General features: G+C 42.1%; 3 protein-coding genes across 3 annotated transcripts; 2 read left to right on the forward strand and 1 right to left on the reverse strand.

The window, feature by feature from the left end:
* Positions 1 to 3,859: 3,859 nt before the first annotated feature.
* On the reverse strand, positions 3,860 to 24,931 carry LOC106586490 (integral membrane protein 2B). Its single transcript, XM_014173858.3, has 6 exons — positions 24,625 to 24,931; positions 6,953 to 7,084; positions 6,511 to 6,747; positions 6,242 to 6,352; positions 5,876 to 6,026; positions 3,860 to 4,888 (listed from the first exon to the last, which is right to left on the reverse strand). Exons 1-6 carry the CDS (start codon positions 24,703 to 24,705, stop codon positions 4,800 to 4,802), a joined length of 801 nt encoding a protein of 266 aa, XP_014029333.1. The 5' UTR covers positions 24,706 to 24,931; the 3' UTR covers positions 3,860 to 4,799.
* A 77-nt stretch (positions 24,932 to 25,008) lies between these two features.
* On the forward strand, positions 25,009 to 32,908 carry LOC106586491 (mediator of RNA polymerase II transcription subunit 4). Its single transcript, XM_014173859.3, has 7 exons — positions 25,009 to 25,097; positions 26,602 to 26,668; positions 30,963 to 31,133; positions 31,281 to 31,338; positions 31,440 to 31,526; positions 31,767 to 31,898; positions 32,054 to 32,908. The coding sequence occupies exons 1-7, from the start codon at positions 25,027 to 25,029 to the stop codon at positions 32,224 to 32,226; spliced, it is 759 nt and encodes a 252-aa protein (XP_014029334.1). The 5' UTR covers positions 25,009 to 25,026; the 3' UTR covers positions 32,227 to 32,908.
* Positions 32,909 to 33,368: 460 nt separating this feature from the next.
* LOC106586493 (succinate-CoA ligase ADP-forming subunit beta) lies at positions 33,369 to 51,036 on the forward strand. Its single transcript, XM_014173860.3, has 11 exons — positions 33,369 to 33,503; positions 34,302 to 34,488; positions 41,328 to 41,427; positions 41,520 to 41,682; positions 42,346 to 42,474; positions 42,959 to 43,097; positions 44,972 to 45,133; positions 45,266 to 45,408; positions 47,697 to 47,817; positions 48,853 to 48,941; positions 49,590 to 51,036. Exons 1-11 carry the CDS (start codon positions 33,420 to 33,422, stop codon positions 49,662 to 49,664), a joined length of 1,392 nt encoding a protein of 463 aa, XP_014029335.1. The 5' UTR covers positions 33,369 to 33,419; the 3' UTR covers positions 49,665 to 51,036.
* The last annotated feature ends 21,053 nt before the right edge of the window (positions 51,037 to 72,089 follow it).

Genomic DNA, 72,089 nt, shown 5'->3' on the forward strand with positions numbered 1-72,089 from the left:
GATCAACAGCATTGTAGTTACGCCACAATAATAACCTACTGGAAATTACAGAGTGAAAAGAGGGAAGCCTGTACAGAATAAAAATATTCCAAAACATGCATGGTGTTTGCTATAAGGCACTAAAGTAAAACTGCAAAAAATGTGGCAAAGAAATTTACTTCATGTCCTGAATACAAAGCGTTATGTTTGGGGCAAATCCAACACAACATATCACTGAGTACCACTTTTCGTATACTTGTCATCAGCAAGGACTATGGAATTCTTCTTAAGATAAAAATAAACGGAATAGAGCTAAGCACAGTCAAAATCCTTGAGGAAAATCTGGTTCAATCTGCTTTCCAACAGACACTGGGAGACAAATTCCCCCTTCAGCAGGACAGTAACCTAAAACACAAGGCCAAATATACACTGGAGATGCTTTTCAAGATGACATTGAATGTTCCTGAGTGGACTGGTTACAGTTTTGACTTACACTGCCTTAAAGATCTATGGCAAGACTTGAAAAAGGCTGTCAAGAAATGATCAACAACCAACTTGACAGAGATTGAATAATTTCAAAAAGAATAATGTGCAAATATTGTACAATCTAGGTGTGCAAAACTCTTAGACTTACCCAGAAAGACTTACAGCTGTAAATGCTGCTGAAGCCAATACTAACGTGTATTGACTGAGGGGTGTGATTAGACATCTCTGTATTTCATTTTCATTAAATTTTAATTAAATGTTTTAACTTTGTCATTATGGGGTAGTTGTGTGTAGATGGGTGAAAAAATGTATATTTAATCAATTTTGAATTCAGGCTGTAACAACAAAATGTGGAATAAGTAAAGGGGTATGAATACTTTCTGATGGCACTGTGTGTGTGTGTGTGTGTGTGTGTTTGTGTGTGTGTGTGTGTGTGTGGCAGTGCTTACTGGATGTCTGAGGGTGCAGAGCTCATACAGGACAGCCCAGAGACCAGATATAATTATGTTGACTGGTCTTGTCAATACCTGCACAGGATGCACAAAAATACAAGGTACTCTGCAACTTGTTCAGTCTTTCTTACAATTGTCTACCTGGAGCCAAATACCATGAGTGTCATATTTCAAGGGCCCGCAATTATTTGAGGGTTATTTAGATTTTATGGTAATGTTACACTTCTTTCAATGGAATATTCTGGCCATTACATTTTTACATTTACATTTACGTCATTTAGCAGACGCTCTTATCCAGAGCGATTTACAAATTGGTGCATTCACCTTATGATATCCAGTGGAACAACCACTTTACAATAGTACATCTATATCTTTTTTTTTGTGGGTGGGGGGGTTAGAAGGATTACTCTATCCTTTCCCAGGTATTCCTTAAAGAGGTGGGGTTTCATGTGTCTCCGGAAGGTGGTGATTGACTTCGCTGTCCTGGCGTCGTGAGGGAGCTTGTTCCACCATTGGGGTGCCAGAGCAGCGAACAGTTTTGACTGGGCTGAGTGGGAACTGTGCTTCCGCAGAGGTAGGGGGGCCAGCAGGCCAGAGGTGGATGAACGCAGTGCCCTTGTTTGGGTGTAGGGACTGATCAGAGCCTGAAGGTACGGAGGTGCCGTTCCCCTCACAGCTCCGTAGGCGAGCTTCAACTGGAAGCCAGTGGAGTGTGCGGAGGAGTGGGGTGACGTGAGAGAACTTGGGAAGGTTGAATACCAGACGGGCTGCGGCGTTCTGGATGAGTTGTAGGGGTTTAATGGCACAGGCAGGGAGCCCAGCCAACAGCGAGTTGCAGTAATCCAGACGGGAGATGACAAGTCCCTGGATTAGGACCTGCGCCGCTTCCTGTGTAAGGCAGGGTCGTACTCTGCGAATGTTGTAGAGCATGAACCTACAGGATCGGGTCACCGCCTTGATGTTAGCTGAGAACGACAGGGTGTTGTCCAGGGTCACGCCAAGGCTCTTAGTACTCTGGGAGGAGGACACAATGGAATTGTCAACTGTGATGGCGAGATCATGGAACGGGCAGTCCTTCCCCGGGAGGAAGAGCAGCTCCGTCTTGCCGAGGTTCAGCTTGAGGTGGTGCGCCGTCATCCACACTGATATGTCTGCCAGACATGCAGAGATGCGATTCGCCACCTGGTTATCAGAAGGGGGAAAGGAGAAGATTAATTGTGTGTCGTCTGCGTAGCAATGATAAGAGACCATGTGAGGATGGAGCAGCGGAAGCCTCAAGTTCATTTCCTGAGCGGCCTGGTCAGAAGTCTGCAGGCATCCCTGAACAAAAGATTTCTTGGAATCTTCAATGTGAAAATGGCTAGGACACAAGATGGAATCACTGCCCCCTTTTCAGATCCAGTCTACCCCAAAGCAGCTGCCTTGGATCCGGCTTTTTCTCTGATGTGGGTGGAGCACCAAGTGCTGGTCAAGGAGGTGGCACAAAGAGTGAAAGTTAAATATTGAGTTTAATGTCACTTTTTCTCATAATTTAATCCAATTGACTGCAACAATAATACTTTTTCAGTGTAACCCACTGCATCACCAATACTCTAATACCGGCCTCTTTGTTTCTGCTATGCTTTTACATGTTTTGCCAGAACTGATTCTGCAAGATGCTACAGGGACTGAGCAAGCTGTGCCTCTTGTTGATGAGGAAGAGCGAGAGGACCATAGTTTTGGACAAGAAGAAGGGCTGTTTGCAGCATACTGTAAGAGGCAGAAGAAAGCTGTTGGGACCACTCCAGCACTACCTTGACATATGAGAAGGACAGAATGCCCCCTTGTTCTGGGCAATGAACAGGAAGGCTCTTCCTTCACTGTCCCGAGTGGCCATCAGGGTCTTGGCAGTGCCTGTCTCCAGTGGAGCGTGTCTTCAGCCATGGTGGCATCATACTGCGGCCTCATCGTGCACAAATGACTGACAGACTTTTATCGAATTTGGTCTTTTGCAAATGCAATGTATCATAGGGCCCTGAGATAAGAGAAAAACTGAAACGGTTAATGAGTTACACACAGTCTCCATGTTCAGGTTTGATCTCCCATCTTTGGGATCTGCATTTTTTTTCTCAGACATTCAGGCCAGTGTTCAAATTGTAGGCCTACTTGAAGTTCAGTATCAGTTGTTTTGATGTACCTTTTAATAAATGATGAACTTTATGGCAGGATTGTTTTAGGTGTGTAGAGTATATCTGGAGAGAGAGCACTACAATATTTAGTTTTTGTTGTCATATTGATGTGTCTTTCTCATGGCTACCCATGTATTTCCATGGAAATATAACGTTTATTTGGAAAGTAATACATATATTTTTAAAAGCATTCATGATTTGCGTAAATGTAATATACTATTACTCTTAAATATGAAATGGTATTACATTTGGTGAAGAGCATTATGACTTGTTTAGGACTTGATACTTGACACGGACTTGCCTGTCTTGACTTGGGACTTGAATGCTAAGACTTACTTGTGATTTGGTCCCACCTCTGCAGAGTTCCACTACGATCATTTAACAGGGCTTATAGTCATTCTTTGTCAACTGATCCGTCACCACATTTAGCTATCAGAGGAGAGACATACTGCTATGGGAGCAAACGTAAGCTAATGAGACCGCTCATACAGTCAACATGTACCAATGACTCCAATGACTTTAAAAGAGAGTGGCAAATGTGCTCACAGGAAAAGGGCTGCAGGTAGCCTAGTGGTTGGAGTGTTGGGCCAGTAACTGAAAGGTTTGCTAGATTGAATCCCGAGCTGAAAAAAAAATCTGTCGTTCTGCCCCTGAACAAGGTAGTTAACCCACTGTTTCTAGGCCGTCGTTGTAAATAATACTTTGTTTTTAACTGACTTGCCTAGTTAAATAAAACGTTACATTAAAAAAATGACAGAAATGGATGGCGCCAAGTTAGCAGACAAATGTTTATTTAAGAAAAGCACTCAGACTTATTTGATATGTTCTTGCCACAAACATGCTGGCTATGCCATGGAGGTCCGTAGTACTGGTTTAACATTTATTGCGGTGTTGGTCATATCTTTATAGAGGTTATATACATAATAGTAATATAGATGGAGTTATCCCCCAAAAAACTGTATAAGAAAAAAAACAAAGAACTTAAACAAAATATTTTGATCCCAATATAAAAAAAAGTGTATGTTTTCCTTTGTTGTATAAGAAAATAATAACTATTTTGAATTATATAGACAACTGTGTTGATTTTGATTTATTATTAAAGCTAGATGAAAAAAACAAACATTTATCCACACTTAAAGATGTTTTCCAGTTAAGAAATCTTAACAGTTTAAACAGAACATGTAAAATCTATACAACACCCTGGACTAGTCCCTTCTAAACCAGGTTCAGTGGTACAAAATTATACATTTGCTATGCCTTTGCACATTTGTTTCTGTATTCAAAAATACAAATTAGACTCGGTTTCAGAAAATCTGACTATACCATACATGATCTGCTTCAAGCCCCTTAATCCCAGTTTGATTACTTAAGTAATCTTAACATAGATCTCAAAATCATCAGTGAGGTTTACATTTTTGACAAGCTAGCAGTCCCGCCGTTGAATATATCCTCCAAAAAATAGAAACCCTCTATCGAATAATTGCATCCCTGTATAATGAAAAAAAAAAAAAAACACAGAACTGATTGACAGATTTTAAGCAGAGACAAAAGTGCCCATTTCACATAAAAATGATCACACACAACTACCTGATGTAGAATAACAAAATGGGAAAATTTAAAACAGAAGATGAGGATTGCAAATCTCCAACTGCGCTCCCAGTGAAATGAAGCGGTTGTACAGAGATGATGTCACACTTTGCCCACAGCGACGTCACTAGGGCTCACAGATCAAGGTCTCCACCACAAATTTGCTCTCAAAGTGACGGATCTTGTGGCAGTTGAGAGCTTCACGCTTCTGCATACCTGTAATGTGGGAGATGGAAAGGTTAAAATGCTGATCTACGCCTAATAAAAACCTGTATGAGATGCCACAATATGGTGGTTGGTTGTTCATACAGGCTCAGACTCATTGGGAGAACATTCTTTTGGAAAGATATGAGTCATCACTCCAGAGAACGCATTTCCACTGCTCCAGAGTCCAATGGCGGCAAACTTTACACCACTCCAGCCAATACTTGGCATTCCGCATGGTGATCTTAGGCTTGTGTGCAGCTGCTCGGTCATAGAAACCCATTTCATGAAGCTCCCGACGAACAGTTCTTGTTCCAACGTTGCTTCCAGAGGCAGTTTGGAACTCGGTAGTGAGTGTTGCAACCGAGGACAGATGATTTTTACATGCTCCAGCACTCGGCAGTCCCGTTCTGTGAGCTTGTGTGGCCTACCACTTCCTGGCTGAGCCGTTGTTGCTCCTAAACGTTTCCACTTCACAATATCAGCACTCACAGTTGACCAGGGCAGGTCTAGCAGGGCAGAAATTTGACTGACTTGTTGGAAAGGTGGCATCCTATGACGGTGCCACATTGAAAGTCACTGAGCTCTTCAGTAAAGCCATTCTACTGCCAATATTTGTCAATGGGGATTGCATGACTGTGTGCTTGATTTTATACACCTGTCAGCAACGGGTGTGGCTGAAATAGCAGAATCCGGGGTGTCCACATACGTATATATAATGTATGTCGCAATGCCCATGTGCTAGTTTTGTTAGACATGCGTGCGTGCATGCGAATACTTGTACGTGCACGTGTGTGTGAGTAGTGTGTTAGGTATGGGAGATCTAACGACGTGCTCAGAGACCAGTCAGTCATGATCTCAAGCTAAAAAGGGCTGAATGTAAGAGAAGCCTATTTCCTTTGGGCATGTTAGCATAATTCTTCACTTGTCCAAAGAACTATGAAGCGTGCGCAAGGTGTGATGTATGGTGTGTGTGTATTTATGTAGGTGTGTACTGACCCAGGATCCTGTCTCTGCGCTGAAGCTTATAGGTGTCCTTTCCCTGGCAGAGGTTGTTGATGAAGAATCCCAGTTGTTCCACATTGTCCAGGCGCTCTGTCACCACCATCTCCTCATGGACCAGGTAGGACTGAGGCATGTAGACACCAGCCTGGGGAAGAAAGAGGAATACAACATCGACTAACACATCCTATCATTAACATCATGAGATACTAAGTGGTTCATTTTAAAAACATTTCATGTCAGTCTCTCTTACAACATTGTAAAAACAGTACAAGGTTACATTGGGTGCCCAGACTAGTGCGTAAGAAATCGAATGTATTACTATCATTATTGTCACATGGTTCATAAAGAAGTTCCTGTTACCTTGATGTTGACCAAAAGCGCCAGGAAGTCATTGGGAGGCATGACGATGGAAGTATTGAGGGGGATGACATAGCACTTGTTCAGGAACAGGTCCAGGTAGGCAGTCAGTCTCTGTGGAGGAGCGCCAATAGAACAGACTAAGATAACAACCTTAAGAAATGCCACTGAACACAAACAATCCATGGTTTGTGGATTGTTATCCCCACAGAAACAAACAGGGGTTAGCAAAAAACAGCAGGGTTGAAGTTTTCAATTCAGTCAAGTCTTACCCTGTGGAAGTCGTGGACGATGTCGGCGGGGTCCCCGTCTTCGAACTCGGGCACGGGTACGTTGATGAGAGCCACATCCTGGTCCGCCAGTATGCGGATGTTCTCCTGGATCATCTTGAAGCTGGAGGGCAGGTCCAGCTCCACATCCTCCTCCTCCTGGATCATCAATGTCTCCTCATGGTACTTCACAATGTCCTCCTCATGGTACTTCACCCCACACACAAACATCCTGCCCTCCTGGTGGACACAGAAAACATTTATATTCCCACTTTTCACTGCATGGAGCTCTGCCCTTCTAGCAGAATGTATCTTTTGCCATGTCAAATAAAAATTATAAACATATCATGTATTCAAATACAATAAATACAACATTCCAATCCTGCCAGTTACAGTATTCAATAACCCCTAGATAAACAGAGGGGCCAGAGTGGTCCAGTCTCACCTCCGGGATGTAGTACCTGTAAAGGTAGGCCCCTCCCACAACCACGCCAAACAGCATCAGGGCCAAGCCCAGGCACACACACCAGCACCAGGCCTTGGACTGCTGACGCACCGGCAGAGCCACCTCCGGATCCTGAAGAAACAGAGGGAAGAGGCAGAATGTCAGGCAGGCAGGCAGGCAGGCAGGCAGGCAGGCAGGCAGGCAGGCAGGCAGGCAGGCAGGCAGACACACACACACACACACACACACACACACACACACACACACACACACACACATAGTGTATTTACAGGTTTCTAAGTCACTCAATCCCTCATCTTTCTCTCTTGAAACACTTCTCACTTCTGCTCATCTCTAACCTCTCCCTTCTCTGCCCTCTCTCTCACTTTCCTTTTCAACCTCACCACTGGGTTCAAGGCAGTGTAGGAGAGATGGGCAAAGCCACACTAGATATGAGAGTTTTGGCAACACTCCTGGTTCAAAACAACAAAAAGAGGTAGGGTTTGTTCAGAGGGGGTGCAGCACATTGGCAGGGGGGCTGCATGGCGAGCGGAGACAAAACAAAGGCTGTGTTTAAGGAACGGATGAAGAGGGCTTCCATCTAGAGGTCGACCGATTAATCGGAATGGCCGATTAATTAGGGCCGATTTCAAGTTTTCATAACAATCGGTAATCGGTATTTTTGGCCACCGATTTTTAGATTTTTTTATTAGACCTTTATTTAACTAGGCAAGTCAGTTAAGAACACATTCTTATTTTCAATGACGGCCTAGGAACGGTGGGTTAACTGCCTTGTTCAGGGGCAGAACGACAGATTTTTACCTTGTCAGCTTGGGGATGCAACCTTATGGTTAACTAGTCCAACGCTCTAACCACCTGCTTTACTTTGCACTCCACGAGGAGCCTGCCTGTTACGCGAATGCAGTAAGAAGCCAAGGTAAGTTGCTAGCTAGCATTAAACTTATCTTATAAAAAAACTATCAATCAATCATAATCACTAGTTAAACTAGTAATATCATCAACCATGTGTAGTTATCTAGCCAGTCCTGCGTTGCATATAATCGATGTGGTGCGCATTCGCGAAAAAGGACTGTCTTTGCTCCGACGTGTACCTAACCATAAACATCAACGCCTTTCTTAAAATCAATACACAAGTATATATTTTTAAACCTGCATATTTAGTTAATATTGCCTGCTAACATGAATTCCTTTTAATTAGGGAAAATGTGTCACTTCTCTTGCAAACAGAGTCAGGGTATATGCAGCAGTTTGGGCCGCCTGGCTCGTTGCGAACTGTGAAGACTATTTCTTCCAAACAAAGACAGCCAACTTCGCCAAATGGGGGATGATTTAACCTGTCTGGGCTAGGGGGCAGTATTTTCACGGCCGGATGAAAAACGTACCCAATTTAAACAGGTTACTACTCTGGCCCAGAAACTAGAATATGCATATTATTAGTAGATTTGGATAGAAAACACTCTGAAGTTTCTAAAACTGTTTGAATGGTGTCTATGAGTATAACAGAACTCATATGGCAGGCAAAAACCTGAGAAAAATCCAAGCAGAAAGTGAAAAGTCTGAGAATTGTAGTTCTTTTGATTCTCTATCGAAGCTCCAGTGTCTGTGGGGTGACATTGCACTTCCTAAGGCTTCCATTGGCTGTCTAAAGCCTTCAGAAAGTGGTTTAAGCATTTTCCTGTCACTGAGCAGAGTATAGGAGCTCAGTTACTGAGTGGTCTGCCTGGCAACAAAGGGATTGGATATGCTCGGTCCCGCGAGTGCGCCCCTCCTTTTTCTTCTTGAATGAATATGCTATTGTCCGGTTGGAATATTATCGCAATTTTACGTTAAAAATACCATAAAGATTGATTTTAAACAGGGTTTGACATGCTTCTAAGTACGGTAATGGAACATTTTGACTTTTCGTCTCTCGTTCCGCGCTCGCGCGTTATGCCTTTGGATAAGTGATCTGTACGCACGAACAAAACGGAGGTATTTGGACATAAATATGGATTATTTGGAACAAAAACAACATTTCTTGTGGAAGTAGCAGTCCTGGGAGTGCTTTCTGACGAAGATCAGCAAAGGTAATACAATATTTCTAATACAAATTCTGACTTTAGGTTGCCCCGAATTTGGCGGGTGTCTGAATAGCTCGTCGTGATGGCTGAGCTATGTACTCAGAATATTGAAAAATGTGCTTTCTCTGTAAAGCTATTTTAAAATCTGACACAGCGGTTGCATAAAGGAGTAGTCTATAATTCTTAAACTAATTGTTATGTATTTTGTCAACGTTTATGATGAGTATTTTTGTAAATTGATGTGCACATTCACCGGGCGTTTTGGTGGGAATACATTTTCTGAATATCACGCGCCAATGTAAAATGCTGTTTTTGGATATAAATATGAATTTTATTGAACAAAACATACATGTATTGTGTAACATAATGTCCTAGGAGTGTCATCTGATGAAGATTGTCAAAGGCTAGTGCTTCATTTTGCTGTGTTTTGGGTTTTATTGACACATGTCCTTGCTTGGAAAATGGCTGTGTGATTATTTTTGTCTATGTAGTCTCCTAACAATCTAATGTTTGCTTTCGCTGTAAAGCCTTTTTGAAAATCGGACAATGTGGTTACATCAAGGAGAAGTGTATCTTTAAAATGGTGTAAAATAGTCGTATGTTTGAGAAAGTTGAATTATGACATTTTGTTGTTTTTTTAATTTGCCGCCCTGATATTTCACTGGCTGTGTCCCACCTAGCCCTTAGAAGTTAACAAAAGCGCATTTGCGAAAAAAAGCACAATCGTTGCACGACTGTACCTAACCATAAACATCAATGCCTTTCTTAAAATCAATACACAGAAGTATATATTTTTAAACCTGCATATTTAGCTAAAAGAAATCCAGGTTAGCAGGCAATATTAACCAGGTGAAATTGTGTCAGTTCTCTTGCGTTCCTTGCACGCAGAATCAGGGTATATGCAACAGTTTGGGCCGCCTGGCTCGTTGCGAACTAATTTGCCAGAATTTTACGTAATTATGACATAACATTCCATCTACAGTGTATATTCCTAATGCCTTGACATATTATTGCAGTCAATTTGTGATATCATAGACTAAGGCCAGGAGATGGGTTTGATCCTTGGATCTTGGTGTAATACAGCTGGTCTTAGCTCTATTAAAAAAAAAGAAGGAAAAAAAGCTTGTGAACTAAAACACTAGCACTTGACTCACCCCAGACACTCCCGAACTTCCTGATCTTTATTAGGGCATTTCAGATGGGTCAAAGCTCTAAGGAGGTCTGCAAACCACCCAAAGGCCCTTCTGGCTATAATGAACAGCTAAGTGCTCTGATCAACAGCCATGGATTGAGCTGATTGAGGTTGACTGAGGGAGTGAGTCATGTGGACAAATGACACAGTGTTTATCAAATCGCAAACATAGGATTTCACGATAAGTCTCAATTCTTTAACCTGTTTAGGATAGGGGGCAGTATTTTCACGGCCGAATAAAAAAACGTACCCGATTTAATCTGGTTATTACTCCTGCCCAGAAACTAGAATATGCATATAATTATTTGATTTGGATAGAAAACACCCTAAAGTTTCTAAAACTGTTTGAATGGTGTCTGTGAGTATAACAGAACTCATATGGCAGGCCAAAACCTGAGAAGATTCTATATGGGAAGTGCCCTGTCTGACCATTTCCTGGCCTTCTGTAGCCTCTTTATCGAAAATATAGGATCTCTGTTGTAACGTGACATTTTCGAAGGCTCCCATAGGCTCTCAGAAGGCGCCAGAACGTGGAACGATAACTCTGCAGTCCCTGGGCGAAAAACAGTAGGGGTTTTGGAAAGTGGTCGTTCTGAGAACAATGACACTGGTGCGCGCGTGCATGTGACGACTCCATTTTTCTTCTTTCAGTGTTTGAACGGATACAACGTCTCCCGGTTGGAATATTATCGCTATTTTACGAGAAAAATCGCGTAAAAATTGATTTTAAACAGCGTTTGACATGCTTCGAAGTACGGTAATGAAATATTTGGAATTATTTTGTCACGATATGCGCCGGCGCGTCACCCTTCGGATAGTGTCTTGAACGCAAGAACAAAACGCAGCTATTTGGATATAACTATGGATTATTTGGAACCAAAACAACATTGGGTGTTGAAGTAGAAGTCCTGGGAGTGCATTCTGACGAAGAACAGCAAAGGTAATCCAATTTTTCTTATAGTAAATCTGAGTTGGGTGAGTGCCAAACTTGGTGGGTGTCAAAATTGCTAGCCATGATGGCCGGGCTATCTACTCAGAATATTGCAAAATGTGCTTTCACCGAAAAGCTATTTTAAAATCGGACACCGCGATTGCATAAAGGAGTTCTGTATCTATAATTCTTAAAATAATTGTTATGTTTTTGTGAACGTTTATCGTGAGTAATTTAGTAAATTCACCGGAAGTTTTTCGGTGGGTATGCTAGTTCTGAACAAAACATGCTAATGTAAAAAGCTGGTTTTTGATATAAATATGAACTTGATTGAACAAAACATGCATGTATTGTATAACATAATGTCCTAGGAGTGTCATCTGATGAAGATCAAAGGTTAGTGCTGCATTTCGCTGTGGTTTTGGTTTTTGTGACATTATATGCTAGCTTGAAAAATGGGTGTGTGATTATTTCTGGCTGGGTACTCTCCTGACATAATCTAATGTTTTGCTTTCGTTGTAAAGCCTTTTTGAAATCGGACAGTGTGGTTAGATTAACGAGAGTCTTGTCTTTAAAATGGTGTAAAAAAGTCATATGTTTGAAAAATTGAAGTTTTTGCATTTTTGAGGTATTTGTAATTCGCGCCACTGTCTACCATTGGATATTGGTGAGGCGTCCTGCTAGCGGAACATCTAGATGTAAGAGGTTAAAAACATGCTAAGGCATGTCCCCTCCACCATCTTCGTATCCCCTTGTGAAGGGACGTTTTAGACATGGGTCGACCCCTGGTCTAGCTGACCAAGTTAATGAGTATGGGCATTGACGGAAAATCATTAAGTCTCAACATTCTTCAGTAATGCCCTGACGGCAAATTTCTCTACATTTCAACAAGAGGAAGTTCTAGAGCTGGCTTCCGAAGAAACAAGTTTGCTGACTGAGAACATTATTGTTGTTGAGCCCATCTGTACAGTTGAGGAGTATGACTGCATGAGTAAGCGTTTCTGGGTCCAAACAATAGTTTGACAGGAAGAGCCCACATTCTCAACCAAACTTCAGCAGAAAAGCTATAGCACAATGAGAAGCAAGCAATTCGCTCTTTCCAAGTAGTAAGAGCTAGCCTGACCTCAATCAAGTTAATATCAACACAAGTCTCGGAGCAGCAGGGTGGCGTTTCCAGGGAGACCCAAAGCAATAAAGAGAGAGACTAGGAGGGAGAGACACAGGGGAGTAGGCTAATAGCAAAAACCAAGAGGGAGCAAGGGGGAGAGGAACACTAACGTATATCCCATTATATCCACTCTGTTCGGAAGCCTTGGCTGCAAGTGATTTTCTAGAGAGGGCAAAAAGGGAATATTTGAGGCTTTCTGGCTGGTTTAACGTCTAATCTCTTCCCCATGAGATCAAAATGCCAGGGTGGTTTTGCCTTTGCTGACCGAAGGGGAGTTTCCAGGGATAGGCTTCGACTTACTGTAAGAGTAAATAGGGTAATATAATGCACTAAAACAGGAACTTCTGCTTCATTAGCAACAAGAATCTCTGCCAATGACAACGTCTGATTCAAATGCTGTGGTGGGCCTATCTCACACCCAGTGAGAAAATATAATCCCCGTCATAGATGGTTTTGTAACTGAGTCTGTATGTGCCCAAAGTCATGTACGGTTTGGTTACAATCGGTTTGGAGTCAGAGGCTTTATTAAAGTTTACTTTCATCCCACAACTGCACATTCCCCTCAGGTTTTTTTCTCATGTTGAACTTTGATAGTATAAGGCTGCGGCGCTAAAATTAAACTTGGTCTCAGTTTTGTTCCTCCAGTCTGTTCCAATTCACTTCCTCTTCCTTTTGTGTTCTTCTGCTCTGACTATGTTAGTTTCCCCATTTCTGCAGGAAGAAAAGGGAAGAACATACGCACATCCAGATGTTGTATGCAGATACTGGACATCAGTGTAAATGTTATCAAGAAACATACTTTTGACCCTGAAATAGACAATATGGGGGCATGGCTTAGTGTACACTGCAGAAAACCTAGTCAAGTGTCTTAAAGGCCCAGTGCAGTCAAGCGTTTTAAATACACTGAACAAAAATATGAACGCAACTGTTGGTAACATGTTTCATGAGCTGAAATAAAAGATCTCAGAAATGTTCCACATGCACAAAAAACATTTCTCACATTTTGTGCAGAAATTCTTTTACATCTCTATTAGTGAACATTTCTCCTTTGCCAAGATAATCCATGCACCTGACAGGTGTGGCATATCAAGAAGCTGATTATACAGCACCATCATTACGCAGGTGCACCTTGTGCTGGGACAAAAGGCCACTAAAGTGTGCAGTTGTCACACAACATAATGCCACAGATGTCTCAAGTTGAGGGAGCATGCAATTGGCATGCTGACTGCAGGAATGTCCACCAGAGCTGTTGCCAGAGGATTGAATGTCCATTTCTCTACCACAAGCCGCCTCCAACACAATTTTAGAGAATTTGGCAATACCAGTCTCACAACGTCTAACCAAGCCAGCCCAATAACAGCAAGTTTTCAGTTACCCCTCCCCACTCCCTGACAGTCCTATCAAAATTCATGCTTGAGAAATTGCTCATTGCTAGGAAGCTATTTTTATTTCATTTATACCATTTTAAAAACAATCACAGTAAGGTAATTAATTGTCACCCAGAAATTATTTGATATCGAGATAAAAATGGCTGCATTGGACCTTTAAAAATACTGAATGTGCTGTACTTTATGTAGCCTAATATTGTCCTATACTTTAAGCATGTTTACTCTCCACTCAGACAGAGATGGTCTTCTGCTCTGCTAAGCCCCCTCAGACCACTGGCTCTAGGCGTACATCTGGGGCTGCAATCACATCGCACAGTCACGCTAGGGTGACGATCAATACATTGTCTGTGTGTCCAAACCAGTCACACCAAGGAAACCACTACACACAAACACTTGTGCTCCCTCTCAGATAAATGCTATTTCTGCCTATGGTACAATGAGAAAACATAAGTTGGGGGCTATGTGTTTCAAAAAGTGTTGTTTTGGCCTCATTTCTCCCTAGGACCTTGAGGATGAACTCAGCTGCTTATGCTTCCTCTTGTAAGAAAACAAAATAGGTTGCGTCAGAGCATGCTCTCCCTTGGCTCAACGTCTTCTTCATGCCTCTCCCTCTGTTCCGAGGACTGTCTGTCCCTCAGCTATGGGTTCCTGCAAGTTTCCACATGCTCCCCAACTTGCTGATGCCACAGATAACAAGGATACAGCAGGTGTGACCAAGTTTCCAGTATGCAAACTACCTGGCCTAGACTAATTCAGTGGTACTGACTGTCTTCATAAATCAAGCCATGCTGTATTACCGCTGCATTTACAACCTCAAAAATAACAATCACAAACGGGAGATGAGTACAATATGTTTTCTATAGTATGCCTCTTTTTAAATTCCCCAACAAGGAGAGAAAATACTTCCCCTTCTACTTTCACACTGACAGAACATCTTAATTCTAAAGTTCAGGAATGTAGCACCCTGAAAAGAGGTACAGTTTCAGTAGCTCGGAGACAGGTAGTGTTTTACTATGACCGAGGAAGAGCTCACATTGCACGGGCAACTAAATCCTTATCGTCTTCCTTTTCCACCTCAACATGCCCAGAATATATCCTCAGTAATGCTCAGTGAACTTATGGCCAGCACGTCTTATTTCCGAACCTTTCTAACCACTTTAGGGCTAGCAAATTTGACCAATCACACACTATTTCTGCATAAACCGGTAGAATTATTGCAATATTATAGCATAAAACTGACCCATGAAAAGGTGGGCTTGTAATTTCAACCAATCACTGCACATGTACCGCATATTATGGTTCAATCAAGCTCCACGAAGGTTTTCCCTCAGCGCATTTTCGCGACCAATTGCCATGCAAAATGTCAGAAAAAACACAGCAAAAATCAAGCCTTTTTGCCTGCAAATATCACAAAAAAATCATGGGGGGACTGACTAGACCAAGTCTATGCACAGCTGAATATTCGTCGCTCCTACTTTGCATTCACTTCCATACAACAAGCCATTTCCCTCCCATCTATAGAGACCGCGAATTACACATTCAAAACAGTCAGTTTGAACTTTCATTCTATTGTACATTTGCATGCTCCATCCATGATTTACATGCAACAGTTTATGCATTTATGTACCAACGTGTTGCCAAGGTTGTCTAATAATAACTAGCTCAGTATGTAGCTGATGCGTTCAGCTGACAGGAAAAGACTGAGGTGCTAACTTGATATCAGATCTGCTTCCGTATTCAAACAAGCCGACCAGACAGACATGCCCTTGAAAGTTGCCTAGTCGAGGCCATGCAAACTACATAGGGGGATCTGCTGACAACCACGTCTCTTGACTTCCTAATGTCAACTCTCTGGGCAGCCATCTTGTTTATAAAGTGGCTAGTAGGCAACTTGGAAAAACAACATGCGTTTAGCTAGATCTACTGTTTCTATAACTGGCCGTCTTTTGGTCATATCTTAGCCACACAGGCACACCAATAGGTTTAACCTGACAAAGGTAAGGCAAATAACAGTACCATATTCTAGGGGTGCCTCTGTGTTGTTAAGGGGTGTATGTCATTATGAAGTTAACCTATATTTACATAATATTATTGAACTGTCAAGTGGTTGCAGAGCAGACTCAGGCTTGCTCTTGGTCGAACCCTTAACAGCACATAGGACACACACTCGCAGCTGCACTGTGCCTGCTGCCAATCACTCTGCCCCTGTAAATGAGAACTTGTTATCCACTGGCCTACCTGGTTAAATAAAGGTGAAATGAAATTAAACCTGTTAAATCAGGCAGTGTGTGAACAGAGCCAACCCTCCCACTGTCCGTCTCTCACTCCATCTGATGAGCTACTGACCTACACATTCCCTTAAACGGCTTCCCTAGCCAGGCGAGCGGCATCCTGCCAGCTGGGAAGTGGTGTAAAAACACCTCCCTCCATTTTATGGAGCATTTTCACCTAAGACTTATCCCAGTGTCTTACCAAAAAGGCTCAGACTTGTGAGTTTCCACTTCCATGGACCGTCTCCAGTCTCACGGCATCAGTGGAACTGCTCCGACTTGGTGCCACGGCCTGGCCACCGGTTCTTTTCATCTGGCTTCTACAATACAATGAATGGCTAATTGAACATGGTTAAACATCTTGTCTTGATGCAGAGGTTGTTGATTCTGCTCGCCCAAAGTCCTGTATCACACTTCTGATGGAAACACAGTTCCCGAAAAATAACACTAGAGCTTACATTAACATAGACACTGGCAACACACTGGTGTGGGGTAAGTCTCAGGTGAAGAATTACCCTGAAATGCATTTCAAGCCTATGCCTGCCTAGCGAACCTGAATGCATGCTACCTATTGGCCCCAAGAGTAGGCTACTTTGGTCATCTCGCTTTGTCTCTAAACTCTCATCCGAGTGAACATTTGGCCAGCAAGAAAACACTGACTACCCCAAATAAAAACAAGATAACTGTCCCCTAAACTACCCCAAAAAGTTCAAAGGAGCAAACATACTGTATAGGGTGATTCAATGCCAGCATGGGCAGATTTTTTTTGGTTTTGTGGTATTAGACTGTCCTGGCAATTATCACATAGAACCTTCATTGGAAGGTTGTTTGCTATGCTTGTTTTGTAACACAACCAACCATACACAATAGACAACACCTTTGTGTCATTATACTCCTAATAGTGGGCTCTAAAATATGGAGTATTGCTACATTGTGAAATACAATTTCACATCTATATATTAAACATGAAAACTTAATATGTTGCTATGTGCATAATAGCAAAATGTAGGGATTGAGAACAATGCCGCGGAGGCAGCAGCATCAACATCCCTGTGTTTTGAGAGAAATGTCTGGGTTTGACAGGTGTTGCTGACAGTTTGAGCAAGAAAACAATAACTGATTTGATAGACTGAACAAAGTGCTGTGCATAGCCAATATATGAAGGGCCTACATATCAACTTTCATAGCGAATGCTTTTGTTCATATGTTTTGTGCGTATTAATTGAATATTGCCAAATGCATCACTAAACAAATATGGTGCCTCTAATGGAACCCTTGCTGTTGATAGATTGCAAAGCAGCATACAACTGACCTAAACGTTTGGAAATAAGTTTACTTTCGCATCCATAGCCTTTAAATGCATCTCAAGTGCATTGTTCAGCTCACATCTAAAGGCTGGGGGTCATTTAGGATGTTGTTTTTTCAACAGGACAATGACCCAAAACACACCTCCAGGCTGTGTAAGGGATATTTGACCAAGGAGGAGAGTGATGGAGAGTGCTGCATCAGATGACCTGGCCTCCACAATCCCCCAACCTCAACCCGATTGAGATGGTTTGGGATGAGTTGGACAGCAGTGAAGGAAACAGCCAACAAGTGCTCAGCATGTGGGAACTTCTTCAAGACTGTTGGAAAAGCATTCCAGGTGACGCTGGTTGAGAGAATGCCAAGAGTGTGCAAAGCTGTCATCAAGGCAAAGGGTGGCTACTTTGAAGAATCTCATATTTGTTTAACACTTTTTTTGGTTACTACATGATTCCATGTGTTACTTCATAGTTGAGGTATTCACTCCTTCTACAATGTAGAAAATAGTAAAAATAAAGAAAAACCCTGCAATGAGTAGCTGTGTCAACTTTTGACTGGTTCTGTATATATAGCTACAGAAATAAGATAGATATTGCTTCTGTTGCCTGTTTGTTTAATAGCCTACTGATTCCGTGAGCACCAAGCCTCATGCAACAGCAAAATGTTGGGTAAAGCAATTTCACAGATTTGGTGGTTTTTAATCTTTGCTATGTTGTAATAAAGGCTTTACAATTTTTTCCGTTAGAACAGACTGCTATTATGTATAATATGAAAGCTGGTGGTTCCTTTTAACATGAGTCTTCAATATTCCCAGGTAAGAAGTTTTAGGTTGTAGTTATAGGACTATTTCTCTCTATAAGATTTGTATTTCATATACCTTTGACTATTGGATGTTCTTATAGGCATTTTAGTATTGCCAGTGTAACAGTATAGCTTCCGTCCCTCTCCTCGCTCCTACCTGGGCTCGAACCAGGAACACATCGACAACAGCCACCCTCGAAGCAGCGTTACCCATGCAGAGCAAGGGGAACAACTACTCCAAGTCTTAGAGCGAGTGACATTTGAAACGCTATTAGCGCGCACCCCGCTAACTAGCTAGCCATTTCACATCGGTTACAACAGCCTAATCTCGGGGGTTGAAGTCATAAACAGCACAATGCTTGAAGAATTGCGAAGAGCTGCTGGCAAACGCACAAAGGTGCTCTTTGAATGAATGCTTACGAGCCTGCTGCTGCCTACCATCGCTCAGTCAGACTGCTCTATCAAATCATAGACTTAATTATAACATAATAACACACAGAAATACGAGCCTTTGGTCATTAATATAGTCGAATCCAGAAACGATCATTTCGAAAACGAAACGTTTATTATTTCAGTGAAATACGGAACCATTCCGTATTTTATCTAACGGATGGCATCCCTAAGTCTAAATATTCCTGTTACATTACACAACCTTCAATGTTATGTCATAATTATGTACAATTCTGGCAAATTAATTACGGCCTTTGTTAGGAATAAATGGACTTCACAGTTCACAATGAGCCAGGCGGCCCAAACTGCTGTATATACCCTGACTGCTTGCACGGAACGCAAGAGAAGTAACACAACGACACATCCCTAGTTATAAGAAAATAATGTTAGCAGGCAATATTAACTAAATATGCAGGTTTAAAAATATATACTTGTGTATTGATTTTAAAGAAAGGCATTGATGTTTATGGTTAGGTACATTGGTGCAACGACAGTGCTTTTTTCGCAAATGCGCTTGTTAAATCATCACCCGTTTGTCGAAGTAGGCTGTGATTCAATGAGAAATTAACAGGCACCACATTGATTATATGCAACGTAGGACACGTTAGATAACTACACATGGTTGATGATATTACTAGTGATTATGTAAAGATTGATAGTTTTGTATAAGATAAGTTTAATTCTAGCTAGCAACTTACCTTGGCTTCTTGCTGCCCTCGCATAAAAGGTAGTCAGCCTGCCACGCAGGCTCCTCGTGGAGTGCAATGTAAGGCAGGTGGTTAGAGCGTTGGACTAGTAAACAGAAAGTTACAAAAACGAATCCCCGAGGCGACAAGGTAAAAATCTGTTGTTCTGCCCCTGAACAAGGCAGTTAACCCCCATTCCTAGGCCGTCATTGAAAATAAGAATGTGTTTTTAATCTGACATGCCTAGTTAAAGAAAGGTGTAAAAAAATAAAAATAATTAAAATATACTGCTCAAAAAAATAAAGGGAACACTTAAACAACACAATGTAACTCCAAGTCAATCACACTTCTGTGAAATCAAACTGTCCACTTAGGAAGCAACACTGATTGACAATAAATTTCACATGCTGTTGTGCAAATGGAATAGACAACGGGTGGAAATTATAGGCAATAAGCAAGACACCCCCAATAAAGGAGTGGTTCAGCAGGTGGTGACCACCGACCACTTCTCAGTTCCTATGCTTCCTGGCTGATGTTTTGGTCACTTTTGAATGCTGGCGGTGCTTTCACTCTAGTGGTAGCATGAGACGGAGTCTACAACCCACACAAGTGGCTCAGGTAGTGCAGCTCATCCAGGATGGCACATCAATGCGAGCTGTGGCAAGAAGGTTTGCTGTGTCTGTCAGCGTAGTGTCCAGAGCATGGAGGTGCTACCAGGAGACAGGCCAGTACATCAGGAGACGTGGAGGAGGCCAACAACCCAGCAGCAGGACCGCTACCTCTGCCTTTGTGCAAGGAGGAGCAGGAGGAGCACTGCCAGAGCCCTGCAAAATGACCTCCAGCAGGCCACAAATGTGCATGTGTCTGCTCAAACGGTCAGAAACAGACTCCATGAGGGTGGTATGAGGGCCCGACGTCCACAGGTGGGGGTTGTGCTTACAGCCCAACACCGTGCAGGACGTTTGGCATTTGTCAGAGAACACCAAGATTGGCAAATTCGCCACTGGCGCCCTGTGCTCTTCACAGATGAAAGCAGGTTCACACTGAGCACGTGACAGACGTGACAGAGTCTGGAGACGCCGTGGAGAACGTTCTGCTGCCTGTAACATCCTCCAGCATGACCGGTTTGGCGGTGGGTCAGTCATGGTGTGGGGTGGCATTTCTTTGGGGGGCTGCACAGCCCTCCATGTGCTCGCCAGAGGTAGCCTGACTGCCATTAGGTACCGAGATGAGATCCTCAGACCCCTTGTGAGACCATATGCTGGTGAAGTTGGCCCTGGGTTCCTCCTAATGCAAGACAATGCTAGACCTCATGTGGCTGGAGTGTGTCAGCAGTTCCTGCAAGAGGAAGGCATTGATGCTATGGACTGGCCCGCCCGTTCCCCAGACCTGAATCCAACTGAGCACATCTGGGACATCATGTCTCGCTCCATCCACCAACGCCACGTTGCACCACAGACTGTCCAGGAGTTGGCGGATGCTTTAGTCCAGGTCTGGGAGGAGATCCCTCAGGAGACCATCCGCCACCTCATCAGGAGCATGCCCAGGCGTTGTAGGGAGGTCATACAGGCACGTGGAGGCCACACACACTACTGAGCCTCATTTTGACTTGTTTTAAGGACATTACATCAAAGTTGGATCAGCCTGTAGTGTGGTTTTCCACTTTAATTTTGAGTGTGACTCCAAATCCAGACCTCCATGGGTTGATAAATTGGATTTCCATTGATTATTTTTGTGTGATTTTGTTGTCAGCACATTCAACTATGTAAAGAAAAAAGTATTTAATAAGATTATTTCTTTCATTCAGATCTAGGATGTGTTGTTTAAGTGTTCCCTTTATTTTTTTGAGCAGTGTATTTTACATTATTTTTTTTATTCAATAATAAAAAATACAAAAATAATTATAATTAAAAAAAAATGTTTTTTTAAATTTGGCAAATCGGGGTCCAAAAATACCGATTGTTATAAAAACTTGAAATCGGCCCTAATTTAATTGGCCATTCTGATTAATCGGTCGAACTCTACTTTATAGATTATAATTTTTTCCATCTGGTACACATATTTAGTGTTGTCTAAACTGTTCCAAATGGCCAGAAACAAAATACTATTGTAATCTAACAGCAACATAACTCACACAACACTTACTGCTATACCCTCCTTTTTCTGGATCTCCAGTAGTTTCTACAACTAAGTCAAATGTCTTCCACAGATCTGACTTCACCTTTCCCTCCTGAGCAACCAGTTAACATTCACCCGTTTCAAGTTGCTTTCACATCCTCCGCATCCATTTTGCTGTCGACATTACTGTGTTTGGAGTTTGTTATAACCAATTTATTGATGTGATTATGATAGGCTATAGATCAGGCCCTATTGGTCACATGCATGCAATGCTTACATGTTTCATGTAAAGAGAGCAAGGGTTGAGGGAATGGTTTTCCTAAACAAATTAGGGATTTGAAATGTTGCAGCTTCAGCACAGAGAGAACAATAAACACTTGCTTTGCTGTGGTGCCTTTTCTCTGCAGTAGGGAGGAAAGCGAGACAACGTGCGCCAGTCAAAGGCACTCGCTGTTATTCTTTTTTTTTTTTAACTGTGTGCCCAACGGGCTCTTAAGTTATTTGTGTCTTAATTATTTCATCAAATAGTGTGCTTAAAGCATCAGACAAGCTCAATGCATATGTAGTTGTTTTATTCAATTGTCTTTATATGGAAAAATACGTTTAAACATTTAGACCAATCAATTGGTCGAAAGAACAGAAAGACTCTCGGTAGACCAATAAAGAAAACTTTGGCGGGGACAGCCCTAGTTTAAAGAGTATATTGTGCCAAACCATACATCTAAAAATAAGCTAAATCAAAAAGGGTACTTTTGAGACATTTATAATAATATTTAATGTTGAATAAATGAATGTGAATACGCCATATTTTAGAGCACACTATAAGAGTATAATGACACCAAGATGCTGTCTGTACAACATATAGTGCAAGGACCATAGTCGTACAAGCGGCATGTATAGGTCTAAAAAAGGCCCAAAAATGGCCACTTACATTATATTTTTAAATGTGTGATACAATGTAAAAAGCATGTAAAGGTAGGTGTGTGGCAACATCCAAACTTTTTTCCAACAGATATTATCAATAAATTCATTCCAATAAGGCATGACATACAACATCCTGCTGAAACAAGGTCGTATCGCTCTGTTGTTGAATGGACCAAAAGAGAAACAAATCTTTCCTACTGATGAGTCAACAGGGTCAATGGAAGGTAGGCTCTGAGGGTCTTGACACTTTCCTGAATAATAAAGCAACACCTGAGGGAATGGCATCTAAAACAATTGCAAAATCTTTAGGTGTTACCGGGACCTTGTAAAGTGATAAGAATTCCTTATAACTGAGTAAAAGACCCTCTGCATTTACCAGTTGGCTCACCAATAGGATATTATTTACCAGTTGGCTCACCAATAGGATATTATTTACCAGTTGGCTCACCAATAGGATATTATTTACAAGTTGGCTCACCAATAGGATATTATTTACAAGTTGGCTCACCAATAGGATATTATTTACCAGTTGGCTCACCAATAGGATATTATTTACCAGTTGGCTCACCAATAGGATATTATTTACCAGTTGGCTCACCAATAGGATATTATTTACCAGTTGGCTCACCAATAGGATATTATTTACCAGTTGGCTCACCAATAGGATATTATTTACCAGTTGGCTCACCAATAGGATATTATTTCGGAACCAATATTCTAAAAACAAATAAGTATTTTTATACAATATATCCCGATTATTCCATATATAATATCTCTGTGGAGAAAAAAATATGCTTAGAAATTAAGGACCATGACAAGAAAACCTGCCGATGAAAAGCAGAAAGTTTCACTGGAACTTTGTCAATATTATAATTGCAAAACAACATGAAGTTAAGGCCACCAAAAGTAGAGAAGGCATGATGAGGAATAAAACGCCACATAGAAGTGAGTCTTCTTAGGAATTGTTTTATCCAATTGATCTTAAAAGTATTATTAAAGGTAGTAAAGTCCCGAAAATTCAGCCCACCATTCTCATAAGTGTTCATTACAACAGTTTTCCTAATGTAATGAGTACGGTTTCTCCACAGAAAGTTGAAAAGCATCTGGTCTATCTCCTTGCTTATTTTACTGTCAAGATATAAAGAGAGAGCGTCATATGTTAGTCTAGAGATTCCTAATAACCAAGGCTGAAGGTCTCTTCCTTTTAAAGATAAGTTCCTCTGTAGCCATTGATTTAGCTTCTTCTGGGTTTTTTTAATAAGAGGGTTAAAATTTAGTAAGCCTCTAGACTTCTGATCCTTTGTAATGGTTAGTTCTTCTTTTACTGGAATACCATAATATGAAGGTGTCACACAATCTTTGACAGCCATGAGTTCACATTTATTAATGTTAAGATATAGACCAGACGCTTTGGAAAAGGATTGTATCACATTGATCGATATGGGAATTTGGTTAGTGTCTTTCAGAAAAAGTGAAGTATCGTCAGCCAGCTGGCTTATAATAATTTCTTTACCAGCTATGGAAATACCTTGTACAGGACTATTATTTTAAGAATTTGTAAAAAGTTGGGTGATTAATAAAAACAGGTACGGAGAGATAGGAATTAGGCAAGGTTGTCCTCTCTTTAACTCAAATCTAGGTGAGGTGCCATATTTCAATTTGATAGAGCTGTTACCATTTGTATAGAGAGTCTTAATAGCCTTACAGAAAAAAATCCCCAAAGCCAAGTCTCTCAAGGGAGTGGAAGAGGAACTGATGCTCTACTGTGTCAAATGCTTTATAAAAATAAAATGAAGCTATCCTCGGTTATTAGGTCTGAGTAGTCAAGTATGTCTAATACTAGTCTGACATTGTTCGAAATATGTCTGTTTCTCATAAAGCCAGACTGTGTTTCATCAATGATTGCATCCAGGACTTCTTTAATTGTTTTTGCAAGTAGTAAGGCTAATATCTTATAGTCATTATTAAAAAGACAAATTGGACACCAGTTATCGATAAGTAGCACTTATTTTTTAGGCTTAGGTATCAGTGTTATTAACCCTTGACTCATTGTAGGAGGGAGAACATTGTTTTTAATACTCTCTAAAAAGACTTCAAATAGGAATGGCGCTACTTGTTCAGAAAATAATTTGTAAAATTCTGATGTAATTCCATCAACACCTGATGATTTATTGTTCTTTAGATGTTTGATAGACTCTATAATATGTTCAACTTTGATGGGTTCATCACACTGTTTAGATTCTATATCACTGATGGAGTTAACATTATTCAGTGAGTCAAAAAACATATGTGGATTACTGACAGTACGTAAAACTATACAATTTCCTGTAAAAATTGCTACAGTATTTAGCGACTCACCTTGTCCTCGGGAATGAGGGTTTCGCAGTCCTTTTTCACTTCTTTCTGCCCGAGGGCCGAATTAAAAGATACCTTCACCATCGTGAAATGCACACTTTATTTGATTTCGAAAAGAAGAGAACGACTGTGTTTATCACGTCGAAATTGTTTGGTATCTTGCTGTAACAGCTCCTAAATCAGACGTCGTAGTTTAACACAACTCGTACTGCCTAACTCAAACGCAATAGCAGACACTCTTCTCTACTTTTCTTCAGTATTTAGTATAGCTAGATGTCGCTCCGCCTCTTTCTCTTTTTGATTGAATGACCAACAGAGGGCGAGAACCGTCGCTAGCAAGCTTTCTTTGCAGACAACAAAATATTAGCTCAATTTCCTGTCCTGCGCAGTGGCGTGGCAACAACCATGGCGGTGGCTGACAAATCTACAAAAGAGCGGTTATTGTTGGTACTGGACGATTTAGAGGTGTTATCCAGGTACGAAATTATTATTTTCTCACCCTTTAATAGTTGTTATCTTAACAGCCATTCAAATGATCTAGTTTGTCGCTAATTCAAAAATGCCTTTGCCTACGTTTCTTGTTCTGAGTGTATTGTTAGCGACCTGAGTGGTACCAAAGATTTTTATAACTAAACCAAGATCGAGCACAGCATGTCGTTTCCAATGGGATCAAATGAGCCATAGTGGGCATAATAGGTAAGGAGGGGTGCAGAGCAAGTACGAGTTAGTGAGATCCTATTGGCGCGTTCTAGCGTCATCTGCATATTTCCGTTAAGGAACGCCTACTGTGAATTGCGCGTGTGCAATAAGTCTTAAACAACTAGATTTTAAACAACTTTTGCAAAGGGTAAAGTCTACAAACCTCAGTCCACTCTGTTTATAACAGATTCTAGTTTTGGAACAGAAAACTGTATTTCGATCAAATGATTAATCGATTTCGGCCAAAATCCATCTCGTTCCATCTTCTCCCACTGCCCGCCATTGGGCTTCCTCTCACTACCATATTTGGAGGTAAGGGGAAACGCCAAGCGGATGCTTCAAATTTATACATCCAGTGAAATATCTGTCTCATTGTTCTATCTGTGGTTGTACACTCAGAACCAGGGTCCGGTTTCCCAAAATAATTTAAAAACTAAATTCATTTTAGGATTCTAAGATTAAGATTAATTTAGCCTTATGATGCTTGTGGGAAACCGGTCCCAGAAACGTAGGCATTTATAAAATGCAGAAACGTAGGCATTTATAAATGGGTTGGACTTATTGAATGGACAACCTGGTCTCAGAGTATGTATTATTCTGTAAGTAAATCCGAAACACTCCATATAGTATATGTTACGTTTCTTATGTTATGTATTAATATGTGGATGTCCATCACCCATTTCGTTTGGTATGTTACAAACTACAATTCGTATTATGTTATGAATTTGCAAAATGTACATTACAAATTAGCAAAATGTACAATATTTTACGAATTTGAGAAACGTACAATATGTTCGGAATTTGCAAAACAGATATGTTACAAATTCTAGCTAGGTGGCTAATGCTAGTTGGGTTAGGGGAAGGGTTAGTAAACATGCTAAGTAGTTGCAAAGTAATTAAAGTAGAATGAAGTTGAAAAGGTGCTAAAAGGCTAAAGTTGCCTGTGATGAGATTCAAACTCTCATTTCGGTTGCTAGACGTTTGCGTATTACGCCCGACAATCCCCCACCTTTCATTTTTACCTTAAGTAACCATCTGTTTTATGTAACCATATCTGAGATACATACAGAATAATACGAAATGCTCTGAGACCAGGTCCGAATGGATGGTCAGGAGGACTATATTAACTCATTTTTGCAAACGCAATGTTCAAGTAACTAATTGGCGGTAATTTATTATCTGGTAATTTTCTCTGTCAAGTATTGTCTTTCAAACTGAGATGTTCTGTTTTCTCTCCATTATCATGCATGGAAACTAAACCCAATATTACTCATATTTCAGGGAATTGATAGAGATGCTTGCACTGTCAAGGAGCCAAAAACTCCCTCAAGGAGGCGAGGACACTCAGGTAACAGGCTAACCCAATAATGGACTAAAGGAGCTTAACGTTACTCCGTAGGACCTTAGATATTCTGTTTAAAGGCAAATTGGCTTTGGAAACCAAAACAGCCAAATAATCTAAACGTGAATCAATTGTGGTACGGTTCTAGAAACATAAATCCCTTTACTTTCCTATCACGTAAGAACTATTTCACAAATGCAAAATACACACTTACTGTACACTGTTTTAACCGGTTTTATCACAGTTGCAGCCAACAGTATTTTTCAGTAACAACACGTTTGCTGCGTCTGTCTTCCGGTTTACACACGTTCGTAGACGCAGATGTTTAATTAGCACAGATTGTCCACTCTGTCTGTTTTCTGTAAAAAAGCACTAACACTGAGGGGGGTTTGATTAATCTGGCCCGGGGTACACTGGGCAATGCCCGGTCACTTCAAGGGCTAGTAACAGGCATCTGATTTAACATAAAACTGCATAACGTGTTAAATATATAGACAAGTTGGTTGTTTAGCAACAAAACCGACACGTGTGCAACTACGGGGCATAACAGACGAATTTGGCTTAGATTGACAACATGTAAACTATATTTAGTCTCCAATGTTTATTGAAAACATAAATACATTTGCACAATGGGTACTTGTTGTCTCTCAAATACTTTTTGACATGTAGTGCATGTGGACACCCCTTCAAATTAGTAGATTCAGCTATTTCAGCCACACCCGTTGCTGACGGGTGTATACAATCGAGCACACAGCCATGCAATCTCCATAGACAAACATTGGAAGTAGAATGGCCTTACTGAAGAGCTCAGTGACTTTCAACGTGGCAAAGTCATAGGATGCCACCTTTCCAACAAGTCAGTCTGTCAAATTTCTGCCCTGCTAGAGCTGCCCTGGTCAACTGTAAGTGCTCTTATTGTGAAGTGGAAACGTCTATGAGCAACAACGGCTCAGCCGCGAAGTGGTAGGCCACACAAGCTCACAGAACGGGAGTGCTTTAGCGTGTAAAATCGTCTGTCCTCGGTTGCAACACTCACTAGCGAGTTCCAAACTGCCTCTGGACGCAACGTCACCACAAGAACTGTTTGTCGGGAGCTTCATGAAATGAATTTCCATGGCTGAGCAGCCGCACACAAGCCTAAGATGCTCAATGCCAAGCCTTTGCTGGTGTTATGACGTTGCCCTCTGGGTTTTCTATGCACCATCCCCCGACCTCTATACTTCTGACGCAAGGCTGTGTGAAGGCGGACGTAAATTCCAAAGGGAATGTCCTGCCTTACAGGCCACAGTTTTGAGACAGAGTGGGTTTCGTATAGAGAACAAAGGATTCTTCCACCTCACAGGATTGGAGAACCGAACGACATTTATGTTCTGGAGAAGGTATAAAAGATCGGTGAAGAATCCAGCTACGAACTGGTCCGCTTGGTACAATTTTATGACAACTCATGAGAGACAATATGGCCATATTACCATACTAAGATTTATATACTAGCCTCAGCGATGAGACTTACATCTAATGGTTGTATAAAATGATTTAATAAGATTAAAGCTATTTGGAATATGTTGAGATGCTATGTACTGATGTTAATGTGAGAGAATTTTATTTCTGTACAAAGCTTAACTCAGTCATTGGCACGCCCCCAGGGACACAGACAGGACAAGGCGTCATGTGACAGCCTTTTCTATGTTCAGTATAACCCCCCCCCCCACAGAATTTCTTTCTTTAGACCAGGCCTCCACTCCATTACGAGTTGGCCAATAGGTTTGACCATGCATCCCTCTACTGAACTTTAACCATACCACGTGGTTAAACTTTTAGACTATCGATACCGACAGAATAATAACAAGTCTTTGATATTAATTACTAGTCTGCAGCTAGAAATTCGGTATCATTGAACGCGAAGACCGACGAAACATCCATTATTTATTTATATATATATATATATATATATATATATATATTGATTGATTGCAATTGTTTCTGAATGAGTGAGTGTTCATGTGCAAAGGATTAGCATATCAATTGTTAATATTTATCAACTCTGTTGTGCCTCCTCAGCTGCCCTTTATCACCCGTTGTTTAACATGTCGGTTTAGGGCACATTCCTCTACCATTGCTTTGTAACGATACCTACTGTTTTGTATGCTTTCTGTGAATTACTTAGTTTAGTAAATAAATGATTTTAAGACAATTGATGTATGGATGACTTAGTGAAGACTGGGTTCGTGCAGATAACAACAATTTACGACGTTTGGAATGAGACTGGATGCGAGGTAATAACACATCATTAAAACAAGAAGATAATAGATCAGATCTTATAATATATAATGTTATAATATCTGACAGTTATATTAGGAAAATTATAACTGTGTAATCTGAATATTTTCCTTGGGGCCCCGACCTAGTTAATTACAGTTACACGATTAATCAGTTAATCGCGTAATAATAATTAGAGTTATTTGATAAACATGTCTTCAAGTTAATGATGCCCAAAGACACGACAGGTGTAAAGCTCGCCGCTATTGGACTCTTGAGCAGTGGAAACGCTTTCTCTGGAGTGATGAATCACGCTTCACCATCTGGCAGTCTGACGGACAAATCTGGGTTTGGCGGATGCCAGGAGAACGCTACCTGCCCCAATGCACAGTGCCAACTGTAAAATTTGGAAGAGGAATAATGGTCTGGGGCTGTTTTTTATGGTTCGGGCTGGGCCCCTTAGTTCCAGTGAAGGGAAATCTTAACGCTACAGCATACAATGACATTCTAGACAATTATGTGATTCCAACTTTGTGGCAACAGTTTGGGGAAGGCCCATTCCTGTTTAAGCATGACATTGCCCCCGTGCACAAAGCGAGGTCCATACAGAAATGGTCTGTTGAGATCAGTGTGGAAGAACTTGACTGGCCTGCACAGAGCCCTGACCTCAACCCCATTGAATGCCTTTGGGATGAATTGGAACGCCGACTGCGAGCCAGGCCTAATCGTCCAACAGAGTCAGACCTCGCTAATGCTCTTTTGGCTGAATGGAAGCAAATCCCCGCAGCAATGTTCCAACATTTAATGGAAAGCCTTCCCAGAAGAGTGGAGGCTGTTATAGCAGCAAAGGGGGGGACCAACTCCATGTTAATGCCCATGATTTTGTAATGGGATGTTCGATGGAATGTGTCCATGTACTTTTAGCCATGTAGTGTACATTTGGGAGGGGGGGCGCCCCCTTGTCAAATTGAACAGTAATCTGCACCGCTCTGTCATATCTGTTCCATAAAATAAATGTTTATTTTCTAATTAGTTTTCATTGGGATTGCAGATTAAAGCATTTTTATCAAAAGCAATCACTTTTGCATGTGAAAACACAATCTTACTTTGTACTACACGTGCTTAATTACGTCACTTTTGTTTTAAGCCGACGTTGCCCTTGGCTTTGAACGGAGCACCTGGCTCATGCCAGGAGGCAGCCCAGTTCCAAATTGAATGCAGTCAACTTTCAGCCGGTGCGAACCCCCTAAAATTTTTGGAGTGAAAAAATGTATTCCTCGCTGATATGAAACATAGGGTCCTTATGCTTTCAAAACCGTATCGCAAGCGATGCGTGTTAATGTTCAGACCGAGCGTTGGGGGTCTTAAACTCCCCCGTACAGAAGATGCCGTCATACCTCTATGTGTAATGTAATGGAACTGAGAGTCAGGATCAAGGGCTAGTAACAGGCATCTGATTCAACAGAAAACTGTACAATGCGTTCGCTATATTGACAGGTTGGTTGTTTAGAAAAAAAGACAAGGTTGGCTAAGATTGTTGACAACATGTAAACTATATTTCGTCTCCAATGTTTATTGAAAACAAATACATTTGCACAATAAGCACTTGTTGTCTCTGATACAGTTGTTGGTTAGCTGGTGAATTTTAGCCATATTGACATAGATGTGACATCAGTCAAAACAAGACATGGTATCAAGAACAAGATGAAACTAGCTGAAACAAGCCACTTATGATTCCCCACATAGCTAGCAACAATGATAAGAAGTAGCCATCTGGCCATCCAGAATCACAACAGCACACAGACTTCTGCCCCAACTAACCCGTCTATACCTTTTTTTTTTTTTAAATGTAGCAATATCTACAATATTCACAGAATTAATTGTACACTATACCACTAAAATGTAGTTCTTATTTACATGTATTGTGAAATAGGTTTGATTCGGCCTTTTCTCCATACAACTCTGTCTCAATAGTAGTCTATACATTGCAATGTGCATGCAATAGATGTCAGAAGTCTGAATGGATGTGTTTTGCTGTGGGTAGATCCTGGAGCTGCTGGTACAGAGAGACAAAGAGTTCCAGGAGCTGATGAGGGTGGCCCATGAGCAGGGCAAGGTGCACCAGGAGATGCAGGTCCTTGAGAAGGAGGTGGAGAAGAGAGACAGCGACATCCAGCAGCTCCAGAAACAGCTGAAGGAGGCTGAACATATACTGGTGAGTACAGCAGAGCTGAGGACAAATGAGAAATCCTAAAGAGACTATAAAATGGGTCACATTTTATTAACAGGCAATTTGAACAAAACAGCACTTTGTTTCTGACTTTGATTCAACCTAACCTTTTTACCCAAACCTCTCTTCTAGGCGACTGCTGTATACCAAGCAAAGGAGAAACTGAAATCTATTGATAAGGCCAAAAAAGGTGAGCCTGATTTTCACAGCATTCATCTGAATAGCCGGAGAACTTTATGATAAATACTACCAAAGATAATACATGAAACTAAAAGTACTGTTGTCTTTCAGGGAGCATCTCCTCAGAAGAGATCATCAAATATGCCCACAGGATCAGTGCCAGCAATGCAGTCTGTGCCCCTCTCAACTGGGTACCAGGTATGTCCTGTTTCTGCCCATTTGAGCTTCTGTTATGCTGTCTTCGATGCCCTCTATTTTTCAACCCCCACCCCCGCCAGATCCTTCTTCCCTTGCATGTTCCTTCTCTCCAGAATGGAAATTCCTCTCAGTACTGATGGGGAATATTTGAACCTCAGTCACTATCATAGCCGTCACTTGCATTCACAATACTACTGTAATTACTCTTCAATCAACTTCATGGCATATTCCTTATAACAGGTGATCCGCGTAGACCTTACCCCACTGACCTGGAGATGCGCAGTGGATTGTTGGGTCACATGAGCAACCTGCCAACCAATGGCGTGAATGGACACCTCCCTGGAGATGCACTGGCAGCTGGGAGATTGCCAGGTATGCTTTCGGTTTGTGTGGTTTCACCTTTCGACAAATGGAATCAACTGTTTTTGTCTTCTCCTAGGATCTGTGTTTTGATATGTTTCTGTGAAATATACTGTAATACTAACCCTATCACTGTTTAATTACTCTTTCTTCCCTCCCTTCATCAGATGTGCTCACCCCCCAGTACCCCTGGCAACCATCAGATGTCTCAGTGGGCATGCTCCCCCCTCACCATGGCAACGACTTTGGGCTGGAGCCCCCCGGCCACAACAAAGAGAACGAGGACGACGTGGAGGCCATGTCTACAGACTCATCTAGCAGCAGCAGCGACTCGGACTAAGTGTGTGTCTGTCTCTGTCTGCCCATCTGTGTGTGTATATCTGACTCTGATTTGGGAATTGGACACACCCAGTACCTCGTAGAGCCAGCTATCCATCACACCCATAACATTTACGATAAGCATCAGTTGATACAGGGTTAGCTATCCGATATAGCAAACAACTACATAGAATCCAGAGAATATTGAGAGATACTCATCTCACGGTCTTGTTTTTCTCTGACCCTCTCTATTCCCGGCTTGTTGATGAGACATTTGTACAACACTATCTGTGATCCCCAATGTAATATCACCAGCTCTCTGTAAAGTCCACTGCATCAGTTCAGGGGTGTATTCATTAGTCAGATTCGGTAATGGAACACAGTTTGCAATGAAAACAAATGTTTCTATTGACAAATTTGGGTAGGTCCCGCCCCGTTTCGTTTGGTTCCTAGAGTAAACGGTTTCCGTTGCAAAATGTTTTGGAACAGACAAAATGTTGTGCAATAGAATCCGACTAAGGAATACACCCCAGGGTAATGTCTGGTACTACGTGACTGATAACAGACATATTCCTTTTGTTGTCTATCAGGTTCCCCTTTTTGTTTCTTTGCTGTTTTTTTAGACTGGCAATGGGGAATAGTGTTGAAAAGTACATGTACCTTTGTGTAGGAAGGAATATAACAGTATTTCATTAAAAAAAGAAGGAAAAAAAAGAATGTTGTTGCTGATTCGAACCCAAGTGCTCCTTATCGCTGCTATTGCTGAAAACATGTCACCAGGAGTGGATTTTGAAATTGTAGGTGCACTTACCTGAGTTAACTTTTTTTTTTTCAAAAGTAAAAACTGCTTATTTCAGGCAAGATTCATCAAGCACACCTTATATTCTTTATATTGAAAAACGGCATATTAATTGACTGATGGCTTGTTGCTCCATGTGTAAATAAGGCTGTATATATTGTAGTTTTTTTTCAGGCTTGTAAATAAATATAACTTTTGAGTAAATACTTTGTGTGGTGCTGATATCCTTGATACCATTTGACAGGACATTGTATAGTTTTAAGAATGCGCAATGTTGAGTTGACTTGACCATATGTATTTATTTATAGCCATGTCTTCAAATTGTAAAGACCATGGAATGTGCACCAAGCCTGTGTAAGGGGCACTTGGTTTACTACGCATGCGCCCAATTTATCGTTCGCTTCAGGGAAGGAAACATGGCGGCGTCCCTGATTTGTGGCCGATTTTCGGCTAGCCTGAGAAATTCTGGGGCAAGATCGATACTTACCACTGCATCCAAGGTAAGTGTGCGTTGGAAAAAAGGGGACGAAATCCGTCTGCCTGTAGCTGTGATAATGTTTTTGCTGCACCATCTTCGACGTCCAAAATTCCCCAAAAAGAGACAGGGTCATATTTGACATTAGCTCATCGCCATTGAGGCTGCTAGGAAACTGGCTATGCTAGCTACCTAGACATTGCTCATGTTTATCTTACTATCCAGCTAGTTACTTTCACTTGCTAGCGATGGCAAAATGAATGTATTTATAAAACGACTAAATGTATTAAAAGACAAGTCATTTTGGGGGTACAGGGATTTGCGTTTGCTAACAAGAGATTTTCCGCTCACATAGTTCTAAACACAGTGACCTCCAACACCAAAGCGCCGACGTCAGAACGGGATGAATGGAGGCTATGCGACATCGAGACTGTCGGCATCTGAGATTTAGCTAAATAGGTTAGCTACAATAGGCAGCTAGCTAACTGTCCGATTTCTAAGAGTTAGTGGGCCTTTATACATTCGAGAAACGTTTTTGGTGTCGATTCAATTGACGCCCAAATGACATGTTTGATGAATTCCTCTTTCATATCCGCAAACTTCCACTATTGACACACACGTTACTCCACATTTGTGTTGTGTGTATCTGTGTGTGCCCTCTTTTGTATGGATGTAACAATTCTCATTCAGTGTCCTTGCACAGACGATGTACTCCCCCTGACATGAGTAGGTACTGTAATTTCACTGCTTCACTAGTGTTAATGTACTCTCTCCCTACATCACTTTCTCTCTCCTCTATCCCCTTCTCACTCCCTCTCTCAAGGTGCTGGGTGGTTCCTCTGGCCTGCTTGGGCCTCAGCAGCAGTCCCCCCACCTGCAGCAGCAGCAGAGGAACCTCTCCCTGCATGAGTACATGAGCATTGGTCTGCTCAAAGAGGCTGGTGTCTGTGTGCCCGAGGGCAAGGTGGCCAGCTCACCCGATGAGGCCTACTCTGTTGCCAAGGAGATTGGTAATCCATAGCCTAATAGGATGTGGGCAAATAAATTGCAGTAGAGTAAATTGGGGATAAACACTTTGAATTGACAGTAGGCTTATATTATGTCAGACCAGGTAGTAGTGAGTCTATGTATTAACTAACTAATCTTCTTTGATGTTTGACTGAGTCAGGTATGGTCTGAGAGTGGGATGTATACTGTAATCTAGGGATGCCCCAGTATCATCGTAGTGCCATACTGAGAGCTCCGATAGAATGGCTGGAAGTTCATAATACCTCATAAGAGTTCAAAAGACAGTAGGGCCGGGACGATACCAGGATCGCAATACTCGTTAGTGTCGTGGCATGGAAACAAAACAAAAAGTGGATTTGACTTTAGGAAAACAGCCCTAATGTTGTCTGTCATCCACGGTCACATTTATTTTCAAAAGCTGTAGCACACAATATTTTACGTACTGCAGGTTTTTAAAGGACCAAAGAGTTTGGTCTGCTTCGTGTTTTCATTTTTTTCCTGGAAAAAAATATTGCTGTACTGGTATCGTCACAGCTCTAAAAGACAGCAGTTTAGGGCTGTCCCCAACTTATGTTTTTCTGTATTTTTTAGCTTACGACCTATGACTGCTAACGATATCTAGGGATGGTTCACTGAGTGCTCACATCCTAAAATATACACATTTCACCTCACATGACCATTATGCACATTACGCATGGTGGTGGTGGATTTTTTTTAACTTCAATTCACTTTTGCGCATAGTCAATCACAGTGGTGGAAAAAGTACCCAATTGTCATACTTCATTTAAAGTAAAGATGATAATAGAAAATGACTCAAGCTAAAGTGAAAGTCACCCAGTAAATTACTACTTGAGAAAAAGTCAAAGTATTTGGTTTTAAATATACTTAAGTATCAAAAGTAAATGTAATGACAAAAATGTATTTAAGTATCAAAAGTTAAAGTATGAATAATTTCTAATTACTAATATTAAGCAGACCAGTAGGCACAATACATTTTTTTTAAGTTTATGGATAGCCAGGGGTACACTCCAACACTCAGACATAATTTACAAACAAAGCATTTGTGTTTAGTGAGTCTGCCAGATCAGAGGCAGTACGGATGACCAGGGATGTTCTCTTGATAAGTGTGTGAATTGGACCATTTTCTGTCCTGCTAAGCATTCAAAATGTAACGAGTACTTTTGGGTGTCAGGGAAAATGTATAGAGTAAAAAGCACAATATTTTCTTTAGGATTGTAGTGAAGTAAAAGTAACAGTTGTCAAAAATATTAATAGTAAAGTACAGATGCCCCCAAAAACTACCTAAGTAGCACTTTAAAGTATTTTACACCACTGCTTAATCATAATCAGAGGTATACTACATGACCAAAAGTATGTGGACAACTGCTCATTGAACATCTCATTCCAAAATCATGGGCATTAATATGGAGTTGGTCCTCCCATTGCTGCTATAATAGCCTTTGCTATTCTGAGAAGGCTTTCCACTAGATGTTGGAACATTGCTGCGGCGACTTGCATCCATTCACCCAACATCATTAGTGAGGTCGGGCAATGAAGTTGGGCGATAGGCCTGGCTCACAGTCGGCGTTCCAATTCATGCCAAAGGTGTTCAATGGGGTTGAGGTCAGGGCTCTGTGCAGGCCAGTCAAGTTCTTCCACACTGATCTCAACAGACCATTTCTGTATGGACCTCGCTTTGTGCACGGGGGCATTGTCATGCTGAAACAGGAAAGGGCCTTCCCCAAACTGTTGCCACAAAGTTGGGAGCACAGAATCATATAGAATGTCATTGTATGCTGTAGCGTTAAGATTTCCCGTGACTGGAGCTAAGGGGCCTAGCCCAAACCATGAAAAACAGCCCCAGACCATTATTCCTCCTCCACCCAACGTTTCAGTTGGTCCCATGCATTGGTGCAGTAAGCATTCTCCTGGCATCCGCCAAACCCAGATTACTCTGTTGGACTTGTTGTGGAAAAATTCTTACACAGAGACACTCAAAGTCAATTTTAAATGAATCATTGTTTGTCAGCGTGCTGGAGAGGTTCCAACCAACTCAATGCACCATAGTACACATGTAAATCAGAAGCTCTGCCTGGGCAGACTCAGCAGTTGTCTTATATACAGCTATACACAGACAAGTTATTTTTGCATGATTTAGCATAATTCATGAATCATTACCGTTTTGTTTCATTCATGTGACCGACCAATACTCTTTCATAACATGTGACAGACCAACACCTCACAAGGTTTCTCCTCTCTAAGCTGAGACCTTGAAACTGATAACTTTCGTTAGTTCTTAAAACAACGTCTCGGCGTACTGCCAAATTGCAGCTATTGATAAGTGAGGATTTGTAGTCAGCCACTTGCATGAACACAGAGATTGGTTTATAGAACAGCACATAAATAGGACACAGAAATGAGTTACAAGAAAAGCACCAACATTCAAATTCCCATTACAGACTGCCAGATGGTGAAGCACCAGAGAACACGTTTCCACTGCTCAAGAGTCCAATGGAAGTGAGCTTTACACCACTCCAGCCGACACTTGGCATTGTGCATGGTGATCTTAGGCTTGTGTGCGGCTGCTCGGCCATAGAAACCCATTTCATGAAGCTCCCGACGAACAGTTCTTGTGCTGACGTTGCTTCCAGAGACAGTTTGGAACTTGGTAGTGAGTGTTGCAACCGAGGACATACGATTTTATGCGTTTTTCAGTTTCCACTGCTCCATTGGACTCTGGAGCAGTGGAAACACGTTCTCTGGAGTGATGAATCACGCTTCGCCATCTTGCAGTCTGATGGACAAATCTGGGTTTGGCATATGACAGGAGAATGCTACCTCCCCAAAAGCATAGTGTCAACTGTAAAGTTTGGTGGAGGAGGAATAATGGTCTGGGGCTGGATCGGGCTAGGCCCCTTAGTTCCAGTGAAGGGAAATCTTAATGCTACAGCATACAATGACATTCTAGATGATTCTGTGCTCCCAATTTTGTGGCAACAGTTTGGGGAATGCCCTTTCCTGTTTCAGCATGACAATGCACAAAGCGAGGTCCATATAGAAAGGGTTTGTCGATTGGTGTGGACGAACTTCACTGGCCTGCACAGAGCCCTGACCTCAACCCCATCGAACACCTTTGGGATGAATTGGAACGCCGACTGTGAGCCAGGCCCAATCGCCCAACATCAGTATCTGACCTCACTAATGCTGTTGTGGCTGAATGGAAGCAAGTCCCCACAGCAATGTTCCAATACACAAGGTGAACTTACTAAACTACTCTACAATGTGTATTACCATGAACTTCAAATAGGCCTACCGGTAGACATTTATGTGTTAAAATAAATATGTGGGTGAACTCCGATTGCTGGTCGCAGTGTAAAAGGCCATGCTCCCTATGCTTTCAAGTGCATATTTTTTTTTAAGGCGGGTAAATGCCGTTTACCTTACAGTAGGCCTACACCACTGCCGGTAGCCTATCCTCTCAGCCAAGGCAATTTTAAATACATGAACACACTCAGAATAGGTATCCTACATTCAATATAATACATGAGTTGAATCAAAGCACATTTTACACCCTAGAGTTGTCCATAATTCATGAGTTAATGCTTGGTCTTCACAGATTGTGTGACATAAAACACTACCTTTCTTTCCTTACATTAATGACATTTATGAGTGTTTGTCATTATTAAGCATTTTAATGAAAATTACAATTAAATTACATCATTGAACTTAAACCCTGTACGAATTATGGATCTTGAAGATCTCTGAAAATGCACTGTAAATGAAACTATGCCTACGTAAAATGTAATGATGTTTCGCTGTGAAAACCGTTCTCATGGGCACTTAAATCCCAAATAATGTAGGCCTATGTCTTTTGCAAAATCGAATGCTTCTAACCCAAAGAGTTAACTATAGGCCTACTTTCATTAATGTAAACTTGGCGCATGAATTGGATGTGCAATGGTGTCTAGCTGTAGACTAGTTCTCTAGTGACATCGTCAATCATCATCAGCTGATCCAGGAAAGAAAACAAATATTGATAGAAAATAATGACGCTAAATAAATGCTACTACTTCTGGTCACGGAGAATGCATAGACCTGAAAAACAAAGCAATGAGCGCTCTAAACAGCTGACTGACAAAAGCAAATAATGATACATCAACGGATAAATCGAATGCATTGGAATAAAGGCTATTTTTATCAATTCTGAAAATGAGGAAGTATGCCTTCAAAGGAAAATCTATGCATCAAGGAGCTGAGGCCAAAATTCAATTTTTTTTATTTTACCTTTTATTTAACAAGGCAAGTCAGTTAAGAACAAATTCTTATTTTCATTGATGGCCTAGGAACAGTGGGTTAACTGCCTTGTGCAGGGGCAGAACGACAGATTTTTACCTTTTCAGCTCGGGGATTCGATCTTGCAACGTTTCGGTTACTAGTCCAACGCTCTAACCACTATGCTACCGGCTGCCCCCATTACTGAATGGACAGCACCGCCACAGAATAAATGGTTTAAACCATGACAGAGAGCTGGGGGTGTTTGTTTCATTGGGAGATTTTCATATTTACCACTGTAAAACATATTTAACATGCATTTTAAACAAATAGTAGAATGGTTATATTAGCATAATTTCAGGGGAGCTGAGCCCCCCCCTTTGCGCCCCCGTAATTCGCACCATGAAGTACAGTTGAAGTCGGAGGTTTACGTACACTTAGGTTGGAGTCATTAAAACTCGTTTTTCAACCACTCCACACATTTCTTGTTAACAAACTATAGTCGGTTAGGACATCATCTTTGTGCATGACACAAGTAATTTTTCCACCAGTTGTTTACAGACAGATTATTTCACTTATAATTCACTGTATCAGAATTTCAGTGGGTCAGAAGTTTACATACACTAAGTTGACTGTGCCTTTAAACAGCTTGGAAAATTACATAAAATGTCATGGCTTTAAAAGCTTCTGATAGGCTAATTGACATAATTTGAGTCAATTGGAGGTGTACCTGTGGATGTATTTCAAGGCCAACCTTCAGACTCAGTGCTTCTTTGCTTGACATCATGGGAAAATCAAAATAAATCAACCAAGACCTCAGAAAAAATTGTAGACCTCCACAAGTCTGGTTCATCCTTGGGAGCAATTTCCAAATGCTTGAAGGTACCACCTTCATCTGTACAAACAATAGTACTCAAGTATAAACACCATGGGACCATGCAGCCGTCATACCGCTCAGGAAGGAGATGCGTTCTGTCTCCTTGATGTAAATGTACTTAGGTGCATAAAATGCAAATCAATCCCAGAACAACAGCAAAGGACCTTGTGAAGATGCTGGAGGAAACAGGTACAAAAGTATCTATATCCACAGTAAAACGAGTCCTATATCGACATAACCTGAAAGGCCGCTCAGCAAGGAAGAAGCCACTGCTCCAAATCCGCCATAAAAAAAAGACAGACTACGGTTTGCAACTGCACATGGGGACAAAGATCGTACTTTTTGGAGAAATGTCCTCTGGTCTGATGAAACAAAAATGTAACTGTTTGGCCATAATGACCATCGTTATGTTTGGAGGAAAAAGGGGGAGGCTTGCAAGCCGAAGAACACCATTACAACCGTGAAGCACGGGGGTGACAGCGTCATGTTGTGGGGGTGCTTTGCTGCAGGAGGGACTGGTGCACTTCACAAAATAGATGGCATCATGAGAAGGAAAATTATGTGGATATATTGAAGCAACATCTCAAGACATCAGTCAGGAAGTTAAAGCTTGGTCGCAAATGGGTCTTCCAAATGGACAATGACCCCAAGCATACTTCCAAAGTTGTGGCAAAAATGGCTTAAGGACAACAAAGTCAAGGTATTGGAGTGGCCATCACAAAGCCCTGACCTCCAATCCTATAGAAAATGTATGGTCAGAACTGCTAAAGCGCGTGCGAGCAAGGAGGCCTACAAACCCGACTCAGTTACACCAGCTGTCAGGAGGAATGGGCCAATATTCACCCAACTTATTGTGGGAAGCTTGTGGAAGGCTACCAGAAACGTTTCACCCAAGTTAAACAATTTAAAGGCAATGCTACCAAATACTAATTGAGTGTATGTAAACTTCTGACCCACTGGGAATGTGATGAAAGAAATAAAAGCTGAAATAAATCATTCTCTCTATTATTCTGACATTTCACATTCTTAAAATAAAGTGGTGATCCTAACTGACGTTAGACAGGGAATTTTTACTAGGATTAAATGTCAGGTATTTTGTAAGACGGACTTTAAATGTATTTGGCTAAGGTGTATGTAAACTTCCGACTTCAACTGTATATAATCCTTTGTGACCATATGTAACTCTGTGATTAATTATGATTGACTATTGATGTTAAATGTTTCCACACCCAGTGTGTTTAGTGGTGAATAGTGACATGTATATTTTGGGATGTGAGCACAAGTCTGTTTGACCTAGCGAATATCCATTTCGGATCGAAACATTGTCAACAAAGCAGTGAATTGGGAGCATAAACAGTGTGCCTTGTTGTTCTTTACTAGTATTCTTTATTAGCCCAGCACCTATGTTAAGGATGTGCGTATGACCACAAACTGTTCTAATGAGTAGGGCTAAATGATTCACTAAGTACTCATTGCTAACACAATTTGTTTGGGGTTGGATACAGATTAACTTGACAGCAACAGTCTAGTCATTTAGGGGCTTATGAGTGCATGCTTCTGCTAAAATGGTTGTTAGACAGTGTTTGACAATGTTTTGTGTAGTTTGTTACACACATTATCTCTGTGAATAAGTGGAATGTTGGGCATATCTGTAACCGTTACTGTCTCTCTTTCTCTCTCTGTGTGTCTCAGGCACCAAGGATCTGGTGGTGAAGGCCCAGGTGTTGGCTGGAGGCCGAGGCAAAGGCACATTCGAGGGAGGGCTGAAGGGAGGAGTGAAGATTGTTTACTCGTGAGTGTCAGAGACATCTCCATTCAAACTGCACCCACATTTCTACTCTGTCTGACCATGGCAATGTCAATTCTTCTTCACCTCTCTTACAGGCCAGAGGAGGCCCGGGACATCTCCTCTCAGATGATTGGCCGTAAGCTGTACACCAAGCAGACAGGCGAGCAGGGCCGTATCTGTAACCAGGTGTTCATCTGTGAGCGCAGGTACCCCCGTAGGGAGTACTACTTCGCCATCACCATGGAGAGATCCTTCCAGGTGAGGCCATTCTCCGCCCCTCCACGCCTCTCAGGTGACAACAGGTGACACCGTCAGATTTGACAGATCGGTCAGTTGTGGGAATCTTGATTTAAGAATGTTGTTGGTGATGTTACCACTAGATGGTGTAGTGGTAAAGGACATGGGTATGGACATGTTGGAAATGCTTGAGCTCCGTGGGACTTGGTTGTCCCGCTGTAAGCTGTATGCAGTTAGTCTTTTCACTCAAGAGGTTAGAGAAACCAGTTGTTATTCCAAATCAAACTTTATTTGTCACATGCGCCAACTACAAGTGTAGACCTTACTGTGAAATGTTTACTTACAAACCCTTAACCAACAGTGCAGTTCAAGAAGAGTTAAGAAAATATTTACCAAATAAACTAAAGTAAAAAAAATAATAAAAAGTAACACACTAAAATAACAATAACGAGGCTATATACAGGGGGTACTGGTACCGAGTCAATGTGCGGGATACAGGTTAGTTAAGGTAATTTGTACATTGAGAACTTGATGACCGATGGATCAATTCAATCTTTTGTTCAATTTGTGATATTGCTGTGAGAATTATGTTCCATTAATTTGCTCCGTTTCAGTTTGATTGCCACTCCATGACGGTGTAAAATTATTGGTACTAATAATCTATCGGACCCTCCCTCTGAACAGGGCCCCGTGTTGATTGGCAGCTCTCAGGGGGGTGTGAACATTGAGGATGTGGCAGCGGAGAATCCCGACGCCATTGTGAAGGAGCCAATCGACATCATGGATGGAATCAAGATGGAACAGGCTGTTTCGGTACAGTTGGGATCGGGTTGTAAAAATACCTAGTCAGACAAGACAAAGCATATGTCAAACTCTTGATTTGTAGCTATTTTGGAGCACGTTTAAACAAATGACTTGTGGCAACATTTACTGTATATTAATATTTGGTCTGTCTCGAGTTTCTCTCTCAAGAGAAGGGCCCCAGAAGCCTCAAAAGGCCTCAGAATCATGTTAGTTATCCCCTCACGCTGACTTTGATACAGTCTGTGATGCTCATTCAACATGCCATCTCACTTACTACATGTCACATGTGCCTGCGGTGTTTCCATGAACTGACACCTCCTGTCTCTCACATTCACTCTACCTCTTATTGTATTTTCTTCCTCCTCTCGCTCACGTCCTCTCTCCTTCAATTGAATTCAAGTGTTTTACAAGCTGGGAATACATTGCTTAGTGTTGCCAAAGTATATATTTTTTTCAGTCTCACATTTTCTCTCTCCGCTTTCTCTTTCTCCAGATTGCCACGAAGATGGGCTTCCCTGCTGCTCTGATTGACGACGCAGCTGCTAACATAATCAAGCTGTACAACGTCTTCATGAAGTACGATGCCTCCATGCTGGAGATCAACCCCATGGTGGAGGACGCCTCTGGCCAGGGTACACACACATGCTTGCTTTTCGTTCCCAGTGATGTTGTTCGTCACGCAAGTGTTAAGTGCTGGGTGAGAGCGTTGCCAGTCAGTGTTAAAATCTTGGTTGGAGGCTTCTCCCATCGATCTATGACTCACTGTCAATCATGCTCACTAATGCACTCCCAGTGAACAATCATAGTGTGAATCACAGTACTTTTAAGTGATGGGCCAATTAGGCAGCTAAATCCAATAGTACTGAAGGAATGAGAGGATCTTATTGCACAACCAACTGTCATCACCATAGCCATATATGAGAGTATGGTGGCTGATGAGGGTCAAGTAAGAGGCACTATTTTAGCTTTGAAATGTGAAAAACTTTCAAGTGCTTATATGTACTTCTAAGTACTTTGTGGTTATGGACTGAATTGACCAACCCCATACATACAAGAAGAGTTGATTGACATCAGGAATTGCCAATGATGGCCCTTTGATGCTACTACGTCAGCAAACCATACTTTTGGTGATATAGTATATGTGTACACCACTTCAAATTAGTGGTTTCGGCTATTTCAGCCACACCCATTGCTGACAGGTGTATAAAATCAAGCACACAGATATGCCATAGACAAACATTTGCAGTAGAATGGCCCGTATTGAAGAGCTCAGTGACTTTCAACGTGGCACCATCATAGGATGCCACCTTTCCAACAAATCGGTTTGTAAAATTTCTGCCCTGCCCTGGTCAACTGTAAGTGCTGTTATTGTGAAGTGGAAACGTCTAGGAGCAACAACGGCTCTGCCGCAAAGTGGTAGGCCACACAAACTCACAGAGCGGGACACTCACTACCGAGTTCCAAACTGCCTCTGGAAGCAATGTCAGCACAATAACTTTTCATCGGGAGCTTCATGAAATAGGTTTCCATGGCCGAGCAGCCGCACACAAGCCTAAGATCACCATGCGCAATAACAACCGTCGGCTGGAGTGGTGTAAAGCTAGCCGCCATTGGACTCTGGAGCAGTGGAAACGCGTTCCCTGGAGTGATGGATCACGCTTCACCAACTGGCAGTCCAACAGACAAATCTGGGTTTGGCGCATGACAGTACCTGCCCGAATGCATAGTGTCAACTGTAAAGTTTGGTGGAGGAGGAATTATGGTCTGGGGCTGGATCGGGCTAGGCCCCTTAGTTCCAGTGAAGGGAAATCTTAACGCTACAGCATACAATGCCATTCTAGACGATTCTGTGCTTCCAACTTTGTGGCAACAGTTTGGGGAAGGCCCTTTCCTGTTTCAGCATGACAATGCACCCGTGCACTAAGTGACATCCATATAGAAATGGTTTGTTGAGATCGGTGTGGAAGAACTTGACTGGCCAGCACAGAGCCTTGACCTCAACACCATTGAACGCCTTTAGGATGAATTGGAACGCCGACTGCGAGCCAGGCCTAATCATCAGTGTCCGACTTTACTAATGGTCTTGTGGCTGAATTGAAACAATTCTCCGTAGCAATGTTCCAACATCTATTGGAAAGCCTTCCCAGAAGAGAGGAAGCTGTTATTGCAGAAAAGGGGGGACCAACTCCATATTAATGCCCATGATTTTGGAATGAGATGTTTGACGATCATGTACTGTATGGCCATGTAGTGGTCTGTCTATCTTATCTATACCTCAACCCACTGAACCCAGATTCATCCTTGACATGTACAGTACAGCCAACAAATGTTACACAGTAAAGCTATGTCACCTTGGACCAGGCATAACAAAAAGTTCCCTCAAAGTATAAATGGATATCTGCCTCTGGCTGTGTCGTAATTAAGTTACAGGGTCATTGGTTTTGTCGTCCAATGATGATGTCAGCCATCTTTGACTCAGCCTCTTTCTCTTGTGTTCCTCTGACAGTGATGTGCATGGACGCCAAGATCAACTTTGACTCCAACGCAGCGTATCGCCAGAAGAAGGTGTTTGACATGCAGGACTGGACCCAGGAGGATGCCAGGGACCGACAGGCAGCCAAGGCTGACCTCAACTACATCGGCCTGGACGGATCCATCGGCTGTCTGGGTGAGTGCCACAACACACCCACCACTGGTTCACTGCACCACACACCTAACTTTGGTTCACTGTAGTAACAGTAGTGATAGAAATCTTTTGTTATTCGTGTATTCATTCTATACACTGTGTGTGTGTGTGCAGTAAACGGGGCTGGTCTTGCCATGGCCACCATGGACATCATCAAGCTGCATGGTGGCACGCCTGCCAACTTCCTGGACGTGGGGGGCGGAGCTACAGCCCACCAGGTGATGGAGGCCTTCAAACTTATCACCTCCGACAGGAAGGTAAGGACTGAGAGTGGGGGACTCTTGTCACTGTAACTAGCATTTCTCAGTAGTAGGTATTCACGTATCACTATGGCACAAGCAGGCACAGACATGTCATGTATTCCACAGGCCTTCACCCTGACCTCTAACCCCTGACCCCAACTGGAACGGGATGGCTGGGTATCTGGGTCATGAGCAGCCTGCAACTTATACTAATGATGTTTTGATGGGGTAGTGGTAGGGATTAATTAAGAATTCCTGATGTTTGGACCTTCAGGAAGGTCATGGTTATACAGTTGAAGTCGGAAGTTTACATACACTTAGGTTGGAGTCGTTTTTCAACCACTCCACAAATTTCTTGTTAACAAACTATAGTTTTGTCAAGTCGGTTAGGATATCTACTTTGTGCATGACACAAGTAATTTTTCCAACAATTGTTTACACACAGATTATTTCACTTAGAATTCACTGTATCACAATTCCAGTGGGTCAGAAGTTTAAATACATTAAGTTGACTGGGCCTTTTAAACAGCTTGGAAAATTCCAGAAAATTATGTCATAGCTTTAGAAGCTTCTGATTGGCTAATTTACATCATTTGAGTCAATTGGAGGTGTACCTGTGGATGCATTTTAAGGCCTACCTTCAAAGTCAGTGCCTCTTTGCTTGACAAAGAAATCAGCCAAGACCTCAGAAAAAAATTGTAGACCTCCACAAGTATGGTTCATCCTTGGGAGCAATTTCCAGACGCCTGAAAGTACCACGTTCATCTGTACAAATGATAGTACGCAAGTATAAACACCATGGGACCACGCAGCCATCATACCACTCAGGAAGGAGACGCGTTCTGTCTCCTAGAGATGAACGTACTTTGGTGCAAAAAGTGCAAATCAATCCCAGAACAACAGCAAAGGACTTTGTGAAGATGCTGGAGGAAACAGGTATAAAAGTATCTATATCCACAGTCAAACGAGTCCTATATCGACATAACCTGAAAGGCCGATCAGCAAGGAAGAAGCCACTGCTCCAAAACCGCCATAAAAAAGCCAGACTACGGTTTGCTACTGGACAAAGATCGTACTTTTTGAAGAAATGTCCTCTGGTCTGATGAAACCAAAATGTAACTGTTTGGCCATAATGACCATTGTTATGTTTGGAGGAAAAAGGGGGAGGATTGCAAGCCGAAGAACATCATCCCAACCGTGAAGCACAGGGGTGGCAGCATCATGTTGTGGGGGTGCTTTGCTGCAGGAGGGACTTGTGCACTTCACAAAATAGATGGCATCATGAGGAGGGAAAAGTATGTGGATATATTGAAGCAATATCTCAAGACGTCAGTCAGGAAGTTAAAGCTTGGTCACAAATGCATCTTCCAAATGGACAATGGCCCCAAGCATACTTCCAAAGTTGTGGCAAAATGGCTTAAGGACAACAAAGTCAAGGTATTGGAGTGGCCATCACAAAGCCCTGACCTCAATCCTATAGAACATTTGTGGGCAGAACTGAAAAAGCGTGTGCGAGCAAGGAGGCCTACAAACCTGACTCAGTTACACCAGCTCTGTCAGGAGGAATGGGCCAAAATTCACCCAACTTATTGTGGGAAGCTTGTGGAAGGCTACCCAAACATTTGACCCACGTTAAACAATTTAAAGGCAATGCTACCAAATACGAATTGAGTGTACGTAAACTTCTGACCCACTGGGAATGTGATGAAAAAAATAAAGCTGAAATAAATCAGTGTCTACTATTATTCTGACATTTCACATTCTTAAAATAAAGTGGTGATCCTAACTGACGTTAGACAGGGAATTTTTACTAGGATTAAATGGCAGGAATTGTAAAAACTGAGTTTACATACATTTATCTGGGAGGTTTTAAATGGAGGATGACTTAAGGGAACACCTATGGGCGTACACATGCTAGTTTACGTAGCCTGAGGTGTGAGGTTTGATAGATGGTTAAAAGCTCTCTGGTGGTAGATTTGTGGGTAATGTTGGTGCTTATGATTCTGTTGATGCTATAGGATTTTTAGGTTTTGGTTGTTAATGGTCCTTACATACATAGACCTTGATGAAAAGGTAGTTTGTGTCAACTAGGCAAATGAGAGAGCCAAAACAAAATCATACAAAGCAAGACTACACGGAGGTCCAAGGGAGTTGCGTAGGCAGTCAGTGTGTTGGTGTGGGACACGGGCTCGGGACACATGGATTTGTGATCATGCTTTGTGATTGCTTGGTTTTGTCTTGTTTCTATCGTCAATATCTTCAGTCATATTTTCATGGTCAACATGTCTTTTTGTGGTCCTCAGGTGCAGGCCATCCTGGTGAACATCTTCGGTGGCATCATGAGGTGTGACATCATTGCTCAGGGCATCATCATGGCTGTTACAGACTTGGACCTGAAGATCCCCATTGTGGTACGGTTACAAGGTGAGACTGACCTCCCTCATGGAGTCATCGGCTACCGCACTGACATTTTGGCACTGTCACCCAGTGGCACAAACGCACAGTGGGGCGGGAGAGAAGGAAGGGGTGACACCAGGGCAACAATGGAGTGTGGCCTTTTAAAGGTCAAAGAGCAAGCTGCCTGTCAGGATTTGACTCTTCTACTACTTCCACACACACAAACTGTGCTGTGGGACCCTGTAGCTCCCAGCTTTATTCCAAATGTACTAAAATAGATTATAAATACACACACAACTTAGTCACTCAGTTAAACTAAATGTAATTGGACTAAAATGATTGCCTTCACAAACAAATCATAGACTTCTATTTTACTGTATGTCTTCTTGAGGTTATTATTCCAATCATGTAGCCCAGGGATCATCAACTAGAATTGTTTTCATTTTTCTTGAATGGATGATTGGGGGGCCGGAAAATATTTAAAAATAATTTGTAGACTGTAAATGGACCGCAAGAGGCCCTAACAGATGTAGTATTTAACCTTCCTTACATTTTTTTATACAATCACATCTCCTTTATTATGCGAGGGAATACTTAGGAACAGATTTCCAAAATGAAAATCACTTGTAGCCGATTTCCTGATGTTTTTAGTCTTTTATATGATTTATTATGATGAAATGAAACCAGTTGGGGAACCGTATGTAATGTTCAATGCCTTGCATGTATTGAGGCTCTTTCTACTTTCTGCAAAATGTCCTTATCAATAATGATCACCTACTCTAATATGAAATGTAATCTAGACCACATTTATACCAAACGCTATCAGCGACTTACATGAGCAATTAGTTAAGTGCCTTGCTCAAGGGCACATTGACAGATCTTTTTACCTAGTCGGCTCAGGGATTCAAACCAGCGACCAATGCTTTCAACCGTTAGGATACCTGCCACAATATAAAAGGACTGAAATGATGAAATTGCAGATAAAAAGCTATATAAAAGAGAACCAAAGAGCTTTGGAAAAGATGGAGGCTAAAGAGAGACTGCTCCTCTGCTGTGTTTCAGGATCCAGAGTGGACGATGCCAAAGCTTTGATCGCTGCTAGCCCACTGAAGCTCCTGGCCTGTGACGATCTCGACGAGGCCGCTAGAATGGTGAGACACACACCTCTCTCCCTTTCTCTATCCCCTTCGGCCCCTCTAAGCACCTTGGGTGTTGTGTGTGTTTGGTACAGTAGGTCTATGTCTATGTGGAAACAACTAAGGAATGTCAAGCACCGTTTGTGAGGGTCCAGCGTAATGGGGCGTGTGTGAGACAAGGTGCACCAACAGGGTAGTGTGTGTCCCCATTGGAACTGTCAGGGTATAGTGACAGTTTAAATGCAGCTCATCGCCATCCTGCCTGGCTGAAGTGACACTGCCTGAGTTTTATGGCTTTGATTTCTGTCATAGCTAACAACAGTGGCATTGAATCAGAGCAGAGGCCCCCTTCTTATTATCTCTCCTCTCCCTCCTCTCTTTCCCTCAACATCTAGTCTGGCTTAGCTCTCACTGACTCCCACCATCTCTCTCCCTTGTTTTTGGAGGGATCTACTCCAGAGATGAGCATCAGTTAGCCAGCACAGTGGCAGCTTGGCATGACCACCTCATGGCAATTACAGCCCCTCGCAATCAAAACCTTTTTTAGCTTTGTTAGTTTTTTTTGTCTGTTTTTAAATGAGACAACTCGTATTGTTCCCTGCTACTGTTTAGTAGCTCTGTGCTTGTGTTAAACTATCCTCTCTCTCACACACTCTCTCTCAGGTTGTAAAGCTTTCTGAGATTGTGTCGTTGGCTCAGGAGGCTCATGTGGACATCTCCTTCCAGCTGCCACTCTAAGCAACGCCCCCTGAACCTCGACACCCCACCCCCAACCTCTCGAACAGCAAGAAGAAAGAAGCCTCTCACTACTGAGCGAATACTCCAATACAACACGGCCCACCAACTTCTCTGTTAGTTTTGATTCTCTCTCTGTGGCAAGGCTCCAAAATACACACACGTGCATACACACCACTGTAGCAATTTTTGCTCTCCTAATCTCGACTTTCCTCCCTCTCTGTTTTGTTATGTATGCCATGGCTAGTGTGTATTGTCTGTTCAAATGCAACACATTAACATGCTTTTCAGATCAGACACGGGGGCGTTCCTCCAGATTATTCCATTATTACTCGCTCTGTTTTCACTTTCTTTCCGTAAGGAGAGACAGTGATTCCTAGTTACTTCCTCTTCCCCCACCTCTCTCCTTCAGCTCCCAGAATGCCTAGCTCTAGTCATAATGTACAAACCCCAACCTTGCTCTTTTCTTTAAGAGGGTGATAGACCTATCTATTTACCGGTACATTTTGGGAGAATTTGTGCTGTCTGTAAAGGTACAGTTGATTCCACTTAGGCTTCATTCTCCTGGATCACTGGGCTAGAGAGAGTTATGTCGCTGTCAGTCATAGTCCTCTCCCCCTTTAAATCTCTTCCATCTGCAACTACAGGAGAGGCTTTTACTGGGTGGTTCTGAGAATGGGAGATGGGGAAGTTGGCCACTATGCAGAATGTAGCTCATCAGAAGCTAGGGGATAACACTTGAGCTTGTACATTGCTGTTAGGAGGATCTCTTATGTCACTCATTTCATTTCCATGCAATTTTGAATGCATAGCTGGATAAAAGCTTTCTAGTACTCTTGTTTTGAACTAGTAAGAGTTCTATTTGTGTGTGTGTTATCGAAACTATTGGTTATCAGCATGTTTGTCTCTTCCTTCCCCTCACTCTCCCCTATAAGAGCCTGCTACAGTGAATGTGTAGTCTGCCACTATGTCATGGGAAAAACCTTTTTCACTTCATATGACAACACAAATGGGTGTGCGCAGTGTCCTGAACTAAACTGTTAAAAGATTGTAATTAAGTCCTCTCTGTATCTCTCTCTCTCTCTCTCTCCATTCCTATCTCTCTCTGTTACTCCCTAGCCCTCAGAACACAGAAACAGTTATTGTGAGTTGTCAAGACATTTATTATATCTTGTAAATAACGAGACCGCTGTTATCTTCTGTAAAATATTTATGCTTCTCTTGGAGTAAGAAAAAAGAAATGTTTGTTTTAGTTTTGTTGCACTTGTACGGTACTTACAATGTGAAAGTTGTCTGCATCTCGTATGGCTGTTTGGCAACAATTGACAACAAAAACAGAGGAATTCCTAAAGCACAAATAAATATAAAGACCAGGCTCATGTGATGCCAAATTAGGTTCTATACTGTGAGACATTAGCATAAGTGTTAGATTCTTACATTTTCTACATGCCAGACAGTACATGTATTTCAGTTACATAAGTCATTTTTTTACATAAGTTACATATTCCATCTCCTAATCCACTGTGTGGATACGTACTATGTTAAAAGTTTAAAAACAGGATCGTGTCAGAGCAGGGTTACCTCCTGTTGCCAGCACCGTCGGTCTCTGTATGGCGCATGTGGACTCTGGCATTGATTTTGACACGCTTCAAGGAGACATTCACCTTGAGCATCCTTGAAGCCAGGGGCCACAGCACATCAGGAGCTAAAGGCTGTGACCCAGTGGGTTATCGCTGTGTGGGTGGACTGAGTTGGTATACACTGTACTGTAATAAGGTCTTGTGGGTTGCAAGGTAATGGGAGTTTGATTGCTGGAGAGGATATTTTGCATTGCTTTAAGTACGTAACCGCCCCCCTGGATCCTTTTCCCAGAGCTGAAGATTTGAATCACATTCTGCGCAAGTGTTTCTTCACCTCTACTTTACTCACACATTTTTGTGGTGACCCTCCCTTCACATTTCTCCCTGTCGATCGTGAATGATAATTATTTGTTTTACCAGTGAAACGTCTATTCAGCATCTGAACACCAACCAGTTGATCTCAGTTTCATGGCGTTATGCATTTAGATCTTGAGTTGTACAGTGTTGTTTAGAAGCAGCTCACAGTTTTTTGAATGATGTAAATTAATTTTAGAGCAGATGGTGTTAAAACGGTAGCGTACCTTTTGCTTTGTTTCTATCAAAGCATATATTTGGCCTAGTGTTATGCTCCGAGTTTTGGCTACGGGAGAGAAATGCGATCATTCGAACAATCATCCTAAAATCTCATTAGTTATTTTTTTTTACTTGCAGTATCATTAGACTATGCTATTGTATTGTATTTGGTTCTGTTATGTAGAATACTGTCATTATGTAATCTTGCAGACATTGATTGATTCAGCTTTGATGCAACTTTGTTAAACAAGCACCATTTGCCGGAGTAGAGCGCAGAAGCTTCGGGACCTTTTAGCTGTCGGGAAGATGGGTCCAGAAAAGTCGGATCCGCAGCCACTCTGTTGCTGGATGTTTCTTTAAATGTTGAGAAGGAAGATGAAAACGATGTAAGGTCTGTTATTGTTTACTTACTGCTTCAAAAAACACACATACCATGATATTTTTCCAGAGCTAGCAGTTGAAGACTGGACTGCCTGACCCTGATATAAATATACTCTATATTTGTCCTTCATAAAGCTGTTCAAGCTCAGGATACGAATATGGGTAGACGGAAGGCAAGAACAACACATGAATTATGGAGATGTTCCCATATTTTAAAGGTAGGGGTGTGTCTCATGGCTTCATCCATGTGACAGTGGCTGCCAGCATAAAAAACTATTGATGTAAAATGCATGAGATGTCTTATTTCTATGTGAAAGTGATTGAACACAACCAACACGAAGGTGAACAAATGCTTTGGGTATCATGTAAAATACCTATCGCATACCTGATGATGCTCATGTGTTTTCTGTTCAGGGAAAGTTGCATGTTTAAACATTGAATTACCTATTCTACATACAGCCTTGGTTCAGTTAGCAGTGTTCCCCTCTAGCCTTGATCATAGGTTGGCTTGTCAGTGTTAAAAATATCAAAAGCTGACAATCATACAAAGACCCCTGGCAGACACGTTGAATTTCTACTTGTAAAGCATGATGCCGGCACGCACACACAATCACTAACGCCCCTCATCGAAGGCACTGCTTTGAAGCCTTTGCAGTAAAAAATAAATAAAAATGCACTGGATAAATTGGTGAAAGACCCCCGACAGAGACATGTCTCTCTCTCCTCGAATCGCCCCTCTCTCGCCCTCCTTCCCTCTAGCCCGTTTATACATGGTTCTAACATGCGGCTGTTGTCCTGATCTTGTCCACATTCTGATTGTGCCCGTTTGTCGACAGGTGTAGACAATCAAAAGACACATGAACAGATTGTGGTTAGATTTTCCTGACCACCTCCGGAGGTACTAGAAGATGATCTGATATGGATAGCCTTGAAGTGTAAAATAATCATGACAATGAAGGCATACCAATTTGGCCAACCTCCCCAAAAAGAAGTCACACCGGCCAGTTAAGGTAGTAACTATGGACAACGATAACTCCAGACTTAAGATAACTGTCTTCATTAAAAACGAAATGCCTGCTGGCACTGTGATTGGATGCCACAGTCCAATCAAAATTCGATGACGCAGAGAATGACAGAGAAAGGGTTCCCACGTCCAACGCCAGCACAAAATTCAGCCAATGTCACTCAAAAGCAAATTAACTCTAGGTCAGGCTTCTACTGAGGCCTGCCTTTCTGCCATGTAGTGGGGAGAGGGGCAAATTAAGTAATTTGGATTAGGCTTTGCCTAGGGTTAAGGCCCTAACCTTAACTCTAGCTTCATGCCCACATCCTGGCTCATCCCCTAAGCCTCAACCCTAACCGTAGCTTCATGCTCCCAGCTCAACCCTCGCTTCATCTCCACATCTTGGATCAACCCTAATCCTAGCTATATGCTCAGCTATACCGTGACGCATATCTTTTCACATTAAATGCAATGTATTGACTTATTCGTCACGCCTAAAAAGCTTACCAGACTGACTCTTATCAGTTGGTAGCAGGCTGACAAGGAACAGACCCGACCCCAGACTGTGAACACATTTAATGCAGGCAAATATCTCCCAGACACTTCTATTCAACTGTCTGAACCAACGACTCAGCAAAGAACAGCACCATTAAGTAGACAGTAGAGTGCATTATCGCTGCTGGTCTACCGGTGCATTCAACTAAAGTAAATAAACCCAGACACCTTGGAACATTGTCTTGTCCTTATCTGAGGGTGTGGAGAAGCAGTGTCACATCTGTCTTTTGAAGTGACATCTCCCATTAGGATAAACTCCTGCTGACTACATCATAACAGCTGGGTTGTCTCTGAGGGGCTACAATATTTCCCTGTCTCCTGGTGTCATGGGTAATCCTAATCGTGCATGGTCACCAGCCTTGTGTTCTGTTCCTTGGCACACTGCGCTCTGCGAGGATCATGGAGTTGTGCCCTAGTCAGCAGACTAAGCTCCATGTGGGAAGGCATTTGGTTTCCCAGAGGGCCTGGGTATGCCAGGGTTCCCAGAGAAGCCTCCATGTGGTCTACTCATACCCGTCAGTCAAAGTCAACCTCATTCACTGTAGGTACATGGTGTACTAACTGTGCAGCTTAGTGGCTGGGAGGGAGAGAGGATGTTCTTTGTTCTAGTCCTTTTTTTCTCATCCTCTTCACCTCTCACACATCTGTTTTTCACCCCCACCCCATATACACAATCACTCCCTTTCCATTTCAATCTCTCACTCCTCCATTCTCTGTCCCTCTGTGTGTATGTCTCCCCCTCTCCAATGCTATATGACAAGAGTGTATAAATCTCTGCTGGGGATGAGTGATGGCGTCCAGTGGGAGCAGCGGCATAGTGTTTCCTTCTGTTCTCTTATTTGTGTGTGATAAAGGGCATCAAGGAGATAAGGTGTGTTCTAACGTAACAGTCTTAGTGTATGAAAAATACGTTTTAGTCTTACCTCATAAACCCAGTGGCAGCTTTTGATTGAATACAGTAGCACCTAGAGCTCTGAAAAACCAACAGACTGGTAGCCAAGCTGCTGATTATTTTGTCCCAAGAGATGGTCTATGATGTGTTGTTTTTATTGTTTTCTATTGGCCGCAGATGCTGACCAAGCCAATTCACAGTTCAGGACCTTTAATCTCACAGCCACATACAGTAGCTGCACTCAATATCACCTATTAGATACTGTCTGGAGAGTCCAGACTAGGAGCTTTCAGCCTTGCATTATGTTTCTCTAGGCAGGTCATCTAAAGAAAATAATCATCCACATTCATCTGTTGTTGTTTGGGCACAGTTATTTCAAACAGTTACATGGAGATTAAGTCAAGAGCCTATTTTTAAACATGCAGCATCTTCCTCTCCTCTCTTTAAAGTAGAAGCTCTGTCTAAAGAGTTGTAACTTATTTCCTTTCATTGTGTCCTTTCTTCCACATTCACTGATATAGCTAAACATGATAGGTGAAAGCAACATGGTGTGTCAACCTATCCAGTCCTTTCATCAATCAGTGGTAATGAAGGCAATGATCGCGTGCAACTTCATCCTACTCAGAATCCCAAATCTGACCTCATATCAGTCAGTGTGTAAGGGGCAACTGCCTCCTCCTCCAAATCAGTCACTCCACCAACCTCATTAGGTTGACCATCTCTCAGTTGGATGTGGACAAAGGTCATCGGACCTGACTGGACCTGTCCGCCTCCCAACGTTTAGTTCTCTGACCTTTTCTGTCCTGTCAGCTACAGGAGTTCCCCCTCAATACATTTGCATGACATTGAATCGGCGTCCTTCGTTAGCTCTCTCCCCCCTGGCTAGTGTCTCTATGTGTTGGCTATTCTGCTTTGAGAAGCTCTCTCTCTCTCTCTCTCTCTCATGCACGCACTCACTAACTCACAGAGTGAGTGCAGAGTTGCAAAGAAAAAGCCATATCTCAGACTGGCCAATAAAAAGAAAAGATTAAGATGGGTAAAAGAACACAGACACTGGACAGAGGAACTCTGCCTAGAAGGCCGGCATCCCGGAGTTGCCTCTTCACTGTTGTTGTTGAGACTTGTGTTTTGCGGGTACTATTTAATGAAGCTGCCAGGTGAGGACTTGTGAGGCGTCTGTTTCTCAAACTAGACACTCTAATGTACTTGTCCTCTTGCTCAGTTGTGCACCGGGGCCTCCCACTCCTCTTTCTATTCTTGTTAGAGCCAGTTTGTGCTGTTCTGTGAAGGGAGTAGTACACAGCGTTGTACAAGATCTTCAATTTCTTGGCAATTTCTCGCAAGGAATAGCCTTCATTTCTCAGAACAAGAATAGACTGACAAGTTTCAGAAGAAAGTGATTTGTTTCTGGCCATTTTGAGCCTGTAATCGAACCCACAAATGCTGATGCTCCAGATACTCAACTAGTCTAAAGAAGGCCAGTTTTATTGCTTCTTTAATCAGTACAACAGTTTTCAGTTGTGCTTACATAATTGCAAAAGGGTTTTCTAATGATCAATTAGTTTTTTTAAATGATAAACTTTGATTAGCTAACACAACGTTCCATTGGAACACCCTCCTGTGTTCCAATGGAACGTTGTGTTAGCTAATCAAAGTTTATCATTTAAAAAAACTAATTGATCATTAGAAAACCCTTTTGCAATTATGTAAGCACAACTGAAAACTGTTGTACTGATTAAAGAAGCAATAAAACTGGCCTTCTTTAGACTAGTTGAGTATCTGGAGCATCAGCATTTGTGGGTTCGATTACAGGTTGCTGATAATGGGCCTCTGTACGCCTATGTAGATATTCCATTAAAAATCTGCCGTTTCCAGCTACAATAGCCATTGACAACATTAACAATGTCTACACTGTATTTCTAATCAATTTCATGTTATTTTAATGGACAAAAAATTGCTTTTCTTTCAAAAACAAGGACATTTCTAAGTGATCCCAAACATATGACCGGTAGTGTATACTTTTACGTTTGATACTTAAGTATATTTTATCAATTATGTTTACTTTTGATATTTAAGTATATTTAAAACCAAATACTTTCAGACTTTTACTCAAGTAGTGTTTTACTGGGTAACTTTCACTTTTACTTGAGTCATTTTCTATTAAGATATCTTTACTTTTACTCAAGTATGACTATTGAGTACTTTTTCCACCTCTGGTGAGTGACGGCTAGTACAATAAAGGCCTAGATTCAATCAGATCCTGCGTTAACAGGGGATAGCCGACACCCGCATAGCTGATGTTTTGGCGTTGTCAGAGGTGTAACTGCATTGGAGCTGTGAAATCAGTGAGCAGCTGTTCTTGTTCATTGTCCCGCAGCCACACCCATCCCACTCATGTTAGAAGTTCAGAACAAGAAAGTGTAAAAATAAAAATAATGACTCTCATATTTTAAATAATTAAATTAAATGAGGATTTCTATCAGCCTAATTGAGGTGTAGATTACATCTCACATTCCAGTGTTTTAAACTTGTAAACAAGGTTGCATGGGATTTCTCTTAATGCGACTCCGTTCAGCCAATGGCCAATGTCCGCTTTAGGTATGCCGGGAGCCGCTTGTGTATTTGACAGATCTAACTCGACATCGACACCTCCAAAACAACCGCTAAGTGGATGTTGGCTAAAGCGGATCTGATTGAATAGAGCCCTACATCAAGTGGCTTTATTCTGCTCATTGATATATGTGCACTCTATAAACAATTCTACTCTCTTGTGAAAAGGACTGTTGATTTTCTTTCTCTCTATCTCCTTGTCTTCAAACAGGAGGAAGAGAGCAATTCTCTGGAGAAAGTCTATGAGGTGATGACACTCTGGAGAGTCATTATTCTCTCCTCCACAATGAAACAGCAGGAAATGGGGCTTCTTGCTCTCTGACCGGAGTTTATAAATAGAAATATGTGAAATTGCCAGTAGATAGAGCCGTCACACTCTAACCCACGCACGCACACACGCATGGATGAACGCACGCACACACACACACTCCACCAGTGGTGACCCACCCATGGTTCCGGCTTTAAGTTAACATGAAGAGAAAATGTTAATAGGAACTAGCAGGTTACCTCTCCCCCTGAGTCCTTGGATCCACGCCAGAACAGCAGCATTTTTAAGAACCTGAGGGACATCATTTTGGAGTGCACACACACCAACTCATGAGGTCTGGCGAGGCTCTTTCTTTATGATGCCTTTGCTTTTCTCCCTGCTGTAATATGTGTGAGGCATCCTGTTACCTTGGTGCTCCTGGGTAAAGGATCACTTCTAACTGAATCACATCACAGCAGGATCTCTCTATGAAGGTGTTTTTGTTCACAGGTGGGTTTTGGCTGGTCCTGAACAGGCAGTTATATTTGGGTGTCATTTTAGGCGAAAAATTGAAAAAAAGTGTTGGATCCTTAAGTTAACACATGCACATAGAAATTAAGCCACATACGCACTTCAAAGGCTGACTCCGTGACTACCCCCAACAGTAGAGCCTGTCCCACTTCTTCAGCCTCATGTGGCTGTGGCAGAGCCTAGACATACATGCATATATTGTATGTATAGGTGGTCTTCGGAATTGAACCCACTATCCTGGTGTGCTCTGCACCATGCTCTGCAAACTGAGCTACAGAGATCAATCTTCTGAAGCTTTAGAAAGTGAGTAGTGGGAATATTCTGTAGGTCAGAGATTCTTGGTGTGAAATTATCTGTTTTTAAGAACAACCGTATTGCTCTCCTATTGCTTTACTTCACTCAGCGCTAGAATGTCACTATCAAGCGAGAAAAAACTTGAAAGAACAAAAAGAAAACATAGGTTGTGTATAGTAAGGCTTGTTGTCTTTTCTTGTGGTTCGCATATGATTACAAGTGTCATAATAAATGTTTTGGTCTTTTTTTTGTCTCATTAACAGAATCACTATTGTTCCTGCCTTGCCTCCAGCCATCTCTGCACCAGGTAAGCAGGGGTCCTTTGTATTTAAAATTCCTCCATTTTAGGAAGTCTAAATATAGCTTGTGTCCTGCAGCCCTCTGTCTGAATTGATTACCTCATGGATCAAGCCTGGCTTCTTATTTTAGACCACAGATTACTGTTCAGAAGACTAATAGTATCTCTGTACAGAGTGAGGTTTAGAAAGTTGGATAAATAGCTATTGGAAGCTATTGTAATAAATGGAATGTATCAGTGTATATTTAGATACCCCAAGGATTAAGAAAATATTGTTTGCATTGGTCTTGCTTATGTAAAGGTGGGTGATGCGGAAGGTTATGATTAGATACCAAAACACATTATTGTTATATGTCTCAGTGTCTTTGTGATGTGATTTCCTGTATCCCAGGTTTAATGCTCATTAATTATATTTCTGTACATCCTCATCTATACATTTTTCTTGAATGGAATCTCATTACCGTAGCCTTGCTTATTTTTACATTGCGGTGTCATTGCTGTATTTATGATTTTCCTCTGCTTCATTATCTTCATTGAATGAAACCAAGATCACCCCGTAATGGCAGCACATTTCCTTCTAATGCCCTCCTCTTTTACATGAGATATTGGGAAATAATCCCAGGTGCTGCAGTATTCTTTCTTCTTCGTTTCTTTGTCTGTGTTTATTTCTTTGCTCATCAAAAGATTTCTGAAGGTTCAATGATCCCGATGGTAACAACAAGCACACAGGACTCAGATTCCATTCACAGTTATGTACATCTATCCATTAAATGTTGTCCTTCAGAAAACTTTTGTCCAATATGACCAAGCACAGGGACTTGAGGGGTAGGTTGTCTATTTCTGCTGAATGTGATAATGTGCTAAAGTTCTCAAGGTTAAGTCTCATCTCAATGAGTTTAAGGACAGAGAACATTGCATCATTGGCTGCATCTATATCTGAAAAGCACAGTAAAAATAGAGAACAGATTTTTTTACCTTAAGATTCTTCACTTTCTACATATTTCATACCTTTAGGGGAAAAGTCTTTACAGCTCAACTTAAAAGTCAATAAGAAAGTATAATTGTCATATTCAGTTCTCTTTGCAGGGATTAATAGGAAATCAAAATGCCATACATTCTCCCCATATTCTCAAATGCCCAATTCTCTCAGTTCGGTTGAATTAGGGAGCTCGTCAGCCACAACCCATCCACGCTCCGTGAAACCTCCAGAGCTTTTGTTAAATGAGATTATTTGGCCTAGAGAAGGCCATCCCTATTTAAACAGCAGCCATTTTCTCTCCGTGAAATTATAGAGGACTCATATATCATTGAATCTGGCTACTGTGCAAATTGTTACTTTGATGGGCCTTTATGTCTGTTCACTTTGATGAACTCTCCTACACTTCCACAGTAGCTACCTTTCCTCCGTCTTCTTCCCAGGGCAAGCACAATAGTTTCCCTTGGTCCTGGTTAAGAGGATTTGAGCAGCTCTTCCTTTAAATTCATTCACTGAAGAGGATTTGAGTAGGTTTTCTATAGATACCTTCATTGGATTGTGTGTCAGTTATTAGCATTTTTGTAGTAAATAAATAAGGGTAAAAAACTTTTTTGGTGACCTGACCAAATTCACATAGAACTGTGGGTTATAGACCTACCAATCTACTTTAAAACAAGTCTAAGATGCAGTATATCTGTTCGATGTGTGCTATTTCTATGCTTCATGTTCTTAAGTTTTGTTTTTGTGTCTTTTACTTTCGGTTTTGTACACCAGTTTATAACAGCTGAAATACCAATATTTCTGGTTATGGAAAATATATTTCACAGCGATTTAGATAGTACAATGATTCGCTACACTATACTATCTTATTTTGTCACATAAACTGAAATTAGGCAAACTATTAGAGTTTTGACAAGCAGTTTTCTGCATAGTGCAACTTTAACAATAAAGACATTTGGAAGCCTACATTAATGTGTGCGGATTGTTCAATGTTTAAAAAAATTAAATAAAAGCATGATTAATTATAGGTTCGATTTATGGATTAATATACAGTACAAGGCTGTATCACAACTGGCCGTGATTGGGAGTCTCATAGGGCGGCGCACAATTGGCCCAGCATCGTCCGGGTTTGGCCGGTGTAGGCCGTCATTGTAAATAATAATTTGTTCTTAACTGATTTGCCTAGTTAAATAAAGGTTAAACAAACAAACAAACCAGTCAAAAGTTTGGACACACCTACTCATTCAAGGGTTTTTCTTTATTTTTTACTATTTTTCTACATCGTAGCAAGGTAGTGAAGACATCACAACTATGAAAAAACACACATATATTTGAGATTCTACAAAATAGCCACCCTTTGCCTTGATGACAGCTTTGCACACAAATTATTATAATTTTTTTCTTTCATAATACAGATCAACAATTTACATTGTTACATCATACAAAACAGAACGCAAGTATTAACAAGAAAATACTAAAACATACAAAAAATATCAATGAAATAATAAAAAAATAAACAATTCTAGTGCAATTGCAATCACTCTGAAAACATCTTATTATAATGATTCAGGAAAATGTTATTCTTGTTGTTATTCACGAGGGTTAATGTTTTAATAAGATAGTTAAATTCAATCAAAAATATGTGTAATTGTCACGCCCTGACCATAGAGAGTCTTTTTTTCTCTATGTTGGTTAGGTTGGGGTGTGACTAGGGTGGGTAATCTAGGTTGTTCTATTTCTATGTTGGCCTGGTATGGTTCCCAATCAGAGGCAGCTGTTTATTGTTGTCTCTGATTGGGGATCATATTTAGGCAGCCATTTCCCCACTGTGTTTTGTGGGATCTTGTTTTGTTTTTGTGTAGTTGCCTGTGAGCACTCCAGAGCGTCACGTTTCGTTTGTTCGTTTATTGTTTTGTATTTGCTGAAGTTTCACTTTATAATAAAGATGTGGAACGCTACGTACGCTGCGCCTTGGTCCAGTTCTTACGACGATCGTGACAGAAGATCCCACCACAACAGGACCAAGCAGCGTGCCCAGGAGGAGAGAGTATCCTGGACTTGGGAAGAGATTTTGGATGGGAAGGGATCCTGGACTTGGGAAGAAATCCTGGCAGGACAGGATTGTTTTGGTGGGGGGGCACATGGGGTGGTCGGCGGAGCTGAGGAGCGAACCAGAGCCATTCTGGGAGAAGAGGGAGAAATTGGAGGAGAGTGAATAGAGAGAGTCAGAGACCGTCAGTGAGTTGATGGAGAAATTGGAGGAGAGAGAAATGAGAGAGTTGTTGTGTTGGTGTATCATGCACGACATTCGCCCTAAGGAGCGTGTTATCTGTTTGATGCCACCTGAGTCAGTTCTCCGTACTCGTCCTGAGGAGCGTGCTAGCAGTCTGGTAAAAACTGTGCCGGCTCCATGCACCAGGTCTCCAGTACGCCTCCACAGCCCTGTACGTCCTGTGCCAGCTCTCCGCACTCGCCTTGAGGAGCGTATCATTTGTCCGGTACCATGTGTGCCGGCTCTAAGCACCAGGTCTCCAGTACGCCTTCACAGCCCAGTATGTCCTGTGCCAGCTCCCCATACTCGCCATGCGAGGTGTGTCATCGTTCAGGTTCAATTTGTGCCAGCTCTACGCAACAGGTCTCCAGGGCACCTCCACAGCCCAGTACGTCCTGTGTCAGCTCCCCGCACTCGCCGTGCGAAATGTGTCATCGTTCCGGTACAATTTGTGCCGGCTCTACGCACCAGGTCTCCAGTGCGCCTCCACAGCCCAGTACGTCCTGTGCCAGCTCCTCGCACTCGCCCTGAAGTGCGTGTTCCCAGTCCGGTACGTCCTGTGCCTGCTCCCCGCACTCACCCTGAAGAGTGTGTCACCAGTCCGGTGCCACCTGTACCGACTCCACGCACTAGGCCTCCAGTGCACATTCACATTCCGGAGCTTCCGGCGACGGTTCCCGGTCCGGAGCTTCTGGTGACGGTTCACGGTCCGGAGCTTCCGGCGACAGTTCACGGTCCGGAGCTTCCGGCGACGGCTCGGAGCCTCCTGCGATGGTCCACGGTCCGGAGCCTCCTGCGACGGTCCACGGTCCGGAGCCTAGTGCGACGGTCCACGGTCCGGAGACTCCTGCAACGGTCAACGGTTAAGGAACCTGCTGCGACGGTCAACGGTTAAGGAACCTCCAGCCACGGTCCGGAACCTCCAGCGACGGTCCACAGTCCGGAACCTCCAGCGACGGTCCGGAACAACCAGCGACGCTTCACGGTCCGGAACCACTGCGACGGTCCACGGTCCGGAACCTCCAGCGACGGTCCACGGTCCGGAACCTCCAGGCAAGGTGTCCAGTCCAACTCCTAGACTGGAGCCTTCCTCAGCGCCGGGGCCCAGTCCAGGCACAGTGACCAGCCCAGCTCCAAGGCCGGAGCCTTCCTCTGTGCCGGTGCCCAGTCCAAACACAGCGTCCAACCCAGCTCCAGGGACTGAGCCCTCCTCTGCGCTGGTGCCCAGTCCAGGCACAACGTTCAGCTCGGCGCCATGGCCGGATTCGAGTTCTGGGCGGGGGTTACGACCTGCACCGGAGCCGCCACCAACCCTAGATGCCCACCCGGACCCTCCCCTATTGAGTCAGGTTTTTTCGGCCGAAGTCCGCACCTTTGGGGGGGGGGGGTACTGTCACGCCCTGACCATAGAGTATTTTTTCTCTATGTTGGTTAGGTTGGTGTGTGACTAGGGTGGGTAATCTAAGTTGTTCTATTTCTATGTTGGCCTGGTATGGTTCCCAATCAGAGGCAGTTGTTTATCGTTGTCTCTGATTGGGGATCATATTTAGGCAGCCATTTCCCCACTGTGTTTTGTGATCTTGTTTTGTTTTTGTGTAGTTGCCTGTGAGCACTCCAGAACGTCACATTTCGTTTGTTCGTTTATTGTTTTGTATTTGCTGAAGTTTCACTTTATAATAAAGATGTGGAACGCTACGTACGCTGCGCCTTGGTCCAGTTCTTACGACGATCGTGACAGTAATTTTGGTATAAGTCAATTCTTCATGATATTATCTGTCTCTTTCTGGAAGCTTGTTTATATGAATATTATATATTTTTTTATCTGTAGCTGTATGAATAATGAATGAAAAGCACCAGATGATGTAAAGGAGGACTAATGAAGTTTGCAGTTTGAATAGGACACACAACACAGTGAGTAAATGCCTCTCTACCATACAAATACATTAATGTCCACTCCACTTCAGCTCAACATGCGTTAATGCGGCTAAGCCCTATACCAGCCAAATACAATCCTAAATAATACAGAGTTACAGGAGTATTTAAGGCCAGTTAAGGGCCTGCAGGTTTCCACCCTTGCCTTATAAACAACTATTGATGGGAAGCGCAGGTGAGAGTGAATGCAATTGTTAGCTCTCAGGCCAATCAATGTTATCTATTGAACAGTTAAGTCAATCTGAAGCGAGAGATAGCAGCTCTCCACTACACTAGATTATATGGCAGCACAATATAATATAAAACCTTAGTACAGTGTATTGTCTTTGGACAGTATACCATAGTTCAATAGGTTACACAGCAGGACACAACATTACATAGGCCTGTATGTCCCAAAATAGCATATCCAACACTTTACTTTCAAACAATTCCCTTCATCACACTTGACTTATCAATATTTTACCATATTCACCTTCTAAGAGACAGAAAGTGAGTCTGTGGACTAGAGAGAACATCATGCACCACACACACTCCCACATAGCCACACCACAAGTCCTCACAGCCATGTGTGTCTGATGTTCTGTACATGTACAGAAAAATTCAACAGCGGTCCGCAATTTATCTATTTTTATAGATTTGTTTGTCAAAACAAATAAGACGTCTCTGTCCATCTCTCTATCCTACACTGAGGGAAAAAAGTATTTGATCCCCTGCTGATTTTGTACGTTTGCCCACTGACAAAGAAATGATCAGTCTATAATTTTAATGGTAGGTTTATTTGAACTGTAAAACACAGAATAACAACAACAAAAAATCCAGAAAAACGCATGTCAAAAATGTTATAAATTGATTTGCATTTTAATGAGGGAAATAAGTATTTGACCCCCTCTCAATCAGAAAGATTTCTGGCTCCCAGGTGTCTTTTATACAGGTAACGAGCTGAGATTAGGAGCGCACTCTTAAAGGGAGTGCTCCTAATCTCAGTTTGTTACCTGTATAAAAGACACCTGTCCACAGAATCAATCAATCAATCAGATTCCAAACTCTCCACCATAGCCAAGACCAAAGAGCTCTCCAAGGATGTCAGGGACAAGATTGTAGACCTACACAAGGCTGGAATGGGCTACAAGACTATCGCCAAGCAGCTTGGTGAGAAGGTGACAACAGTTGGTGCGATTATTCGCAAATGGAAGAAACACAAAAGAACTGTCAATCTCCCTCGGCCTGGGGCTCCATGCAAGATCTCACCCCGTGGAGTTGCAATGATCATGAGAACGGTGAGGCATCAGCCCAGAACTACACAGGAGGATCTTGTCAATGATCTCAAGGCAGCTGGGACCATAGTCACCAAGAAAACAATTGGTAACACACTACGCCGTGAAGGACTGAAATCCTGCAGCACCCGCAAGGTCCCCCTGCTCAAGAAAGCACATATACATGCCTGTCTGAAGTTTGCCAATGAACATCTGAATGATTCAGAGGACAACTGGGTGAAAGTGTTGTGGTCAGATGAGACCAAAATGGAGCTCTTTGGCATCAACTCAACTCGCCGTGTTTGGAGGAGGAGGAATGCTTCCTATGACACCAAGAACACCATCCCCACTGTCAAACATGGAGGTGGAAACATTATGCTTTGGGGGTGTTTTTCTGCTAAGGGGACAGGACAACTTCACCGCATCAAAGGGACGATGGACGGGGCCATGTACCATCAAATCTTGGGTGAGAACCTCCTTCCCTCAGCCAGGGCATTGAAAATGGGTCGTGGATGGGTATTCCAGCATGACAATGACCCAAAACACACGGCCAAGGCAACAAAGGAGTGGCTCAAGAAGAAGCACATTAAGGTCCTGGAGTGGCCTAGCCAGTCTCCAGACCTTAATCCCATAGAAAATCTGTGGAGGGAGCTGAAGGTTCGAGTTGCCAAACGTCAGCCTCGAAACCAGAATGACTTGGAGAAGATCTGCAAAGAGGAGTGGGACAAAATCCCTCCTGAAATGTGTGCAAACCTGGTGGCCATCTACAAGAAACGTCTGACCTCTGTGATTGCCAACAAAGGTTTTGCCACCAAGTAATTAGTCATGTTTTGCAGAGGGGTCAAATACTTATTTCCCTCATTAAAATGTAAATCAATTTATAAAATTTTTGACGTGTTTTTCTGGATTTTTTTGTTGTTATTCTGTCTCTCACTGTTCAAATAAACCTACCATTAAAATTATAAACTGATAATTTCTTTGTCAGTGGGCAAACGTACAAAATCACCAGGGGATCAAATACTTTTTTCCCTCACTGTATCTCAAGCTCCAGTCAGATGAAGGAGGCAGCACACTGAATGTTTCCACTTTCCATCTGCCACTGTGCTTGCGTAACCGTTCCAGAGGACAGTGTTGAGCAAGATGGGGGACCCAGCACCATGCAGCAACATACAGCACCAGCTGTGACTCATGATGAGCAGGACTCTGTCTCGTCCTCTTTCTCAGTCTCTCTGAGCCCGTCTGTCTGTCTCTATGGGGAGATGCTGGACCCCAGCTCCCCCTGGAAGCATTACGTTCCACTTCCACTAAATGTCTCCTCCATTAGCCTACAGGCCCATGTGCCAACATCCCCAGGACCTGTCACTGCCCCACCTCCTCCAGGAACAAGGTGTGAGGTCACCCTGGCCTTTTGGGATTAGGTCCCGGCTGTTTTTTATGAAGGAGGAACAAAGTAGCCTAGTTGTTTGGGGTAATTACCGTGCAATCAGTTTATAATTCATGAGAGTCGACCTGCACAGAAACAAGGTTTACCCACCTTGTGCAGAAAAATGCATTGAAAGAATAGGAAACATTACTTCTTTATACCCACGACTGGAGATCAGAGTTTACCCACCAAATGTTTTACCACTACATATAGACCACTTTCTTGGCAGCGTCATGAAAAGTTGCACGCCCAGTTCGGAATCAGAAAATTTTTTGTTTACCTAGCAGTGGATACGATCACATGCCATTTCAAATGCAGCTCATGCAAGTTAACACATAATCAGATGGTTATCGTCTACAACATCGCAGATTACACAAGCATTTCGCTACACCCGCAATAACATCTGCTAAACACGTGTATGTGATCAATAAAATGTTGTTTGATTTGATGTCATCTGAGGGTTGATTACCTAGCAAGCCAGCGAGGCAAGGTAAAATATCCCAAATAGGGCTAGATAAAGCCAGAAGAATAATATACTTGTTGAACATAGCTATAGCCATCTGTTTTGCATGTTTTCATGGTCATCACTCACTGTTAAGTTCATCAAGGTCCTGACTTTACCATTAGCCATCCTGCTACAGAGGTTTTTGGTGCAGGATTTCTTTTTTTCCATTTATTTTACTAGGCAAGTCAGTTAAGAACAAATTCTTATTTTCAATGACAGCCTAGGAACAGTGGGTTAACTGCCTTGTTCAGGGGCAGAACGACAGATTATTACCTTGTCAGCTCAGGGATTCAATTTTGCAACCTTTCGGTTACTAGTCCAACGCTCTAACCACTAGGCTACCTGCCGCCCCATGTGCATGCATCACCCGAACGTGACACTTGCTTGTAATCAAAATATGTCTCTATAATAGAGGCTTCATCTTATTACTATTGTTTTCACACCTAGTTTCAAGTGTCAAGTTTTATTAGTCATATGTACAGGATACACTAAGTCCAACGAAATGCTTACTTGCAGGTTCCTTCTCGATAATGCAACAATAATAAATAATAAAAGATAAGAATACGAACAAAGTAAATGGCTTAGTAGAATAGAATAAACATTTTAGCATAAGTATAATACAGTTAGGCACAATTTATAGTCCAATATTTACACATGTATCAGGGAATGGGGGGATTGGGTGCAAGTGTTTAAATTGTGCAGTATTAGCCATCGTAAATGAGTCTAGTAGCAGCAATTGTTCTCTCTCTCTCTCTCTCTCTCTCTCTCTCTCTCTCTCTCTCTCTCTCTCTCTCTCTCTCTCTCTCTCTCTCTCTTCTCTCTGTGTGTTAAGGTGAGGATAGTCAGTGCAGGGGGTCAGTCCAGTTCAAGTGTTCAGCATTCTTATGCCTTGTAGACATAAACTGTCTCTGAGCCTGTTGGTATCAGACCTCATGCTCTGATACCGTCAGCCAGACGCTAAGGGAGTGAACAGCTCGTGGCTGCGGAACTTCCTCAGGCGCCGTTTCAAGTAGATGTCCTGGATGGGTGGGAACACGGCCCCAGTGATGTACCACCTGCTGGAGGGCCTTTCGGTTGTGGACCTATACAGTAAGTTGTTGTTTCTCACTAACCTGCAATTCTCCCTTCAACACAACAGCACACCAGATCATCAGTGCATGACCATCATTGATTAAGACTGTTCTGTGTAGCAAAACTAGGCCAACAATTTTGAAAATAAATTAGCAACATTTTGATATAACCTGTTTATCACAGCCAATATGAATAATTCATGATCATTTTAATAGCCACCACATCCTAACATTATCAGGCTGACCAGAATTCACTGCGCCTGCTGCTTTCAAGTTTGTTGGGAAAATCTCATTATAGCAGAAGAGCAAGTGTGTTGCTGCTATCACCGGGTTAATTATCATTGACCCGCTGATCAAGGCAATTTGGCTTAATTTACATAGCCAGGGTCCCGAACCAGTCAGTCAACCAACCCCACAGTCTTAACGAGGAGTATGTAACATTATTAAACACACATTTTAAAGATACCGTGCACTATTTCCCAGAAAAACTGAGATGTTCTGGCAAGATTCTCTGGATGTGTGCATACAATTTATAAGTGTCTTTAAAGCAGCACTTGGTGACTACTACAGTACCACATTGGTGCTTCAATGCCATACAACTCTCCTTCCGTGGCCTCCAACTGCTCTTAAATAAAAGTATATATAAAAAAGTATATATAAGTAAAATTAAATGCATGCTCTTCAACCAATCGCTGCCTGCACCTGCCCGCCCGTCCAGCATCACTACTCTGGACGGTTCTGACTTAGAATATGTGGACAACTACAAATAAGCTCTCCTTCCAGACTCACATCAAACATCTCCAATCCAAAGTTAAATATAGAATTGGCTTCCTATTTCGCAACAAAGCATCCTTCACTCATGCTGCCAAACATACCCTCGTAAAACTGACCATCCTACCGATCCTCGACTTCGGCGATGTCATTTACAAAATAGCCTCCAATACCCTACTCAATAAACTGGATGCAGTCTATCACAGTGCCATCCGTTTTGTCACCAAAGCCCCATATACTACCCACCACTGCGACCTGTACGCTCTCGTTGGCTGGCCCTCGCTTCATACTCGTCGCCAAACCCACTGGCTCCAGGTCATCTACAAGACCCTGCTAGGTAAAGTCCCCCCTTATCTCCGCTCACTGGTCACCATAGCAGCACCCACCTGTAGCACGCGCTCCAGCAGGTATATCTCTCTGGTCACTCCCAAAGCCAATTCCTCCTTAGGCTGTCTCTCCTTCCAGTTCTCTGCTGCCAATGACTGGAACGAACTACAAAAATCTCTGAAACTGGAAACACTTATCTCCCTCACTAGCTTTAAGCACCAGCTGTCAGAGCAGCTCCCAGATCACTGCACCTGTACATAGCCCATCTATAATTTACCCCAAACAACTACCTCTTCCCCTAATGTATTTATTTAGCTCCTTTGCACCCAATTATTTATATTTCTACTTTGCACTTTCTTCCACTACAAATCTACCATTCCAGTGTTTTACTTGCTATATTGTATTTACTTTGCCACCATGGCCTTTCTTGCCTTTACCTCCCTTACCTCACCTCATTTGCTCACATTGTATATAGACTTATTTTTCTACTATATTATTGACTGTATGTTTGTTTTACTCCATGTGTAACTCTGTGTTGTTGTATGTGTCGAACTGCTTTGCTTTATCTTGGCCAGGTCGCAATTGTAAATGAGAACTTGTTCTCAACTTGCCTACCTGGTTAAATAAAGGTGAAATAAAAAATAAATAAATAAATAAATTGGTCATGCTGACGGGCTGACAAAATAGAATAATATATTTCCCACACAAGTACAGTATATTTACATATACATCAGTCTCAATAAAATATTTCTCTCTAGTTTTATGACCACTGTGCTGACCCTGTATCACGCCCTGGCCATAGAGGGTTTTATTCTCTATTTTGGTTAGGCCAGGGTGTGACTAGGGTGGGCATTCTATGTCCTTTTTTCTATGTTTTGTATTTCTTTGTTTTGGCCTATTATGGTTCTCAATCAGGGACAGCTGTATATCGTTGTCTCTGATTGGGAGCCATACTTAGGCAGCCTGTTTTCCTTTGGGTTTTGTGGGTGGTTAATTTCTGTTTAGTGTTGCTTACCTGACAGAATTGTTTGGCTGTCATTTTTGTTTATGTGTTCTCAGTACAATAAATACATGATGAGCACTCAACGCGCTGCGCCTTGGTCTACTCCCTTCGACGGCCGTTACACCCTGTGCTGCACCCAGCCTGTTGTGCCTGTTGTGCTTGTGGTGTGTCTGTTTGGGTACTGACTGTGAAAGCAAAGATATATGTGCAAATAGATAGTACAGATCTGTTCTGTCCAGACTAAAGCTGGCTCTGTCTGACGTGATGACTAAAGTTTTGATGTGTTTACCGCCCGGGGAGTTGGAGGTAAAATGGCCTAAGGACCTGTTTGCTTGCACTCACACTGTTCATTCTCATTGGATAGGGAGGGGGCAAAACATTTTTCTCTGGTATTGCAAAGCTCTAGGACGATAGTGGAAAATTTCAATGATAAATAGCATCACTCTAAAAGTGAAAACAACTGAATGATTAATGATACTGAAAGATGAATGAGGGTATTTCAGATCACAGGATGCTGTGAGATGTTGATTTTTGGCTAATTGGGTGAACCATGAATCTCTTTGGGTGATGATGTGAATCGTGCACCGCAGACCTACTGCATTCCACCCATAGGTTACACAAGATCATACTAACCAAGGACTAGTGTAGGACACAGGTAAGGGGACATTGAGGCCAAGGACTCCAGGAGATACAGAGAGAAACAGAACTATAGCCTTGTGTAACATGGTCTATCTTGTCATGACCCACATTGTAAAGATGTGTGTCATGTGTGTCTTGTAAAGATTATACATGTTATATGACAAGCTATTCAATGTCATGGCTAAACAAATCCAAATAATTGTAATTTCATTAAACATTATCAGATGTAACTATCCTAACAAAATATTTATTCCCCTGTGGATAATGTTATAAAATCATCTAATAATGGTGCTTGGAGTGTGAGTGTGGGCTCCCGCGTGGCGCAGTGGTCTAAGGCACTGCATCTCAAGAGGCGTCACTATAGTCTCTGTTTTGAATCCAGGCTGTATCACATACTGCCTTAATTTTGCTGGACCCCAGAAAGAGTAGCTGCAATGGGGATCCATAATAAATACAAATACATCCGGCTGTGATTGGGAGTCCCATAGGGCGGTCTGGGTTTGGCCGGGGTAGGCCATCATTGTAAATAAGAATTTGTTCTTAACTGACTTGCCTACTTAAAGGTTAAATAAAAAATATAAAAAACATAAAAATAAAAAGAATATACTCTTAATAAACAAAGAACAGATCAAGAGTGTGTAAGCTGCAACTGTATTCTAACGTGCAAGTTGATTTAACCGAAATTGATATTATTCTATAATTGTTTATTATTTATTCAAATGTTAGCAAAGTATTTATTACAGACAGAAAGAGTTCTTAGTGCTCTAAAAACATCCAGAGGACAAACTCAAGCTGCAGTTTCTAGAGGAAATGAGAAAAAACCTCTGATCTGATCTGAAGTCATTTTCAGATCAAATCCCATGTCAGCAGAAAAATATGTTGATAATGTGTAACAGGTCGATACTGTAACCAGCGAGACAAAGAAGTTTGAGATTACTATTTCATAAACCAGCGAGGTTCTTCTGGTAGCGGGTCTGTACCAGTCTGACTGGCTTTTTGTTTGGGGAAAGCACTTCACCATAGAAGCAGCAGGCGGGCTCCCTGAGAAGCAGCAGACAGGGAAAGACTCCTTTATAGCTGGAGAGAGAGGGGAGGAAATCAATGAGCCGCCAGCATTTGGCAGCTGAAGACTTCAGGCTCTCCATGCTCCCTCCTCGAATCATCAAAGTGAAATAGTAGTTCTGAGACGAAAAAGTGAGAGGGGGAAATTAATGGGCTTATTTTTAAAGACTCCAGAGGGAGTGTTGAAACGTGTCAGAAGCACCAGGAGACACAGGGGAGTTACAGAGGCAA

Source organism: Salmo salar, chromosome 25 (genome assembly GCF_965601325.2).
Source record: "Salmo salar chromosome 25, fSalSal1, whole genome shotgun sequence".
Taxonomy (NCBI): Eukaryota; Metazoa; Chordata; class Actinopteri; order Salmoniformes; family Salmonidae; genus Salmo; species Salmo salar.

Coding starts and splice junctions, on each gene's coding strand:
- LOC106586490 (XM_014173858.3), bottom strand. CDS start 24,705: ATGGTGAAGGTATCTTTTAATTCGGCCCTCGGGCAGAAAGAAGTGAAA. Junction 7,085..24,624: donor CCCTCATTCCCGAGGACAAG/GTGAGTCGCTAA, acceptor CTGTTTCTTCAG/GATCCGGAGGTGGCTCTGCC. Junction 4,889..5,875: donor GCGCAGAGACAGGATCCTGG/GTCAGTACACAC, acceptor CCCACATTACAG/GTATGCAGAAGCGTGAAGCT.
- LOC106586491 (XM_014173859.3), top strand. CDS start 25,027: ATGGCGGTGGCTGACAAATCTACAAAAGAGCGGTTATTGTTGGTACTG. Junction 31,134..31,280: donor AGGAGGCTGAACATATACTG/GTGAGTACAGCA, acceptor CCTCTCTTCTAG/GCGACTGCTGTATACCAAGC. Junction 31,527..31,766: donor CCCTCTCAACTGGGTACCAG/GTATGTCCTGTT, acceptor TCCTTATAACAG/GTGATCCGCGTAGACCTTAC.
- LOC106586493 (XM_014173860.3), top strand. CDS start 33,420: ATGGCGGCGTCCCTGATTTGTGGCCGATTTTCGGCTAGCCTGAGAAAT. Junction 42,475..42,958: donor AGATGGAACAGGCTGTTTCG/GTACAGTTGGGA, acceptor CTCTTTCTCCAG/ATTGCCACGAAGATGGGCTT. Junction 45,134..45,265: donor CGGATCCATCGGCTGTCTGG/GTGAGTGCCACA, acceptor GTGTGTGTGCAG/TAAACGGGGCTGGTCTTGCC.